Genomic DNA, 57,144 nt, shown 5'->3' with positions numbered 1-57,144 from the left:
AGACTTATGCGCGCGCTGCTGGCTCCGCACTGACTCGCTACCTGGGTGTCAAGAACTGGTGGCTCTTTGTTATAAACCTTTTTAAAAAAGGCTGCGAATTCTTGAGCACACTCTTCTTATTATATATATATATATATTATAAAGTAGTTTCAACTATTATCCGTTTTTTATAATGTACTATAAAAAGACTGTATTATAGTTAGGGATATAATTAATATATAGCTCAATATTTTTTTATTAGGTAATCATTGTAGATTGATAAAATTTAAATAATATTTTGATATGTGATTTGATCCATAACGGCTTACTAGTAATAATTGATAAATATCTATATCTATATACTCACAAAACAATCATAAAAATACTTATAAGTAACTAATAAAATGCTTTATTTTCAGGTGCTTTCCTCATTCCATACTTCATAATACTCCTGGTGTGTGGTGTGCCCATGTTGTTTATGGAATTAGCTATAGGCCAGTATACGGCACACGGACCTATCGGCGCCCTCTCACAAATATGCCCATTGTTTAAAGGTATTTTTTTTTTTGGTTATACGAACTATAAATATCAACATAGCCACCATGAATAAATAAAAAAATCCAAGGACGAACAAATATCTATTACAATGCACGACTCGACATGGTGGCATTGTTCTACTTCCTATCTACAATAATATAATTTCAAATGTTTAACAGATAATAAATAGTATTATATTATCCACTATATAGGTATTCCATGCTTCGTCTACGTAGTTATGATATGTAGAAAATATTGATTTAGTGACACCGCATATCACCATCACTTAAAATGTTATGTTGTAATTTTAGGTGCTGGCCTCGCAAGTGTAGTAATCTCGTTTTTAATGTCCACGTATTATGCAGTTATAATAGCATGGGCAATATATTATTTCTTTACATCGTTTAAATCTGAAGTTCCCTGGGCGACATGTTCGAACCGATGGAACACACCTTACTGCTGGATTCCAAATCACAACATAACTAAACCGAATGGTTCACAGACACCCACCGAACAATTCTTCGAGTAAGGTTTGCTTTTAATTATTATCTACATCTGTACTACGCAAGTTTTTCCCATACCTAGTGATATAAACCTATGCTTATTAGTACTTCCTTCGATCAACTTTCTATCTAGTTATGGATTTTGTAATAAGCTGAGAGTGTACGATGTAATTCATTAAATTCCTTATCAAATACGATCAACACCTTTTCTTGCCACACCTATAAACCTATATACCTAACTAAATTACTAGAAATATTTTTTTATCTTTATCTAATCTTTTAAACGCTACGTGATTAACTCAATAAAGCGAAGAACAATACATCTGGAGAATCATTTAAATATTTAGAAAAACCTACCGTTAGAATTTATATTAGTCTGTTTATACTTTTTTAAATCTATGCAAGGAAAAACAGTAACGACCATTCATTCCACTATGTAATATGTTGCATTCAATAAATCATACAATACTATTTACTATATGTGTTTTCAGGAAAAAAGTACTAAATATGAGCGACGGAATAGAATTTCCCGGGAGCATGCGATGGGAACTTGCGGCTTGCTTGGTTTGTGCTTGGTTACTTGTCTACTTTGCCCTGTGGAAAAGCATAAAATCTTCAGCAAAAGTTCGATACATAACGACGACGTTGCCTTTCCTACTAATAATAGTATTTCTTGGCCGTTCTCTAACTCTCGAAGGCGCCGACCAAGGGCTAAGATTCTTTTTTAAGCCAGATTGGGAATTATTGAAACAATCAAGGCCATGGGTAAATGCAGCGTCACAAATCTTCAATTCCATAGGAATTGCGTTCGGATCTATGATCATGTTTGCTTCGTACAATCGCTTCGACAACAACTTTCTACACGATACGCTGGCCGTATCGCTAGTCAATGCAGTAACAAGTCTTATTGTTGGGATATTCACATTTGCTACCATAGGAAATATTGCGACTGAACAAAATACAAGCGTTAAAGATGTTATCGCTGACAGTAAGTATCCGCACCACACAAACAAACCTATATTACAGCTTTTATTATTTTATATGAGGACATCGTAATAACTTAATAAACTATGTAATTTGTTTTAGGTCCTGGACTTCTATTCGTGGTATATCCACAGGCTATTGCAAAGATGCCAGCGCCTCAGTTATGGGCTGTTTTATTTTTCTTCATGTTTCTATGTCTTGGATTAAACAGTCAGGTAAAATTTTATACTGTTTCTCATAGTTCTATAAATAATGGTGTGATTTCCGTTTCAAATTAACGTCGTCGTTTTCTTTCAGTTTGCTATAGTCGAAGTAGTTGTTACTTCTATTCAAGACGGTTTCCCTGACATGATACGAAGACGACTCGTGTATCACGAACTGTTAGTACTACTAGTATGCGGTATATCGTTAGTCTTTGGTTTGCCGCATATTATACAGAGTGGTATATACGTATTCCAGCTGATGGATTTCTATGCGGCATCTCTAAGCATAACATATCTCGCTTTCTTTGAAGTAGTAGCAATTGCATGGTTTTATGGCGTTGAAAGGCTATCCAGGAACATAAAGCAAATGACAGGTAATTTTTTTTATCTATTGTCTATTTAATTATAATAATTCAATACGATAGGTATATGTAAAGATTCTTCAAAATATACAATACTATGAACGCAAAGTTAATTGATGTTATTTCTAAACAGGTCAACGGCCATCTTTATACTTCCGCTTCTGTTGGCTAATAGCTGCACCTGCCTTGCTATTAGCACTCTGGGTTGCAAGTATGGTGGATTACACCCCGCCTAGTTACCGACAATACCAATATCCTGCATGGGCGCAGGCTATAGGCTGGATTATCGCATCTCTTTCGTTGTTGTGCATTCCTGGATATGCACTTATTATTATAATAAGATCGCCAGGAAAAACAATTGGAGAAGTACGTACTCAATATCGTTACTAACTACTCAGTAGTCTTACTACGAACACCTTTTGTCGTAATTTACAGAATCAACAAGGATCAGTTTTGGCCCATGCTTTCATTTTAATTGTTAGTAAAATATGTCGACCGTCTCATATGGTCGCTATTGTTTTTTTAATAATTTCTATTATTAGTTTTTAATCTCCATACTAATTATATATTTCTCCCTACAGAAATTACGTAATTCAATTCGCCCCACATTCATGTGCGATTGTGGCGTCAATGGTTGTGATATATGCTGCTCGGAATCTGAACCTCCCGATGATAAAGCAACTATCGACTAGTCTTCAAACTACGTTTACATAAATATATTAATTTCTATAAAGTGTCATAATTAGCCTATTATAGTAAAGCGGGTGTTCACACCAACACACTTGTGATATGAAAAATAAACAAGACGAAGGTGATAAACCGAACATTCCTCCATCATAATTATCATTCATTTTGTAATGAGATAGAGATCACACTTGACCTCAAACTATAGTGTTTGCTTTGTAACAGTGACATAGTTAAATGCACTCGAATTGAAGGGTTGAAAGGTACTCTAAAGTACCTTTTTGAAGGATCTGTAAATATATAGTAACTTATTCTATTTTTGTAACATTTAATGGAAAATAGGCGTTGATCAATGCAATCCCATACAATACAGGTAGTTTTAGAACAATAATGAAATTAACTTACCCCTATAATATGTATTTTATATTGAAATTTAATTTTTAAGTTAATATTTACAGCATAATTGTTACTACTTACATACCTATAATAAAAAAAAATATTTGAGAAATCATCATTTTGCAAACAAGTAATGATATAAATGTAATACTCACAAGGTTTTATTTATGTGTACTACCTATTTACATCTTTTTAAAAAATATATAAAATTATGTGAATAACTGCCAATTGATTATACCAGTAGGAATTAGCACTAAATATTCTGTGATTTAAGCATTCCACATAACATTCTAAAACTTAGATTTAATAAATATCTTAAGTGTAAGTATTTATTCTTATTATGGTAAAACCATACAAAATGTATCTGTACTCAATGGGAATGTTTAGTGATCCTATTAATTAATCATTCATAAAGAAATAAAATAAATGAATGAAACAAGTACAATTTGGAGCTTAATAAGTTGACTTTGTGTCAAATGAACAATAAGTCTGTTAATTAGTGAAAATAAATACTAAAATCAATACATAGTGTGTTTTATTTTTAATTTTGTAGCAAAATAACAAATTATCAAAAGTACCTATGGAACTAAAAATATTATTCACGAATAATAATAATTATGCCTTGCTACCTCTTTTGCTTTTTTTCTTCGGGCATTCTTTTTCATCATCACTAGTATTGCTCTCATCATCAGATATATCTGTAAGTATATTGGGGTAAATTAAGGTAAACTATTTTATGATTTCATAATTTTTTGGAGTTCAACAATAATAGTTAGTCGTTAATTAGGAAAAATATTGACATAATGTAAACATAGTTGATGGGAAACAACTCTGAATAAACTTTTGATATAGGTAATTATATAACGTCAGGACAATTGAAAAACCTTTAAATTACTGATTACTGATCTTTAGAGTTTGATACTAAAACTCTAAATTCCTTCAGTGATTTTAGTAAATAGGTAATTATATTTTTTTATTTGTAATGCTTCATACAGAAAATCAGAAATTAAAATGGATATTTTACTACCCACTTGCTGTTTTAATAGAGAGTATGAATATGCTTACCTATCGCCTCATTCTTCAATATTTTTTTTGTAAAGACCTCATTGGTTATTTGTCGGAAATCTTCTAATGCCGATGTTAGGCTTGCTAGACTCAGGTCTGAAGTAGTTTCTCGTACGACTGATTCAATTACTTCTTCATTTTCAATAATATTTAATTTTATTTGCATTTTAAAAGTCTATCGCCGATATAATACTCGGAAAGGGAGTAAACGTACTATAATACGTATACAGGTTATATTATAATTTTTTAGGTGTGAAAACAGTAAACACATATAAAGTTATCGACCTCACTCTATATTCTTTTTATCATCACCTTTTCTTTGCTTTTCTTCTGAATTTTGTTGGAGTCTTTCTATGTTTGTTTACCAGTTAGGTAGTCCTATATTACTTGCTCTGTGGGTAGTACCTACTGGTACCTACCTTCAGAATGTGATCACATCCTTCTTCTATGATGTGATCCCAATGAATAAGGAATCACATGTGATCCTCAGTTTGACTGTTGACATTAATGACATTGTCAAAAACTTACGTTCCTTTTTCGCCAATTATTGAATTCACATTGAATTCGATGTTCTTTTTTTAATATTTTTTATCATCCTTCAGTTAGCTTAGCTCTACATTAGTCAATACAAACTTAATAACTTTATATCGAGAAACAAATATATGTAAATTGTATACGCTCGATACAAGTACTCTATACTCACTCTAAAGCCTGGCATTCACTACACGCACCGCGAGCCGAGCCCCGAGCCGTACCAATCCGTGGACAAATCCGTCATCGCCCACACACTACACGAGCGCCGACTGCCGAGTTGCAGTCCAGTCGACTGTGAACTTTGGTGAGCCTTGCAGGATAGATACGATCCTACCACGAAAAAAAGCTCTCCGGCACTAGTAGTCGGTGCAATACTTTTAACGCAGAAAAAAAAGCGCGTGTGGGCAAAGGAATGGCTGAAACAACGAAGAAAAAAAGAACGAACGTACTAGAACTGCACATTTGTTTTTTCAATTAAAATAATATATTTATAATAATAATAACCGATACGAGTAATTTTTATATTTGATTTTACTAATAAACCATTTTTAACATAGGTACTAAACATTTTCTGATTTAAAGAACTGAACCTTTTTTCTTTTTAAATACTTACTAAAGACGTTACTCTAAAAATCGAAATCTGTTATCTAGAATCCACCATATTTAAATAAATGCGTTGTGATTTATGAATTCTTTTAATCCATACTAATAGTATAAATGCGAAAGAAACTCTGTCTGTCTGTCTGTTACTCAATCACGCCTTAACTACTGAAGCAATTTGCATGAAATTTGGTATAGAGATATTTTGATACCCGAGAAAGGACATAGGCTACTTTTTACCCCGGGAAATAGGATAGGTTTTATCCCGGCAATCCCACGGGAACGGGAACTATGCGGGTTTTTCTTTGACTGCGCGGGCGAAGCTGCGGGTGGTAAGCTAGTTATTTATAAAATTAATTATGGGTATGGTGAATGACTGACAAGTTCACCGACAAATCCGCGCGCGCACACACACGTACGTCCGGCGCGGCTCGGGTGCGGCGCGGCGCTCACGTCTCCATACGGCGAGCGCCGCGCCGAGCCGCGAGCCGCGCACAACTACACATACACACGCAGATTTGTCCGCGGACTTGTAGCCAGCTACAATACCAGCGGATGGGCGCGCCTGTGAATGGTACCCATTATAGGTTTATTCAAGGTTTATTGCTCTGAGATACAAACTGTCTTGGGATATGACAGTGGTTTTGGAATGTGTCAGATTCAGCTGATTCTGACAGATTCTGATTGATCATTGACAGTCACTGATTACAAATTGTATCTCCATTGTCCTATCAGATAACATTTTCAATCATTAATAAAAAATTCTAAATGCAATAAATATATATAAGTTATATTATTAGCATTCAATTTCAAATATAACCATTTTGCTAAATATATATATTTTTCAATGATGTAGGATAAGATTTCGAAAATGCGTGAATTCGGAAGTTTTGGTCCATTGATTGGAGCTATAGATGAAGGAACTTCGAACGTTAAATTTTTGGTATAATTATAATATTATCTTTAAATATTTAATTTATTTAAGTATATTTAAGGAAAACAAACATTTCTTAATAATATTTTATTTTTAGATATTTGCAGCAAACACTTCAGAAGTGTTGACTTATCATCAATTACCCCTGAAAAGATTTAGCCCTCAACAAGGTTGGGTAGAACAAGATTCTTTGGAAATTTTAAGTGCTGTATTAGAATGTATTGAAGTATGTATTCATTCATTATTTACCTCACAATTTGGGCACATGTTTATGCCTGTATATTATTTCCAATTAAATTTCAGGTTACTATAGACAATTTAAAAAAGTTGGATATTGACCCAGCTGATGTTGTTGGTATTGGCTTAACAAATCAAAGAGAAACAACAATTGTTTGGAATTCCTCAACTGGGGAGCCTCTTTATAGCGCAATAGGTAAATGCTCCAAAAGAAGTTTACTCATTTATTCAAGTAATATTTTTTTACCTCACACATCTTTTAATGTATGTATACATACTTAAATATTATGCTTCCATTTTAGTGTGGCTGGATGTGAGAACTTCAAAAATTGTTGATGAATTAAATAAAAATAAAGGCGCACAAAGTATTAATGCTGTAACACAAACTAGTGGTCTTCCATTATCAACTTATTTCTCTTCTGTTAAGTTGAAATGGCTCTTGCAAAATGTAACAGCAATACAGGATGCTGTAGCGTCAGGAAACTGCATGGCTGGTACAGTGGACTCATGGTTAATTTGGGTAAATATGTGTGCAATTAATCTTCAAGAAGTGATAATTAAATATTTTTATTTTCTTAAGAATTCCTCATGCAAATTTACATAATTGTTTGTTGTATATTCATCAGAATCTGACCGGTGGCTGCCGTGGTGGTGTTCATGTAACAGATGTAACAAATGCATCAAGAACCCAATTGATGTCATTAAAAAGTTTGCAGTGGGATAGAGGACTTTTACGTTTTTTCGATATACCAGTTGAAATACTACCAAAGATAAAAAGTTCCTCAGAAATATATGGCTATATAGCTACAGGATCACTTCTTGGAACACCAATAGCTGGGGTAGGCTTCTTAATGGATTTTTAATATGTAAGTTATAGTGTATGAACGGGTCTTTATTTTCTAAGAATCAGCTGATACCTGATGTGATTGTGATGAACTTTGCATTAAACTAGCTGTCCCTGCAAACATTGTTCTGACTTACTCTTATCACTTAGGTCTTAGGGGTATCAAAAATAGATGTTGTTTGTTTACCCAATATGCACACAAAATTTAATAAGAATGGTCATGCTATCTCAAAGGAGTTTAACTTCAAGCACTGCGACCTGAGAACTTTATATATATTAGAGTAGGTATCTTTGCTAGATAAAGATTATTCCTTATCTAGCAAGACAACTTGTAGGCAAATTTTATTAGTTGTTGTGGTCGTTGGTGTTAAATAATGCTTACATATAGACAGTTATCTATCATTCTGCATTTATGCATTTTCAGTGTTTAGGGGATCAACAGTCTGCATTAGTGGGACAAAATTGTATGAAATTTGGGCAAGTAAAATGTACATATGGCACAGGATGCTTTCTTTTGTACAATACAGGTAAAGGTATTTTTTACAAATTGACCTGAAGATTGGTAAATTTGTATGTATTTGTGTTTTTATTATTTATGTATTAATGAAATAATTATATAACACAGAATTGGTTTAAGGTGAATCTATTGTACATTCGCAAAGTGGTTTGCTTACAACTGTGGCCTATAAACTTGGACCGGATGCGCCGGCAATTTATGCATTAGAAGGATCAGTTGCAGTAGCAGGTAAGTGATATAATTATTAAGTAATTTACTGTTGTACTGAAATCATCAAAATAAGATTTATTTATTCTGCTTACTTAACATAAAAAAATTTACAAGTAAAATTTTTACATTATTTTTTGGCTACGTAAATAAAATACTGTGTAGGAAGAGTTTATCAGATACTTAGAATACATATTATACATATAACAATATTTAAAAAATATATCTATTTATCATATTTTATTACGAACTCCTTACGCATACATATCACATATTTTTAATTTAATTATTATAGGTGACACACTGCAATGGTTACAGAAGGGCATGGGAATAATAAATGATATATCGGACACGGAAGTCCTCGCTACTCAAGTAGCTGATAATGAAGAAGGAAGTGTATGTTTCGTGCCAGCATTTAATGGTCTATACTCGCCACATTGGAGGAAGGACGCGAGAGGGTAGATAAAAAATAATCCATTGTAATCATTTTCTCACCTTAGATTCAAATAACTTTTCAATTTAATTTTATTAAAGGAAAAAATAAATAAACATGCTAGGAATTCACAATTGTAATAAATAAAAAAACGTACTTACTAAAGTCACTAGGTCCTGCGCATTTGAAATTTGCCTTATTAGCAAAAAATACATTATGTACCTATTTGCCAATTCTAGTATTATTTTGTATATTCCAGTATAATGTGTGGTATAAGCAGTACTACACGTACTGAGCATATAATTCGCGCCGCGCTGGAAGCGGTGTGCCAACAGACCCGCGCGGTCGCTATGTCCATGGCCACGGATTGCGCGCCGTTACGGAAGCTCCTCGCTGACGGGGGCATGGCACAAAACTCGACGCTTATGCAGATGCAAGCTGACACGCTTGGCATTCCAGTGGTAAATTAATTATTAATTAGTTATTATATAAAAGAATAGTATGCATATTAGCATATAATAACAACAGTTGTTAATAGTAGAGACATTGTGATTTTGAATGGGTGGTTTTATCGCTTACGAGTGATTTCTTTTAAGCAACTCGATCTTTGATAGAAATACGTTTGTATAGTAAATCTAAGCCGAAATAATAAAATATGTAAAAAGTTATAAATTTTATATTTTGGTTAGCTACACACTGAAACTTTCTAATTATGTTTCAATCATCGGAATGTCTATGTAAACAAGAACCCTGAAAAATTTTCAAGTACTATAAAATATTTCTTGAAGTTTTCTTTAAACTGCTTATTCTTTAATTTTTTATACATAGATTCGGCCATTGATGATGGAGAGCACAGCACTAGGGGCGGCGATAGTGGCGGGCCGCGCTTTACGTGTGTGGCCGGCCAGCACACCTAGCTCGCCTTCGGACACCTTTATACCAGCTATTTCGAATGAAGGTCAGAAAAACTGTCTAGCGTAGATTATTTACGGCTAGGCATCATAATTTTATGAATTTTTCAAATCTAATTTATGTATGTATTTCCTTGAAGTATTGTGAAAAATGATAGAGTATCTTTTGTATATTGGTTACTGAGGCTTATTATTTTTTCTATTATTTTTCTTAGCAGTATTTATTATTTAATGCTTAGTTAATAACAATTCTTTCGATGCTTTTTCCAGATCGAGAAATCCGCCGTAAACGTTGGGAAGACGCACTTAATAGATGTATGGGATGGGTTAACGATGATGATGAACAAAAGACGGAAAATGAAGGTAAATGTAATAAAAGACAAATTTTTAAATGGTTAATACTAAATATTTCCTGAAAATATATGTCGAAAAGTGTTAAATAGGTTAACACTTAACAGTAATTTCACAGCAAATCATGACACAGGTCTTTGTTGCGACTTAAAAATTTACTTAATCAATTAAAAAATAATAATTTTGATATTATATAATATGTAATAGATTATAGGGTATATATAATATATTTATATGATACAAAAAATCAAAAACGCATTTATTTTTTCAGATGAAATTGACCGCACAGCTACAGTGTTACCACCAGGGCTATTTTTCCTTGGGACAGCGATTCTTGTTGTTTTAGCAGATAAATTGAAAATGTTGCCATAATGTTTAGAAATGTAGTTTCCTTATTACCTTTATGAATAGTCATATTATAACCAGTATTACTATGTGTTAGTGAGTTTAACTACTGTTATAAATATAGAAAATATTTAATATTGTTGTTTTTACTCATTACCTAGTTATGTCGGGGCAACCCGCAGTACATGCATGTGATATCGTATTTGTTAACGCAGCATAACTACGGCCACCCTGCATCGCCTTAATGCATTTTGTATAATTCTTAGAACATAGATTGCAGCGTTGCATTTTTGTTTAACGATAAGTTATAGTTTAAGTTTTCATTCTGGATGTAGAGAGCACATATTAAAGACGTTTAAATTAAATCTTGTCTTTTTAAAAAACGTCCTTCGGTCCGTCGAAATTTGAGTGGCGCAGCCGGTAGGATACTCGATAATATCCTGCTGCCGAGCTAACACTATAGCCTATAAAAGGATCTGTGATAGTGCGGTGCTTGTACGAGTATCCTCGAACCAAATAAATAACTCTCCCGCGACGCGTACGCGTAAAACTCAATCGCTGAAGTGAAACGCGTACTGTGACCTCAAGGACGAGCATCCAGGATCATAAGTGAAGGACATGGGAGCGAGCAGTCTGTGAGTAAACCTCTTCACTCCTGTTTTTCACATTCCCTGTTTTCACGAAATCCCCGACCCAAAATAGTCGGCCTAATCATTACGTTTATTTGATTTTGTTCGTTGCAATTATCGTGATAATTCGTAATTTTTAGTGTTTAATTTTAAGTGTTAGTTATTAGTAAAAAATAGTGTTATCTTTATTATATTTAGAGTTTTAATCGCTAAAACTTTATCTTTATTACATTTAGAGTTTTAATCGCTAAAACTAACTAAAAGAACCAAAATGGAAGAGATTAAACTCATACCAAGAGAAATACTATGTATCATCCCCAAATTTGATGGAGATGAAAAACTGTTAAACCTATTTATCAATAAAAGTGAATATATTATAAGATCATTCCAAGATGCGAACAATAACGCACAAAACTTATATGTATATCATGCCATAACGAGTAGGCTTATCGGTAAGGCAGCTTCACTGCTTAGTGATTACCAAAATATAACTTCATGGACTGAATTAAAGGAAATACTTACCCAACATTTCGGAGACCCGCGATCGGAAGAATGTATCGCACTAGAATTAGAAGGGTTAAAAATAAAACAAGGTGAAAGTTACATACAGTTTTGCCACAGAATACAAAATGTTAAAAGCTCCCTATTTTCAAAAGTAAACCGCCTCACGGATGAAGGAGTTAAAGCCGCGAAGATGATCATATACAATAATACTGCGTTAAATGTTTTTCTGTACAACCTCCCGGAGGACATGATCCGGATTGTTAGATTAAGGGGTTGTACAAACTTAGAAAATGCACTTAGCGTAGTTACAGAAGAAGTAAATTTTATACAACAATATAACGCAAAGATTAGTAAGCCAAAACCTATAACTCAAAACACTTTCCAAAATCCATTAAAACCTAATTTTAGTACGATGCCTTTAAATCAAAACTTTAAATACGGCAGTCCTCAACAGCCAATTGGTTATAGACCGAATTTCGCTCAACAACCTCGACCAAATTTAATGCAACCACCTCGACCAAATTTTATTCAACAGTTAAGGCAAACACCACAAGCCCAAGGCTATAAATTTGGCACACAATCTAATAATAACCACCAATTGCGACCTTTTCAAAATTCCGGTTATAAATTTGGAATCCCAAATCAACAAACAGACCAACCTCGTTTTAAATTTGGCATACAACATGCTCAGGCACCGAACCCCGGCTTAAATAGTGATGTATCAATGCGTACGGCACCTATGAGGCAAAACGTAACTCATAATCTATATTACTGCGATGAACCAAATTACGAAAATTACGGTAACCCCACATTAGATTATAACGAAGACGCCGCGAACGATTTATACGAATTTACCGATCCGGAAGTAACTGAAAGCAATTTTAATGACAATAACGAATTTCCTGTTACCGGCCTCCAACGAGACAGTGAAATAATAAATTTAAATTATTGCGACAGCATCTTAAAATTACCACATATTATAGTTCCCGAAATAAAAGCAAAGTTTCTCATAGATACAGGTAGCAGTCGTTCCTTTATAAGTCCGGCCAAAGCAGAAGAATATTTTAGAGACCATAAACAGTATGAACAATTTACAGTTGTTAGTACACATGCGCAAAGCACTCATGATGAGGTTATAGTAATTCCGTTATTAAAAACTTTTAGAAGCTCACTTTCCCACAAATTTTATGTATACAATGTAGACAGTAAGTATGATGGATTAATCGGATCTGATTTACTTAAGACGCTAGATGCAAATATCGATATGAAGCACCAAGTTTTAGAAACATTTAACGCCAAAATACCGATTATATACAACCCTCCGTTAAAAATCACCTTAGAGCCTCGATCAGAAACTAGAGTTTCAATTCCAACCAACTTTCAGAACGGTGACTCTATATTAGATTTTCAGACTTTTCGTGAAAGCGTTCGTATGCCATCAGCAATAGTTGACGTGTCAACGAAAGTTAATGTAGATGAAAAGGAGCGAAATCTTCAAAAACACTTAACCGATGCAACAGACGAAATAGTAAAAGTTAGTAACGATCAGGCTGGAACATGTAACCCGCGACCCCTGACGCCGAATACAATTTCGTCTGATTCAGACCGAACAGTGCCTATTACTAAAAATAATTGCCCGAGGTCCCCATATTCGATTCCGTCACTTGATAGTAGTACAATAACCGCGGAAAGCACCTTGACCGCGTCTAGCAATAATAGCGAAAATACAGATACGGTTCACTCAGCTCGCGATCTTGATAGGGAAGGCATACTGATTCTAGATGAAGCTGTAGATTTTAATGAACAATTAACTCAACAATTTGTAAAAGATCACTACAAACGTACAAAATTTTTAAACAAATATCTTAAAGACAAAATTATTCATAAGAAACAGGTTATTAAGGATAAGTATGGCGGTGAAAATAATTTTAACATAGACATAGGAGATTCAGTTTACATTAAAGGAGTTAACACGAGACGTGCTATAGATAAGCCTAGGTATCAGAAAGCGATAGTCACGGGACCGATCCATAAAAATATTGTGCCAGTAACGACGCACAATCGTGAAACTAAAGTTCCCATTAAAAACATTAAGCGTCCTCCACAGGTTAATAATTTTGGCGATCCACGTGATCCAAAACCAGGGTCTTCAACTGCACCAGATTAAACGGAACCCCGGGATACTACCTCTCCGTGAAGGCTATGCAGTCGTCAGCAATGACACATGGAGAGTTATTAAGGTCTTAGATTTAAAGTTAATATATGACGATTTAGAATTTAATATAAATAGTTATCTATCATTTAGAAATCAGGTTCATAGTTGTATTGATGTAAAAGCGTTAGGTTCTGATTTTATTACAACAGAATTACAAACAGATTATCATATGAATTATACTATTGAAAAATTTGAACAATTAATTCCGTCTTCTAGATCTAAACGTGGTTTATTAAATCCACTTGGTTCAGTTATAAAAATTATCACCGGTAACCTCGACAACGAAGATGCTATACAATTTGAAAACACTATTGAAAAATTAAAGACTAAACAAGACTCTATAATACATAAGATGACGATCGTTACTGAGATGGTGGGTTCGTTATTAAATGTAGCTGAAATATCTAATAACAATTTCATTGCAATCCAGAATAAGCTAAATGTAATTGATTCGCTTTTAAATGACACAAATTTACATCAAAGGACTAATGAAATTATACATACATATTCTGCATTCTTACATAATTTTATGTCTCTTTACGTTAGATTAAGTGAAATAGAAACTGCTGTAGCTTTTAGTAAAATTAAACTTTTACACCAATCTGTTGTAGATACTAAGGAATTATTACTTTTATTAAAAAACATTGAAACTAGCTCTAAGTTGCCATTTCCAGTAAATTTAGATAATGTTCTTAAAATTGAACAATTAATAGAAGTACAAACTTATGTAAAACAAAGTCAAATAAAATTCGTAATGACTATTCCATTAATTACTGACGACATTTATTCATATTTTAAAATAATACCTTTACCTATATTTAACGAAGAAAAAGGTCAGACTTCCCTTATCCTACCCAAATACCCATATGTCCTTGTGAAGGGGTTGAAAACCATGCCACTTTCACAACCATGCAAAGAAATAGATGAAGACCGGTTCCTATGCCCGGAAATACTGACATCAACATTATATAAAGACGATTGTTTAGCTGATCTTTTGCGGCTATCTACAAATGTTTCCAGTTGTCAGCCGATTCCCATTTCCATAGATGACGTGAAAATCGACAATGTTCTGCCAAATAGATGGATACTATACGTAAATGTGGAAACAGTACTTACCAAGGTCTGTAAAAACGAGGTAACCCAAGAATTCCTTCATGGTACCTATTTATTGACGTTAGACGAGACTGGCTGTTACGTGAAAATCGGAGATATAACACTAAAGAAATATGAAGTAAATGGAATTGATATTATATACCCAAGTTTACCAAAAATTATATTACCAAATTTGATGAACTTCCCGACCGACAGGAAGCCTGTTAACCTGAAGGGTGCAAATTTAACTGACATAAATATGCTTAGGCATTTAATTGAAAATAGTGAAAATAGTGAAAACCAGTTTAGTAGTACAGTGAATAGTGCCGTCGGAGTGATTAACATTATAACTTTTGTATTAAATCGTAATTATAATTGTAATTGTGGTAGTAATTAAGTCTAAATTAAGAAAAATATGTATTCAAGAAAATCCTTCAGATTTTCTTGAAACTGAGGATGGAGGAGTTATGTCGGGGCAACCCGCAGTACATGCATGTGATATCGTATTTGTTAACGCAGCATAACTACGGCCACCCTGCATCGCCTTAATGCATTTTGTATAATTCTTAGAACATAGATTGCAGCGTTGCATTTTTGTTTAACGATAAGTTATAGTTTAAGTTTTCATTCTGGATGTAGAGAGCACATATTAAAGACGTTTAAATTAAATCTTGTCTTTTTAAAAAACGTCCTTCGGTCCGTCGAAATTTGAGTACCTTTCCTGTCTTTGGTTGTATCCTTACCTCACTAAAGTTGCGTGCAAGATTCATACAATATAATATAGGATTAGTGCCATGACTGGAATTAAAACAACTACACAATGTGTAAGGTCACGAGAAAAAACTCTGAATTTTTTTTATTCACACTTTCTTTTAACTCTTGACATTATTAATAAAATAAATTTAGACCCATTTTTTACGAATACCTTATTTATTTGAAATATTAAAACATTCAACTGCTTATAAAGCAAATAAAAACGACTGCTTGGTTACTGGGATTATTATCGTAGATTTTAACTATTAATTTGCAAAGCTTACTTTATTTGATTGAGGGAATTTTTAAGAGGTTATTTTTATATATCGAATACACAGTTACTCATCAAAACAAAAGTATTTAATCTATGCTGATAAATAAATAGCATATTATTAATATGAAAATACAAAACAAGGGGTATTTAATAGGAATAAATGCATTGTTAGCCTTTAATAACTGCAATTGGCCGTAATTTAACAGTCTTCTTACTTATTCCAGCTGCATGGCAGGTATTTACTACATCTGTTACATTCTTATATGATTCTGGAGCTTCTTCCATGACTAATTTCGGTGATGCAACTCTTATCGATATACCCATAGTTTCAAGCTTATTAAGTACTTCTTTGTAATCTATATTTCGCCTAGATTTCGCACGCGACAATGCTCGACCCTATAAATAAAACATTTTATAAAATTTTAATTGATATAAAAAAAATTGTTTTAGTGCAATGTTATAAGAAAACTTGATTGAAACACTCTGGTTGTTCAGCCGATAAACTCCTCCATATTTTTGTATTCACACATCAAAAAATATTGCTAAAGTTAAATTGAAGTAAACTTACCGCTCCATGACATGTTGAACCAAAAGTTTCAGTCATGCCTTGATGTGTACCAGTGAGTACATAACTGCAAGTTCCCATTGATCCTCCAATTAAAACAGGTTGTCCAGTCAATTGATAATCAACAGGTATCAAAGGATGGTGTGGGGGAAAAGCTCTGGTTGATCCCTATACAACAAAATATATTATTTCAGGAATTCAATGGAATAAAAACAAAATGCTATGTTTAATTATAAAATTTGATTTACCTTTCTATGTACAAGCAAAGTTTTAACTTTCCCATCAACAACATGTTCCTCTATCTTGGCAATATTATGAGATACATCATAAATAACATGCATATCTAAATCATCAGGAGCCATTTTGAACTGCTTGGCAAATGCTTGACGAGTTAGGAAAGTCATTGAACTACGATTCACCCAAGCAAAATTAGCTGCAGCAGCCATAGCTTTGAGGTAATCTTGCCCTTCAGTTGAGTTTATCCGAGCACAGGCCAATTGACGATCATTTACATCTATTTGGTCTCGCTTCATTGCTTTTTCCATTTGAACTAAAGCATCTGTAGCCACTTGATGACCAAATCCTCTACTACCAGAATGTATCATAACGCAAACTTGACCAAGTCTTTCAATGCCCATTTTTCCAGCAGCAAATTTATCATATATTTCATCAACAACTTGAATTTCAGCATAATGGTTACCAGCACCAAGTGTGCCCAGTTGAGGGAGACCTCTCTTCTTTGCTCTTAAACTTACTTTAGAAGGATCAGCATTCAGCATCCTTCCATATTCTTCACAATGCTCTTTATCTTCTGCCCATACATATCCTTCTCTTAATGACCAATCCATACCCATTTCAAGAGCTTCCTCCAGATCTCTGGCATTCATAGGGATGATGCCCTTTGAGCCAACTCCTACAGGTATATGATCAAATAAACTCTGAGCTAGTTGTTCCTAAAGTATACAAAATTTATTAAAGCATTAAGAACAAATAACATCTTCATTAAATGAATTTTAACATTAAAAGAAAACAATTTTTCTTACCTTAATAGGTAGAACATCTTTTTCATGTAAGTTAGTTCTTAAAAGTCTTACACCACAATTAATATCAAATCCAACACCACCTGGAGATACAATAGATTTTGGATTTGATATATCAAAAGCAGCCATATTTCCTGCAAAACATGAAATTATTGCATCATTATTCTATTAAATAGTTTAGCAGTACACAGTATTATCCAATACACAACTGTTTTGAACTAAAAATTTTGTAAATTCACTGATTTCTATATGACATATTCATAGCATTCTAGATTATGAAGTTTCTTCTCTGCCACCTTAATTGAATATTTTTATGCAAATTAGCCACAATTTTTATGTGAAATGAATACCCACCTATTGCAAACCCATATCCTGAATGAACATCTGGAAGGCCAACAGACCGCCCCACGATACCGGGTAAAGCGGCTACGTTTGCAATTTGCTTTACGCCGGGAAGAAAGCCGCCTGTCATGCCTGGGCGGCAAGAGTTTCTTAATTCATCCAACATTAATTTTTCCAACGTATTATTAACGTAGAATACGCCTTCAACATTCATATTTGGTTGGAAACCTTTTTTAATTTTCCAGCAATGTGGGTTAATTTTCTCAAGAAATTTAAGCTCTTCGTTATATTGTCTCACCACCATGTTTACTTTAAATTAAAGTACAAACTTAACAAATATGGAAAATTCTATTCTGCACAGCGAAATGCTTAGTCGATCCCTGAACTTTTTAGTTTTGAGCAAAGAGTATAATGTATAATAGGGCATAGAGAGCCCTCTTGAAGCATATGAAGGCCAACCTATTTGACTTTGACTGGCGACAATGAGCCCTCTGGATTTTGGGGTTAGAACTAATTCCATATACCTACATACATATATACGTTAATATACATAGGTAGTAGGTATATTTTTTTTATCACTACTCTTCTATAAATAACGACGCAATTTAATTTGAATAATCATTTCAGGCAAAAATAATATGTGCCTGGAATAAATGCTCACATATTATATTTGCGTCGTTATTGAAATAGGAGAGCGATATTGTTTCAGAGAATACCTACAACTGATTTATTATCATTTATTTTCAACATTTTAGAAATAAGACAAAGATCTAAATGATTACAAAATGGATGGTTTTTAAAGATTTAGGTGATTTAAAAAAAAACTTTTCAGTTGTAATAATTACAAGATAATTAGCTTATATATAATTAGTATTTATATTAGTTTCATTATATGAATATAAATACGGAGTCTTTAAAAATGAGATATTTGGAAGTGCTAAATAGGTATAATTCAGTCAAATTTCTTAAAACAAATTGAAGTACTTACTAAGGATAATGAAGAAAACGACAATAAAAGAAATTAGTTCTTTATTTTTTAAATGCTTTCACATATTGTAATATTACATATTTTTAAGTAAGTACTTATCTAAAACAAAACTGTCCGTGCACATAATTTTCAGTAAAACGTTTTGAAAGCCTGAACGTAGGGCTCGATTCAACGCACTTTCACCACACTTTCACGAGAACTATAAACTTCACACGATTATCAACAAAATGAACTAATTAAGTAATTTTAACGTAAATAAACTTCACCGTTCACGTATAGTCGCCGCCATTTTATAACAGAATTATCAAATACCTTCAAATACATTTTTTTTTTTTTTAATATTTAATGGCCTGGTTACGAGACCTTTAAGCCAATTCTTATTTTTAATCACAAGTGTTCAAGATATTTTTCCTTTATTTGTCCGTAATTAGATCGTTCCCACAGTGTTTTTTATGTATTTGTATAACGCACTATAACACTTTTTGTTTTTTAACAAATCACACAACTGGCGCCGGGAGGAATCACTTACGTACTCTACTATTTCACTTGCCAATACTAGTCTATGAAATATGAACATATGGTTTTGACAGTTGAAGAAAATATGGTTCATATCGGCGATCTTCTCATTACAGAAAGTGCATATATTGCTGTTAATTATGTTCAGTCTTGCAAGGTGTGCGGGTGCTTTATTGTGGCCAAATCTTAATCTATTGATTGTGGTGATAAACTCACGACTAGCTATATCCAGCTCATCATACCAAGGTCTTCTCTGTAAATCCTCTTGAATATTTCCATACCATTTTCCTTTAAATTTCTGATCCTCCTTCCAGAATTGTAACCACATACTATTTAACGAAACATTTACATCGTAATAATAATCAGTCATAGGAACATGTATCACATTTCTGACGTCAATAGCATTGACCCCTACATAAGCAGTTTTGTCCGCTATTTCGTTGCCCAGAATACCTTTATGTGAGGGAACCCACATAAATGCAACTGTAGCTCCTTTATTATGCAACCGCCATACAAAATCCTTAATAAAATAGATAATATAATTAGTTTTAAAATTAAGATTTACAAGTTCCAGACTATTTATAAGACTTAAAGAATCTGTTAAGATTAGAAAATATTTACAATTATTTACACAACTAATCAATTTTAAAGCTTCAAAAACTGCATATGCCTCTGCCGTATAAATAGAGCACTGTTGATGTAGAACAAAGCTTTGAGCAGTACCCCTTTGGGGATCATACACTGCACTTCTCACATAATCTGTACCTTTACTACCATCAGTGTAGATTGTATAATAGTTTTGGTTCTCTTCTAAGAATGCTAGAAAATCAGAATTGTTATCAATTGACCTAGATAAAATTGACATTGGATGTATAATACTATTGAACGAATGAGTGTAACATGACCAGTGAGATTGTTTTTTGACATTTGAACATTGAGATTTTATTTCCAGGAAAATATGGCACAAAGTTGGGCATATACCTTTTAGCAGATCATTAGGTGAAGTCAGTGGACCATCTGTGTTTATTAAATGAGGTGAGGTGATTTTATTTATAATAAGGAGATTATTTGATGATAGTAGTTTTAAACAATATCTTTTTGCAAGTTTGATTCGTCTCAATAACAGAGGCATAATATTTGTTTCAACTTCCATGGCCCTTATGGGAGTCGAACACATTGCCCCTGATATGATCCTCAAAGCTTTGTTCTGTATTATATCCAGTTTATGAGTATGAGTGCTATTTAAATATGCCAAAGAACTATAATCAAAATGACTTCTGACTATGGATTTATATAAAATTGAAAGTATTTTGGGATCAGCACCCCATGCTACACCTGCTAGACATCTCAAAATGTTAACACCTTTTAATGCATTTCTAGATATATGTTTAATATGTTCTTCAAATGTGAGCTTGTGATCAATTATGATACCCAAGAATTTGTGGGACATTACTCTTGGAATAATATCACCATTAAAAACAACATTAATTAGTGGTGAATCCTTACCAAATAGCATAACACTACTTTTAGCAGCATTTATTTTTAAATTTAATTTGTGCTGATAGTAGTTACTCAACTGCCTTAAAGCAATGTTAACATTTTTAATGGCTGTGGTTAAATTCACATCTGAACTGTACAATGCTAAATCATCTGCGAACTGAAGTATATTTACATTTTTAGTATTTACATATTTACATATCTCACAAGTATACAAATTATATAATAAGGGTGATAAAGTTGCACCCTGCATAGTACCCTTTGACACAGTTCTGGGTCCATGTAAGATATTGTTATGCTTTACATATAATATTCTATTATTAAGAAAATCATAAATCCATTTACACAATTGTCCAGGTACACCTGCATTGCTTAAAACCTTCACCAGTATGCCAGGATCTACATTATCAAATGCACCTTGCACATCTAGAAATACACAAACTGTGTGTAATCTCTTGTCTTTTGCATTTTTCAGATCACCTATAAGAGAAACGAAACTGTCAGCACAACTTCGTCCTCTGCGGAATCCATATTGAACATGAGGGATAACACTATTTGATTCTGCATACCAATCAAGGCGAGTTTTCACCATGTTTTCAAATATCTTTCCAAGACATGACGACAGTGAAATTGGGCGATAGGAACTAGCCTGTTCAGGTGGTTTATCTTGTTTAAGTATAGGTAGAACACATTGAGTTTTCCATGAACTTGGTATTAACTTTTTATGCCAAAGATTATTAAGAACATTCAAAAATAAATTTTGTATTGATTCAGGTAGATGTTTAATCAATAAATATGGAAAATCGTCTAAACCAGGACTAGTATTTCTCCTAGATTGTAAACTCATTAGGAATTCAGACCATGAAAAAGGATCCAATAAAAATCGTGATTGCGGATTTTCATTATTAATATTAAAATAATTGTCTAATTGAACCCGGTCAGTCAAATTGGTGCTATCTGATAGTCTATCCAGTAGTGGTTGCACAAATTCATCTTTATATGACTTATTACTAATTCTGATATTCTTAAATCTTTTAATCAGATTCCAGATTTGACTGATGGGAGTAGTTCTATTGAAATTGTTACAGAAACTATTCCAGCTAATTCTTTTTTGTTCCTTGATAGTCCTTTTTTTTAAAGCATCTAATTTTTTATAGTTAATGTAATTATTAATGGTTGGATCATTTCTGTACAATTTCAATGCTTCATAAGATTTAATAACAGATTGTTCACAGATGCTGTTCCACCAGGGAGCTGGTGGTCTACTCCTGAAGTTGGTCCTGGTGAATCTAGGAATTACAATTTCTTTGAGTTTATCAAGCCGATTACAGAACTCCTCATAAGATTTCATCGGGTTCTCTGCACTGACTATCATGTCTTGGAAGATTGAATGTGAGGTTTCTGCATAATGAGTCCAATCAGTTTTGTTATATAAAAATTTGTCAACATGTTTATTGATTGTGTATCTTTCAATGCACATAGTAATGTCTGTGATGGTTGGGTAATGATAACTACCCATAGGATCATCATACACAGACCACTCACAAAGTGGGGCCAATTCGGGGCTAATAAAACTGACATCTATTGCTGAAGGATTGCGTGTAGGATAATTTACAGTAGTGAAGCTACCATTATTCAAAATACACAAATCATATTCATCAATTATATCATACAAGTTTTGACCACGAGTTTTAGTAGATAGACATCCAAAAGCAATATGGTGTGCATTGAAATCACCACTCACAAAAAGAGGTTTTGGTAAATCTCTTATAATATTGCGCAATCTATTCATTCTTATATGTCTGCTTGAGGGAGGGCAATACACACAGAGAATAGATAGTGTAGTATTTTCTGTATATAAACTTATTGCTATATTTTGTATATCTTCATAAAAAGAGGTATTTAAAACATTGTATTTCAAATGTTCCTTAACTAATATTCCCACACCATTACGAGCATTTTTAGAATTTCTGTTGTAAAAATTGTAATTAGAAATATGAAATGATTGATGATCTTTCAACCATGTCTCATTCAATAAACATATATCAATATCTTTTTCATTTAAAAATTTTATAAGAAGAGGTTTTTTGTGATTTGCACCTTGGACATTGAATTGCGCAATACGTAAAGAGGGAGTTCTATGAGTACTTGTATCCATTATGTTGACAAATTTTTAATGAGGACATCTTTAATTAATGAAGAAGTAATTGGTTCGTTATCACTTTTATTGCCTATTTGGACCAGTGTGTGTACTAGGGCCATAAGCACATCACTGTTTCCAATGATTTGTGATTTTATATCGTGAATATTTACATTCTTTAATACAGGTTTAATATTTACAGACTTATTTACAGGTTTTTGTACAATATTTACATTTTTATTTACAGGGATGCCACGTGATGGCAGAGAAGGGAAGTCAGTACTTTCTTTTGTTTTAGCAACACTAGCATAGGTAATTTTATTTTTCTTCTCTAATATTTTATTCATTTTAATAGGACATACTTTAGAAATAGCTAAATGAGGTCCACTGCAATTCACACAGCAAATTTCATCTGGTCTATTGCATTCTTTATATGAGTGATCACCTGAACAGATTGAACACCGCTGTTTGCCATTACATATATTAGCAGAATGATTAAATTTAAAACATTTGTAACATTGTTGAAGAGGAGGAATATAATCAAAAACTCTATATGAGAATAAATCATATTGTACGTTCTCCGGTAAGGAATTTGTCAGAAATGTGATACTGACAGTTTGTGTTCCTACTAACTCGTGTCCTACTTTTTTCATAAAACGCCTAACTGCAATTATTTCATATACTGAGGTTAACTTTGTAAACAATTCTTTATTTGATAGATTAGTTGGTACGAATCTGATTATACCGGTCTTTTCTATTTGCGCTGCTGGAATGTATGCTTTGATGTTGTATTTTTGCAGAAAGTTGCCGTGGTTGAGAAAATTGTTAGCAGTGTTGTGCTGGTTGAAAATCACAACTATTTTATTGGCGCTAATACGCCTCAGTGCCACCACACCTTTTATATTGTTAAATATATGATTTAAATAAACTGGACTTTTATTTCCTATTCTTTCTTCTTTGTTGTTACTTTCCACAAATACTTTGAATTGCATGTTAATGTTACTTTCCGGATAAAGTCTTTTATAATTTGGTTTACGGAAAGGTAGAAAAGAAGAGTCACTCTCACCACCGCCGCCAGTACCCGAAACATCTCGATCTTCTGGATGTCGTGGTCTCTTCTTAGAGGTGGGCGGGTTATCGCCGCCCCCCTCATTTCCATCCATTTTTTATGAATACGCTATATTAATGTTATAATTTTAAACTTATTTACACTTATTTATAAAGAAATCGTATTTAATTTAATTTAAAGTTCAAAACTATGAACCGCGCTTTTTCAAATTCCCGCCAGAATCCCTTCAAATACAAATAACAAAAAAAAAGTTAGTCAATGTTACCAATTAATAAATCATATTTAACACTTTTCATGTAAATTAAATAAGACGTTTTCAGTATTTTATTTAGTTAGACGCACTATTTTTTTATGTAAAATATTTTCCTGAATAATTATAGTTCTAGATAAGATAGGTACTGAATTAAAAATCTGAGATTATTGTTCTAATTCATTTAAACTTTGAATAAAGAAAGGTTTTCATTTGCCTTATTTTACTGCATTGATTTCATATAGGACAACACTGAGAAGCTTTCAGAAGATGTTGCAAGTTTATTAATTTGATACCATATGAAGCGATTGAAATCGCAAAATTATTTATTGGAATTTGAAAAAAAGTAAGACATGCATTCGATCTATTAAAATAAAACAATGTTTAAAGAATAATTTCCATTTATTTAAATATCTTTATTCACTTTGCAAAAACTTCGGAAAGTGCGATGCCATCTTTTGGGGATTTAATATAAACTTATTTAAATAAGTTTTTACTCGCCAAAGTATAGATAGCGTGGCTTTCTTTAATAAATGTCAGTTTGTTCTAAGTGTCCCCCCCCTGGTTTTGAGACAAATCAAGATTTTGGGTAGCGCCCACGTAGCGCCGGTAGCGCCCGACTACTGATGAGTGACGTCTGACAAGTGACATTGACAATAGTGAATAGACATGAAGTCTTCTTCTTCTTCTCTTAAATAATGGCTTCACCCAATAAAAAGGGACTTCGCCAATGTCCAGTGTATATGGGAGAGACAGGACTCAAATTTCAGTCAGTTAGACTTATACGGCTGTGACATTTAACATTTGGAACTGAGTGGGAAAATGCAGAAATTTTGATCAACTTGGAGCGGCTAGAACAAACACATAAGACAATACAGGTTCTATTATATTACTAACTACAGGATACACTAATATGATTTATAAATATAATAAGGGGTTAATACTTTAGTTTATTATAGGAAATAAATTTAGATAGTATTTCAACAAATTTGGAAGGCACTAAGGACAACAGACATTTAAAATTTGTGGGACGAGGGATTTCAGGAGGGAGGACATCCAGTAATGAAGAACGGAGCTTGGTTAGACATGAAGTCATGATGAGGTCTAGTTGGGTCTGTGACATTAGTGGTGTCATTAATGTAATTTGTGATCATTAGGCCGTATTCAGAAAGAAAGCTGGAAACTTATAAGCTCACCGGCCGCGGCGCTTGTCAGCGCTAGTAGCCCGCGCGGCGCGCACACAGCCCGCGCAAGAAAATATATGAACACGCGCCGATAAGCGCTGAACGGTCCCGACAAGCTTCAACACGCGCTGGACAGAGCTGGGCGCTGCCATATTTTTATTATTTGTCTTGGTCTGCTTCAACCTGCTTCCTTTGTGTAGAACGAACCAGCGCCGGTAAGCGCTTATAAGTTTCCAGATTTCTTTCTGAATGGCATTTGACTTCTTAAAATATTTTAAATATTCTTTACTGTTTGGAAGTACAGAGAATCGGGTGTCTAATGTCAATTGTCAAATGTCAGTTGTCACTGTCAGTTGTCAAAAAGAAAATGGTTTCATAATAGTTTTCATCGCACATTTACTAAGTATTTTATCCCTTAATTTATTAGCTATCAATTATTATTCATCATTTCTATTTAAACGCTTAACAATCTTAATATGGCAGCGTTAATCAAATTACGCAACATGCCTATAATCCAACGATCTGTTTGGAATCACTTGGCAAAATCTAATCGCTGCATATCAACGTCTAAGAAAAACAGCGACACTGCAACTACTGCTGCTGAATCAAGCACAGATGCTGTGAATAAGAATTGGGTAAGCTATGGCTTCGATTTCAAAAGCAGTGAAGATGATACAAACGCCCATCATGCAAGTTACTTCTTCTCAGTGACATTGTGCTTAGTTTTTGGAGGATTTGCATGGGCCTATGCACCGGATGTTCACATGCGCGACTGGGCTCAGAGAGAAGCTTATCTAGAATTATATCGACGTGAAAAGGCTGGCCTGCGTCCAATCGACCCCAACTATGTAAACCCTAAATCTGTTAAACTGCCATCTGAAAGTGAATTGTGCGATGTTGAAATTATTATTTAAAGGGATTGTTATGATGTTAACCAGCTCTATTTAAGTAGTAAATAATAAAGGGATTAATAGTACATATTGGTTTTATTTATTTTATCTATTGACGCTTTTATTTCGGGTTTTAATGTAAAAGCAAGTAAGGAAAAGCATGTATTTTTCATTACACTACTACAATTTTTTTATTATACCGAACAAAATATTTTTGAGTCTTGATACAATTGCTCTAGTTTCAATTCTTGAACTGTGAGACCAGACTGATCTAATAGTGATGAAGCTCGAACCCTATTTAATGATATGCAGTTTTCAAACATAGGTACTTCCTGAAATTCCTGCGAAAAACAGATAGAACAAACCACATTGACATGGCATAATTAAATCCAAGAATAAAGAGGACATAGAAATGTTTTATGTTAGAAGCAAGTTGTTTTGACAACATGATATTTCTATTTTCTCTTGTTTGTGATTGACCTACAACAAACTTTCTGTATTATAGCTTGGCTACATTCATACATTAAAGTAAGTAATTTTTTTTTGTAATTTTGCTATGTGCTCTCCAAATAAATAAATTGTACAAATAGTAATGTTAATCCTCTTTGTTTTCTTACCTAATCTGCAGTGGGGAGTTCATCCAACATCCATAATAATTAAAAGAAAAAAAAATTTGCTTATACCATGTATAAATATCTGTATGTGTGTATCTGTATTATATTATTAACGGTCCACCACTGGTTCGCTGTAGTATATATTATAAAATAGCCAAAATCACTCAGGAAGTTTTTTTGAAATTAGTTCTAGATGTTTGTACCATATTTGTAACAAATTCTTAAATCTGAAACTGTATGTATTTATAAAGCTAAAATAATTTTACAATTTTTTTTTACTTCCGACACATATTTAGTGTACAGACTTAAAAAATATTAAACTATTAATGCCATGATGATTATGAAAAGCATAATAGTGAAATATTAAACAAAATTTCCTTGAAAGAAAGATTTGCTATTAACGATTTTACATATGCGCTCATTACTGTTTACACCTTCCTAAATTTAGATTTGTATTCTATGAAGCAGAAATCGCATTTAGTCACTAAAATCAGGTCTCATTAAAATACTTTTATAAATAGTCCAATATTTTAAGCGAAAAATTTCGTCAGCAGGGGTTGGATAATAAAGAACTGAATTATAAACCATAATATATTTTTTTTATTATAACACACATCACAACCTATATTTATTTGAATAATAGGGGAAGTATTAAAGTTCTTCGAGGATATAAGTATCAATAATTATGTAGTAACGGTTTGATCATAAAAATATAATTTCTAAACCTTCTAAATTTCGGAAGGCGTTAAGTGCTTTAGGATTCAACGGTTTTTTAACCGAGAAATATTGTTGTGTTTCAAGCCAACGCGAACGCTTTAGCGTGGTTTCGTCGTAGTGTGGATCTAGGCCTTATTGCTTTGGTGGGGAGGGTACCTCTAACCCCCAAACTTTTTTGCTTTTACTTTGACGTCACAAGATAGCAATGGTCGTTTCGCGGTTTAGTCCCCCGATTGAAAAAAGCTAATTTCTAGCTTATTAGTATTTATAGGTACTATTTCTTAATATGTACCTACGTCACATATTTTAATGTGGATCCTGCTTCATTCGTCGCAAATCTAGTCATGATGTGGCACCAAAATCTGTTATTAAATTTCCAGATACCTAATCGGCACCATTTGTATTTTATATTACCTACACGAAAATTGGATTATACCCCTGGTCCATTTTTCAAGGCAAAAACAACAATAAGGGTAGGTATTCAAGCAATAATTAAGTCAATCCAATAAATTTTTCAAATATTTAATAAATCCACTAATGTTAAGTAGAGGTAACATTAGTACATACCTACTACCTGGGCATTTTTTTTTCAATTGGTACCACCTCTCAAAATATGCTACTGAATATTTTTTTCAGTTTTTTGGGTAATTGTTGGTTTATTAGATTAATAGATTAATTAAATTTTACTAAAAACGCTTTTGAATTTAATTTTAAACCCCGATTTTATATGAAATAGTGAAAAATAGTAACTTAGGCACGTTTTTTGGTCCAGAACGTTACCTAAGAATATTTTGCTTTTGAAATAAAACTAAAGTTAGAATTGGGTTTTTTTGGCATGTAGTAGCTTAATAATTGTCCTGTCTAGCAAATGATCATAAACTCTAGTTAAAAACGAAATAATTACTTATTGTAACTTGTAACAAATTGTCATGACCGTTACTTTTACGAAAATGCAAAACTTTTATTTTATTAATGAAATAACTAGGGGCAAATCTTGAATTTCAATACCAATCAGTACTTGAGAATGCATTTGTTTCGAAATTATATAAAAAAGTATTAAATTTTTTTCACAAAATAAAGAAAAACTATCAAAACTCTTCAATATTTCAGGGGACAGTCACGTATATCTGACCAATCAGTAACGGTCCTGACATAGTAAAGTTGAGGACATACTGGGACTAATTAAATACACCCGCTTACCTTACTTTTCATCATTTTTATTTGACTTTCATTACATTAGGTATTATTTAAGGCACACGTTTACGAGATCAAAAATCAACAATTCAGTCTATAATTGTTTTTAAAACGAGCTTAGGTTTTAAAATTTTCACTTAGTATAAAAAGTTGTTCTTAATCCCTCAGCCCCCGGAATCACAGACACAATAGAAAATCTATTGTGTCTAGGCGTCTAAAATCACAATTATAGCACCAAAAATGCTGTTTCATTTAACTTCAAAAAAAATCAAAATCTTCTTGCGCTTTTGTTTAAGTCGGTCTATATTTTTCTTACGATACTCTTCATATTTTTGGGGATCACTTTTTATTCGTTCCCTATACCGCTTAATTTTTTCGGCAGCGGTATGTGCCATTTTTATAAGTACCTAAAACATAAAATTACAAACAAACAGACGGACAAGAATCGACTTATATAAAAATAACGAAAGTTCAAAACGGTTTGTGTTCATACTATTAGTTAAAATCAAAAATCTTTTTTTTTTAATAATTAATTATCTTATTTAAATTAACATACGTAATTTAAAAAAAGTCGAAACAACATCTTCTAAAAATACACTTAGAGACTTAAATCGAGCCACCTAGCAAAATTCGACCATGGCCGTAATTTAAAAAATATAAAGCTTTTACTTAATGTAGTTTTGTAGCTAGCATATTTTTCTCATAGTTGACATGCATTTTGTTATAAATTTAAATTCAGAGCAAAAGCAAATTTATAAACCTCAAGTTACATTTGGCAGGTGGCTAATAAGCAGAGCAATTAAAAATTAAATAGTACTAAAAATTCTCTCAGTGTATCCACATATTTACGCTGTCCTGTTCGTTACTTTTTTTGTCCAGCTAATACGTTACCAGCCATTTGGTAACGAAAAGGACGTAACGGTCGCACATCTTCTCTTAGATTTTTAATCATAAACTGAATATATGTTAAGATAATTGAATATCTTTATTCTATATAAAGCCACAAATAATGTCACCATGTGAAACTACCTTTGTTTTAACATTAACATTACAAAATCGTTCTAAAATCGTGAAACACTTACCGCTCAGTATGAGGTGAAAACTTTGCAAAATGACCGTTACCGCTCACAACACTGTCAAAAATGAACGCTAAAACGGCTGACACTTCAAATGGTTGCTGACATAGCTCGTGTTCGATTTGGTGTTGCTATTTGTATAAAAAAATTGTGGAAGGTAGAAAAAAAACCGAACGAAATTATTGAGCATTAAGGTTCGAGCACATTATGTCGGGCCGCAGCGCGTCGGGGCGCAGCGCAAAAGTCCACCCAAATCGCTTCTATACAATTTGTATTTGCTATGGCACACTATGCCGGGGGGTAGCGGGTCGCATTCTTGCGCGGCGGATTTCCGTCAGTGCGATGCGGCCCGCCCCGCCCCGCTGCGCCCCGTCAACAGTGTGCTATAGCAAGCGGATTGGTGTGCACGCGCGCACGTGTTCATTTCACGATATTTGCATTTTTTATTATTTTCGTGATACTTTGGTGTTCACAAAAATGAATGAAGAACTTTTGATTAATTTAGTTCAAGGATACAAAGAACTTTATGATTTGCAAGATCCTCATTACGATGATCAACAAAGAAGAGACAATATTTGGAAGGAAATAGGGGATATAATGAAAGAATCTGGTAAGTAAACACTGTCATGTATTTATTTCTTAATATGTAATTACCACCATAACGCACTTGTATTATGATGTACTATAATCACTTTTTTTAGAAACTTACGTAGTATTTATTCCAAGTTATATGATAAACAACGAGTTAATGAATTACCTTAAAATAATAAACCCTTCATATGCGAGTCGGACTCGCACTTGGCCGGTTTTTTTATAAGTAAGCGGGCAGTATCACTTAAATCACCTTAGTGTCAAGATATTAGTTTCTTCGCATACCTCTTCTAATAACCCTTGTCTGCCACTCAACGGTACCAGTTTGAGATACGAAATATCTTTTAAATTGATCACGGACACACATTGCGTCAAGTGCTGCATGGCTTCCAATATATGGCAAATCTGTGATAGCTTCTGTTACCACGTTTCTCTGAGCTTCCTCTTCAGACCAGTAGCACATGTCGTTTCGCAGTAAATTGTGTAAACAACAAGTAGCTAATATAATAACATTAACATGTTTCGGTAATAACGAAAAACGTCTTTCGTATACTCTAAACTTTTTCACTAATAGACCAAAAGCATTTTCGCTCACACGCCTAGCTCTACTCAGCCTATAATTAAAAGCTTTCTTGTCTTCGTCATTTGTCAACTGATTTCCTGGATATGGTCTCATCAAATGTCTGGTTAATGGAAAAGCTTCGTCTCCAACTATGACATGTGGTAACTGTATGTCTGTACCCGGTATTAAACGATCAGCAGGCAAATTTAACTGTCCATCAATTAAAGCTTTGCCAAAATTAGAGTTATTGAGTATTTGGCTATCAGAATTTTTACCCAATGCACCAACATCAATGACTGTAAAACGGTAGTCCGCATCGACTAAGGCTAATAAAACTATAGTAAACGTTTTTTTGTAAGAAAAATAAAGGGAACCGCTATTCGGTGGTGCTTCTATAATAACATGCTTTCCATCCAGTGCCCCAATGCAATTTGGAAAGTTCCATTGCCTTCTAAAACGCTGTTCTTTGCGTTTCCAGTCTGCTTCTGTCGGTACGGGCATTACATTAGGTGACAGCTTCTTAAATATGGCTGTACATGCCTCGTAAATAATTTGTCTAATTGTTGATTCACCAAGTCGAAAAGTAGTGGCTAATGACTTCATTGAATTTCCTGTTGACAAATATCTGAAACAAAAAAAGCTATTTAGTTCAAACATCATACATCTATTGGCCGATCCTTACGTTTATACAAGTCAATAAGGTTATGTTTAATGGTGTCCTTTAATGGCATGATTATTCTAACTTTACTAATACCTATTTTTTTTTCTTCCACAGCTACAGCTTGCAGAGAAAGATGGAGACGTGTAAGAGACAATTACAGACGCGCTAAAAAATTAAGGAAAACAAAAAGTGGACAAGCTGCTACAAATATGAAGAAACCAAAATATGAAGATTTATTGTCATTCCTTATCCCCTATATTAGCAACGAGGATGAAACTTTTTCAAATTTTCCACTGAATAATGTTTCGCAAGACTCAAGTAATGAGGATAATAGTCTTTTAGATGATAATCATAGCCGTGATAGCCCCGGTTCAAGTGCTGGTACTTCTCAAAGCACTATAAGAAATCGTCCTGGTTCTTCAGAAGACATTTCACCTCGTCCTTATAAAAGAAATTCTAAAAGTTTAGATACTCCACCACAGCTTTCACCAACACACTCGTTATTGCAAGAGTATTTAGAAAAAAAATACAGGGCCCAGAAAAATGAATCTCACAAAATAGTTGACTTTTTCAAGAACTTGGGAGAAACTGTTTCAAATTTTCCGGAAGATGTACAAATTCGTGTGAAACGTGAAGTTTTTAAAATAGTTACCGATGCAGAGGAATTGGTTTTCAGGGACAAATCTAAACCACAATATGTATTAAAATTATCTCAAGAAAGCGCGTCGCCCATAATCGGTGTTTTAAATGATTTAGATGCGCAACCTCCAAACCAAATTATAACACCAACTTCAACAAATGTGAATACAAATAATAATAACACACAGGAAGAAATTGGTCTTGATCTTGATGATAACGCATTAAATGTTTTTTTCCATTAAATCCATTTCATGTACACGAATTGCGTAGGTATTATATTTTTGTGTTATTTTATTTTATTTTTCATTATATTATTAAACTAAACAATACTGTTTTTGATTTATAAGCTTAAGATGTTTCATTTTTATATTTTTGGTAATAATGTTTGATAGGTAATAATAATGGTAAGATTTTTGTTCTGTGATTTTGTGATCATAATATAATATTGAAATTATTTATTTCGTTGTTTTTTTTTTAATGAAAATATAAATATTAAAAAGACAAATACACACTACCCTAACGTACGATCTCACTAACAATTATTTAAGATACAATTTACACAGCATTAACTCGTTTACGCACTGCCAACCCCATTAGGGATAAAGGCGTAATTACATATAAGTATTTGTGTAAATGGGAGGTTATAAGGATTATTAAAAATCACTAGGTATGCGCTTTAGTGAAACTTACCTTAAACACACCGCAAGCCGCTCTTCTGGTCCGATAGGCTCACGAAAAGTTGTAGTTTTTTTATGCAGATCCTCCTTTATTATGTCAAGGATTTGAAAATATCGATCAGAGGTCATCCGAAAATATCCCCAAAACTTGGCTTCATCTGCTAAAAGATCGGGGAAAAGATGATGGTATTCGCCGAATATCTTTCTCTTAGAACAAATGGGATGTATCCATATTTTACGTTTTTTCTTTTGATGAACTTCTTGTCTATGCCGTTCTTCTTCTTCTAAGAGCAGGCAAAAAAACGAAAGTTCTTCGTCAGAGCTATCCATAACGTACAGTTGCACGCAAATTCCGGCAGTATACTGTACTAAAAATCCGTCAATGAGCTGCGACCCGGCCCGTCAATGATGTGCCAAGTACGCATTTTGCGCTGCGATGCGCCCCGTCCCGCGTCGCTGCGGCCCGACATAATGTGCTCGAACCTTTACGGTAACGGTGCAGGACATGTCCAGTTAACAGATACCAAGGGGACACGATTAAAACTAATTTTAAATAATATAATTGTATTAAAATGTATTATGAGTTTATTACACTTGAAAACTACAACGAAATTACAATAATTTAAACGTTTGCAGTAAGTAATAAATAGCGAAATTGCTGAGAAATTGTTAAATAAAGATCACATTTCGAAAAGGGGACAGTACTGCAATCCGTAAGATGTCAGTTTTCAGGATTAAATTTTGGAACTTTGGGTTAATTTTCTCATAAGTAAAATAAAAAACAAGAAATCTTAAGTCATCCTTAACTATTTAAAATTAATTCAACACTTCTAAATTAAAAATCCTGAGTTTTTTTGCAATTTTTATGTGTGGGACATCCCGTGAATTGGATTGTAGACATTTTGGCGAAAATGCCCACCTACATAACATTGATCGCCAAAACCTTAGCCAAAAACTATGTTATAATATGAATAATATGAATATGGAATAAAACAAAGAAAAATATTTTACATTTTTAATGAATATTTTAGTTAGATGCAGTTTGAACTTTGAATTACAATCTACAAATTACACATTACTGTACCTACCTATGTAGTTAGGTATAGGTATCTACCTATATGGGAATAACAATATAAAAGCATATCATCTCTGGTTGCCCTCAATGTAAAAGACAAGTAATTACTGCTAGGTATAAAGCGAAAAGATTATAAATTACAATATGAAAATAACTTAAATGCAAGTTATGGTAAAAACTATACCATTTCAATAAATAATAATATTACCTAACAAAATATCCTAATCCTATAAGTACAAAATTCAATGTTTATTTATATTCTACAATCACGCAGCATTCACTTTTACTATAGATCCTCCTGTTACAATTGCATAGGCACTTTCTGATGAAGATGCAACAAGTCCGTTAATACAGGCTCCAAGGTTAATCTCTCCCGCTGCCTCAATTTTGTTTCCTAAAATTTTCCATCGACGAACAATACCGTCCCAACCTCCAGTCCAGGCAATGTCTTCGGAGGTTGATAGACTTGTCAATATCATATCGCTTACCTAGTGAATCAAGGAGGCTATGTATAAATTATACCTACATAATTACATATATACAGATCAATCAAAAATAAGTTCGATCAGATGAATTGAGATAGTAAAGTACTTACTAAGGTAAAGTATAACAAAAATAATTTGAAGCATGTTTCAACTGATCAACTAGGATTAAAAAGTAAAATAAACTAACATACTGTATACTTACTAAGTAATAAACTTTACTTTATTTAGGTAGATATCGAATAAAAACATTAAAATAGTATAAAGATAGCTTGCCTTAACTTCGTGAATTCTTTTGAATTTAGAATCCATAGACAACTCGTGTAATTGCAAACTATTGCCACCTCTCGCTATTGCCAATAAATACGATCCATTTATTATTCGTAGAGGAGCACGTCCCTCCATAACATGTCGCGTTACAAAACGATCCTTTGATTCATCTATAATGTAAATATAAGAGGGTATTTATAGCATTAGCACAGACTAATATGTATTATAATAGTAACAGTACTATGATAAGAGATACTTTATGTTTCAAAAAGTAACATTTATTTCAGCAAAAAGATTCAAAGATCTATAACTTAATCAATTATATGTTAATTTTTCATTAACCAAAATCACATTAAAAAGCAATAAAATATGATAGAACAAATTTTAAACGACCACCAAGAGTCCATAGCCACTCACCAAACTAATTTTATATTTATACCTACTATTACGTTGAAATCAATGATTATGTTTTTAGTACTATAGTAGGTTTTTAGTACTATCATGTACTATTTAGAAGTTTTGACGCGGATACAATATAGATATCTATCAAAATGATTATTTTGACTCTTACCGGGTTTTATTTCCGTCACAGTAACATACAGATCGCGAGCCGTAAACATGTATGGCGGATTCACAATCACGTCTTTAACTTCTTCTAGCACATTGTAAGAAGCGATTAAAATATTGTCTTCATAAACAAATATCTGTAAAAGTATAATCCTCAGAATTGAAAATCATAAACAACAAGCCTAGAAATTTAAGTTTGTTATTTTCTATAAAAAAAAAATCAGCAAAATTGGTCGTTCTTAATTTAAAAAGTTAGTTAGGATTCCAAAGTGACCAAAACATCGAAATGTGTGTGTCGTTAAAAGACATATTATTTTCATGTTTAAACTTACATTGCCGCCTTCATCCCCAGCGTATAGTTGTTTACCGTTTAAAATGTACAGAGCCCCAATGTCTGTTCCCACGGTTGCGATTTCTACCACTTTATCTCCATTGAATGTCCAGACTCTTATTGTTCCATCATTTGAAGTCGAGTATACATGCTTGTCACTTGCAGCTATCGCAAACAATTGCACATCATGTGCCAACCATTTCGCTGAAGCTGAAAGATCTGCGTTAAGACACTGAAAGGTTTTTTTACTTGGTTTTAGTACCATAATAAGTATATTTATACAGCTCTATATACTTATTATTTCTATCACGACTCGTGATTCACGAGTAAACGATTTATTTAAGTGATATAACTTTCTATACTGTTTTTTAATTCTTTAGATATTAATTTCATAAAATAGTCGATAAAAATTCGATTAAATTTAAAGATATTATTCTTTCTATCCTTAGAGTATATACAATAGTATAGAGCGAGTGTATTGCACAAATTGCTTATTGCGCATCGTAGGCAGATGAGCTATAGATACTATATAGATGTGTGTGTGACAAATAGGGATGGGTAGGTATCAATTGCGTGTTGAACTGTCGATAAGTTATGTAAATAAATATGTATCATAAGTAAATTTTATGTTCAATAAGTTATTAAAGGAAAAATATACGAATAAAGTATAAATATGTAATTTTAAATTTGTCTACCAACTGAATAAAGTTTGTTTATTCCATTTGAATATTAAATATTATATATGAAATTTTCTTGTATTAATTATAAGTACTTTAAAAAAATATCTTTAATTGGAATATCAGAAAAACGTGAGTACTTTTTAAATAATAAAGTTAATAAAATAAAAGATCAGGTTTAGTGCTATTTCTTTAATAATAAATCAAACCATAATAATAATGTTTTAAAAATGGTAAAAAATATTAAGAAATAATTAATAATTTAAAATGATAATATAATAAATAATATTAATAATTTTTTTATTTAATTTTATCCATTCTACTATCAAAATCTTCAAAATCAATTTAGCGGTTCAGAAAATATATCGTAACATTACATACTTTACATTTACATTCGCATTCATAATATTAGAAAGTGTATCATACAAAACACACCACAAATATATTTATAATACATTTTTAAAAGAGTTTAAAATTTTAAGTTCAATAAATAATTTGTTAAAATATAGTTCTTCTAGTAAACTTTATATCGAGTACAGCGTTGGTCAGGTCACATCACTACGATCACGTGGCGGCAGTGAGGCGCGCGAGCAAGCCTGCGCGTGTCCGCCTCTCACCTACCCTTCACCCCCGCGATGCTAGATTTATTTTCATAAAAATAAGTATAACAATCGACTTACTGATGGAATGTGATAGTGGATTTCAATTTTGTGTATTTTCTAGTATCGTTTTTGCAAGATAGAACAGCACATTTCACCATGTTTATTCGTAATATGAAAAAAAATCCAGAGCAACGCACTTCGTGAGCACTCAACCACGACTGCGAGCGCTCGCGGCGGGAACGTCGTGTTGTTCCCACCTGTGCCTACTGTTCCCACTTGGTTGTTCGCACTCTATAGATAGTATATATACTCTAAGTTTCTATCCAATTTACGACATAGACATAAATTTTAATAGTTGTCTATAAGCTCTACAATTTAGTTATAAGTATACTGCAAAGATTGTGTGAACTTTAAAATCAATTACGAATTTCACAATTGTTATTCCACATAAAATAAATGCATTTTACGAATAAGTGTATCCTTTTAACCAAGAACTTACTTCAATCGAGCCGTTTTCAGTGCCGATAAATAGCTTGTTATTTTTCCAAGTCACAACACAAGGTTCGGAATCAATATTTATTTTTTGATCGATTTTAAGTGCCATTGGTAGTAAAATTTACGAAAACGTCTGTATTGGTACACAAACTCATAAGAAACTGCCAACAAATCTCAAAGTTCGAGATCAAGCCAGAAATAAACGGAGTAGACAACCAGTGCTATTTTCGTCCAAATAAATATGGAATGTATCTTCTAGATTTATCCAAGTATCAAAAATAGAAGTGCAGAGTTTCCTAATAGAACATGTCCATGACTAGATACTATTACATCACAATAATAATACCTATTACATAATATACATAACTTTATAAGTATGTAAGTACATAGGCCTATAATAGGATAGAAGAATTACCTACTGACCTAGGTTATATTATGCTGATTAATAAAATATTATCATCATAAATAAAGTGGTTTACAACTTACATTAATATTTATTTATTTATTTAAATTCTTTATTTAACACACACAAAAGAATAACATATTATTAGATACCTACCTAGGTATTTTATTCAGAAAAATCTGCTGAATTATTTCATATTTTCTACACTGTAGCGTAGTGTGACCGTAGATTAGAGTAGGTACTCAATTTAAATTCAACTTCAGATCACAATTCACAACAAATGACTTCACAAATGAGGGATCATCATTTTAATGACATGAAAAACAACACTAATTTATAGCGCATGGAGCGCATGTGCCAAAATTTGGTGTCGTAACAGTGTTTCGTTTTCCAAATAATAACTTATGTATGCATATTGAATTTTAAGGACCCTTGGCCTGTGTCACAAAACGTGATTATATTGAATTGACCAATGTATTTTATTGGCGCAATGCCGCACTGAATGTATAATCAAGTGGTTTGTAAGGAAACACGAATGCACATTGTTTCAGTGAAAGTAAAAAAATAAACACTGATAATCCGGGATATAATAACGCCGTGAGACACTTCATAACCATCATTATCATTGTTAAGCATTCATGTTAGCACTTAGCGTGTAGTCGAGTTGCGCCATTATTAAAAGGAAAACATCAAAATCTTTAAGTTCTGTAGGAGGTAAATAACACATAGAATAAAAATGTCTCGATGGAGTTTTTATATTTTTTTATTCGTTAATTTTACAAAAGTTTAAAAATACTTGTTATGGTATTATGTACATATTACCATAACAAGTATCTAACAAATTTAATTAATACTTCGAAGACTAGCATTTTATTTCCTAGTACCTAGGTATGGTGGGAAATTAATAAAAAAAAGAAATTATAATCATCAATCAAACATTAAGATTATAACAGCTAGATCCCTATAATTATATGTGGTTAGGTATTAGGTAGACTTCCAGATAACATTCCATATCTTGAAAATGGAAACTTGTGAATTTCTGACATTCTAGAGCCATTTTTTTTTAAACTTGATCTTGATCAAAACTTGATCAAGATTCCAGTGTATAAGCTTTTCGATTTCAAATGCATAATATGATGCCTTTTCTACCTAGTGACAGTAGTTGTGATCTGTTGTATGTATACTACCTACTGCATATACTTATGTATTTCACAAAACTGAAGAAGGAAGGGAGAAAACACTTCGAAAATTGTATTCAAGTACAGTCGAAAGAGCCGGCCGATCTCGTAGCCCTCTTTGCCCGCTCTGCATCATACTGCATGAAGAATTACTTAGAGCTTTGCAAATTCATTTTGAATAGCATACAACATAACAAATGAGTAACATTATATTATATAGCTATGTGTTATATTAATTCACAAGTTTTCATTTTTAGCGTCATATTAACATCCCTCCCGCTTAAACTATTTAACACTACCTGCTTGCATTATGCAATGACAACCTGAAATATTTACTTTACAATTTGTCTCTCTTGACAAGCCCTCATTTAAGTATTAAAATAGTATGTAACGTAAAATTAAGTCAGGCACGCACATGTCAGTGAATAAATACAAAATATAATTCATTATTTTCTTTAATAACAAGTACAAAAATAAAATATTTACAAGAACATTTATAACAATTTGATGCATGTTAAAAATAACGCTATATCTACAGTTGGCGCCCTTCCATCACAGTCGCACCCGCGTTTGACCTATAGAAAATGCAACTTCAATGCTTTCAGATAAATTTAACAATTTCTTTTTAAAATTTTTTTATCACAAATGTGTTTAAAATCATTCAATTTTGATGTTACCTATTACATTAACTAATGGCACATTTAATGTTTCTATCACAAATATCGCATACAATGATAAATATATTATGTAGCAATAATTTTAAGTTTTCATGTTTGCGTATAATGTTTCTAGTTTTTGGTTGATAGTTTATAGTATAAGGTTTGATTTAAGGAGCGCCGTATTCTGACGATGGAGCGGAAGCAGGTGGACCATATTGGGGTGCAGGCGCCGCAGCTGGGTATCCTTCTTGTTTCTGCAAATTTATTGAGGAACGATTAGCTTTTTGTAAACATGCATACGTACCTACTCATACAATTCCAAACACATAACATTTTTTTTTGGCCTGACATTTCCGCATAATAGTGATTTGAATTAAGAACGTTACCTACGCCGTTCTACATAATATCTACTCTGCGTACATTATTCCATGCTCTAAGATTTTTCAAATGGGCAGCAATTATAAAACCATTTGTATTGACGGACTATAATCTAGAATGTATCATTAAAAAATTGAGTAATACGCTTCCATCAATGTAGGTATACGCAATCGACATTCGTCGAAAGTTCCACATGTAGGTAATAGTAGTTGCAACCCTTTTTTCAGGGCCCCGTAGGCCGTACCATATTTTTTCCATTACGTTAATCCTTTTAATTATAAGTAATACTTACTTCGTAATATTTATAAAAATTACCTCGATCAAGAATGATTTTATTTTGACCTTATTGAAATGCAACATGAAATAATTAACGTAACAAAATAAAAAAATATTAGGAAAACTTTTTCTACTAAAGTATTTATGTATTTAACTTGAGAATATGGCGTACACAATAAAAAAGATAAGAAATATTTTATGTCCTTTAGAATTTTTTGACAAATAAACGAGAAAAGAGAATACCAATAGAGAGTGATATTTATATCTAATATTCGATCTATGAAATCTTTTTTTTCTGTGTATTAATTTCACTGTTACCTTTCTCACTGAAGCAAATTGATTCTTAATGACATCACACATGTTTGTCTCAAATATAATAAATCAACTCACCTGTGTCTTGTATCTAATGAAATAGACCTCAGGTTTGGAAGGCTGAGTCGGTGCTGGGGTGGGGATTACAATTTCTGGTTGGTCTTCAGGTTTCTTTGACAACACGTAAATAAGAGTCTTTTCTTCATTCTGAGGTTGAACCGGGATAATAGGCGCAGTCGGGGTTGGTGGAGTCGGTGCCTTGATAAATACTATCTTATAATGCTTTTGAGGTGGAGGCACGTAAATGGGTTTTTGAAGTTTTGGCAACTCATTTTCTGGAGGTGGAACATGAACGTATACATGTTTATGCACAATGGGTTGCTGTGGTGGCCCGTATTGTTGCGCAGGGACCCCGTACGAAGTTGCAGGCGGGCCGTATGAAGATGGTGGCTCAGGGCGTGCGACAGTAAGTGCCACCACCATCGACCACACCAAGGATCTCATCACCTGTGTACAATTAACACTATTAGTAAATATATATTGATGTGTGAATTATTTGAAAACAATCAATTATCACTCTACATCCAAGATGTTGTGTCACAAAATCACTAGGTCATGAACTACACTTATTTTGCGGTGATGCACGTACCATTTTTTTACACATTCTGATGCACAAATAGCACGCAGACAGAGTTGTGTCCAGTAACGTGAATCCATCAGAGTATATAAGAGGTTTCCGCTCTGTAGCCGGTGGGGCGCACAACGATGGTTCTCATGCCTTGCGCAATCTGATGATGGTTCTAGTGCCCTCCCGCATGGCGCTTGCAGTATGGTTTCTATGAAAATATTCTACTCATGATTCCAAGACTACACAAAGTGACTTTTTATAATAATTGAAGATATTTTTAGAAAAATTCATATATAGGTAAATATATGTTAAAAATAATATCAAAATTTAATTAACCGATAATATAAAACTACCTATTTATAGTTCACAAAAAATATATAATTCTTTCTCATAAATATATTAAATACCAATAAAATTATGCACATATTTGTGACTACGACACCATTTATTTGACTGCAGGTTCCCAAAGTAGATAACGGGGTTAATTCCCGAGCTTACAAAGCTGTGCTCTAGAATTTGCCACATATATATATAGATACATATTACTATTAGATACGTACACTGCATTTTTATATTGTACTATTATTAACTGGGTTAGTGATACAGATGATTGTTATTTGTCAATAGATGAGCACACAAGGAAGTAAAAGCAAGTACCTAACCATGGTGCTATCATTACTGGGAATCATGATATCATAGAGAGCTGTGTACCTAATAGCATAGGTAAATTACACGCAAAACACTATGAAGTTGGATCCTTTGTTTAGCTTATTTGAGTTACTAAACTTACAGGAAAATTTTTTGTAATCACAGGTACCTAGGTAATATAAAAATATATTACTTATATCAAATTTTTTATTGTGATCGCAATTAATCTGAATATTTTAAATAGGAAATTCTCATAACTTTGGCCTACTTTAATATTAAAATTCTGTTTTTTTATTTGTTTTGTAAAATTAAAATTTGTAAAATAGATATACAAATACATATATTTATGTGTTCGCTTTGTAACTACCTACGGTCTACCTGCAGATTCCATCGGCGGAAGAGTATCTTCTATACATATAATAAATCTGTAGAAGGGTCAATTCTGTACATTGAATATATTGAAAAAATAAATAACAGGGGGTGTTACTGGATCGATACCAAACCCAAATATGTGTTTAAATTTTTTTGTCTGTCTGTCTATCTTTCTGTCCGTGTGTCTGTATGTGAAGGCATCACGTAAAAACTAACGGTTCAATTTCGATGAAACTTTGTATAATTATACCTTATTATACCTGGACATAAAATAGGATACGTTTTATCCCGTAAAAATACGTAGAAAAAAATAAATCTTAATTATTTTTCTGCGTTGGAGTCGCGGGCGGAAGCTAGTTGGTAATATTTATTGTTATAATAATTACAATGAACGTGGATATTATAAAAATTGAAATAACGTTAGAACTACATTAATATATTAATTCTATGATCCCTGACTCGGCTAACAAAACGAAGGGATATGGAGGAAGGAGTTTATTAGGGATATAAAGTGCTTATAATTATGGATTTTTTTCCCTATTCATCAATTCTTTCAATTGAATGATTTTTTAGAAATCCATACCTATCCAAGATCACAAGAAATATTATGATTATATTAGACGTATCCCAAATCGTGGGGACATGGACTTTGACACGGGTTAAGTTGTAATTTGATGCTCTATCTAGTGTGTAGAGTTAAACAAACGAAAGAAATAACCTTTTCCTTTATTTGCAAGACAAGAAAATAATAAAAAATATATATAATGGCAAGAAATGTGAATGAGCGATATAGCGTCATGGTGTCGCTGTCGATTGATTGCACGCTTGACCAATCATTTCTGATAGCACACACTTAATAAGCTTAGGTCTTTAAATTGCATAGATTGTACTCAGAAGTATTATAATGTGTCTCGATTTCTGTAAAAAACGACGCAATAACGTATTCAACGTAAATGAACGTTATTTTTTTAAGTAAAACGATGAAAAATATTTCAACAACAATTAAATATACATATTTTTCTCTGTAAAACGTGTAAATCTGTTTAAAATTAAATCCAGTGATTAATTTAAAATGAGTGAATTGAATTAATTATCATATGTTTTATATTATACTATATTCTATCGAGAACAATTGGTTTTTACGGACAAAAAAGTTTAAGTGTTAAATAGTAAACAATATGTTGTTAACAAATTGTTCTCTGTCAGAGTCTTAATTACCATTTATTGGTGTGCATGTTGGACATATAGTACAGTGTAGTCAAAGCTATACGGCGCGTCCAGTACTTACGTGGTATTTGTACGATATCACAATCACACAGGATATTATGGGAAGAAATTATTAAGGACCAGGAAGTTTTAACTATAGCAATGGATTTTCTGAGAAATACTCCATACTCTAAGGTAAGACTCTTATTCTCTCTCTTATATTGGAGAAATGATAAATATGTTTGAGGTAGTTTAGTGCTTGTATTTGCTTTCTATAATCAGATACTATTTGATTATTCGATTGTTAATTAAATTATTCGAATAGCATACCTCCACACAAAATTGCGTGTTTGGTGCGGTACGCGAAAAATTTCGTAAGCGTTATTTAGTAAGGACTGAACCGTATGTGGATACAATATTAAAAAAATATGTGATGGTTGGTTAGAAGTTTTAACTCTCTAAAAATAATTAAGAAACCGCTTCACGAAACATCGCTCACGAGAGGCTGTATTACGTAGCTAATTATGATTTCAAAATAAGTAAGTACTTAATAAGCAAAAGTGTACGTTTAAAAATTTCTAATGTAATTCTGTTCCTAAAAATAAAAATATTTTTTCATTCTCAATTTTTAAAACCAACGACAACAAAAAGCTCCTTAAAATATAACAGTTTAGAGAAACATCAAGAAAACAGGATGGATATTTATTATGTTAAATTTTGCTATTTGAATATTTTGATTAAGTGTGTAGTAATTATTAGTTATATCTGACAAAATAAGCTTAGGTATACCATTTAAATAGCATCAGCGTAACATTATAATGCAGGAGCCATTAACCGGAAGTAGTGCCATTGACTTATTTGTAACTACATACTATGGCATGTTGCTCTATATGCCCAATTTTTGATAGATACTGTAGATTTGCTGTAGATACATTCATGTATTAGTAATACCATGTAATACTGACGTATTAAAAACTTGGTGTTGTATATTGTAAGTCAGTATTTTCACGTATTTTGGGGTTTTAAACAACTCTATATAGAGTAAAATTACAATGAGATGAACAATAGAAATGATTTTTACGAACATAAATAAAAAACTCAAAATGTATTTATTTTTACTCATTTACCACTGGTACGGTAAAATAGTATTATTTCTTTCTGTTTGTCTGGGGTTATGGAAAAGTACCTACTAATCGTCGATTTTCTTTCACCGGAAATTTAGTAACATTTTTAACAGCGCCTTTTTTTGTTTGTTACAATAAATAGTTGCCTGCAGAAAGAGTTCAATCGGATCAGCTGATGTGCTTTGATAGCTAGTTGTTTGTAGTCTCATATGAACATCCATTCAGGTATCACCGTATTATTGTATATTGAAATTGCGAATTTTATGTGAGAAAAACATAAAATTCGCATTGATGCCTCAGTATTGACTATTGAGTCAAACATAATTCAAATATAATAATTTCATTGAAAAAAAATTAAGCAAATTGATCTAAGTATAATTGAAATATAAATTCTTTGGTATATTATGATATATTATCTATTTAGATATAAGTTACATATTATGTAATATCGACATGATTTTAAAAGAGCAACTATGGAGTTTCTTGCCGGTTCTTCTCCATAGATCACTGCTTTCCGAATCGGTGGTAAATGTTAAAATAATTATGTAATGACGATTCGAAAGTGCTACTAAATAGTATCTATCTAGTCTAATTGAATAAATGAATGTTTGAGTTTGAGTTTATGTTTGAGTTTGAATAAGATATGATTTTTTCTTAATAAATGTATTGGTGAAATTCATAAAATTGAATGACAAATTCAGGATAAATTTCAGTTATTGATGTAGGTAGGTAGTTATATAAATTATGTAAAATTTACTACAAATGCGTTCAAATGTGATAAGAAAAATATAATAGGCGGATATCACGTCACGCGTCGTCGAGCTTTTTGATTCTTCGACATGTCCGTTTCCTCGAGTTGTTTGTCTTCACCGTTTAGAGCAGCGTTTATATTTTTAAATGCGGAGATAAATTGAAAAATCAATTTATTGCCTGCACGCTCGCCTGCTCTCGAACCACCGACTTATTATCGATTTGAAATCTGAAGTCCTCAAGTTGAGGACCTCAACACTGAGCCATCTCTGCAGACTAATAAAGAATGTGATAGTTAAAAATTGTTTACATCTCTACATCTAAATACAAGAAAGTCGGGTGAGGTTGAACCATTTTTGGTTTGTTGTTGGTAGTATCTATTTGTATTAGCATAACTTAAAAAAGATTTGAAAAGCTTACAAAAATTTAGTTTCATCTGTGACATTATACTAAGTAGAATAGAAGACTTCTGAAATTTTTCCTCCGCCTCGGTACAGTAGTACCTACTCCTTTCAGTGTTTAACTCCTGAGCGCAGGAGCTATAGAATACTGATCATGTGTCCGTAAACATAATATGCTACATTTATAAAGATTTATTGTTCGACACCCAATACAGTCATAACTCATAGCATATTATAGTTCTTTCTAAAATAAGGGCCCGATCAAATATACCAAAATGGAATAACTTGACATCTTACAAGAACTCGTAAGTTTGTAACCATATTCATTAATATTTAATAACTCGTAGAGCAGCTTAAAAAGCCAGCCAGCAATGTGATCCCTAAATTTGTTTATTTTTAAAGATGTTGATTATTATATGTTATCTGGATACGCATATCCATAACGAATAATTATGGGAACAATTTAAAAGGGTGATGTACTTGGAACCCATTAATTGCTAGGAATGTGGTGTGAGCCACGCACACAATCCCATGAGCTGGCAGTTCAGCGTCTCTACATAACTTTATATCTGGAATAGACCGCCCTAAAGAAGATTTACTGACAGTTAAACCGGTTTTTTCCGCTGCAAATGTAACGCGTCCGCTTTGTTCTTGAATTTATAACCGTAACAAGTGCGCTAACACGCAAATAGGTATTTGAATTTATACCATAATATTTAGGTTCCATAATTGTATGCCGTGGAAAATGTTACTAGTCACTACTAGTACGATTGTTACGTTTTATCGGTAAAATTTGATTCGTTTGTCGTAAACAAGAATTTTACCTATTAGGTATTTACACAATTTCAAGAAATTTATTTTCCGGAGTCATTTGCTTGTTGATTTTACATTTACAAAAATGAATGAGTCTGAGACTTTTCTAAACGCAATCATAATTTTTTTTATTCGATTTTTTTAACTATCCTAATGTAACAAGCTCTGTAAACATATTCCTTTAGTGCTTATTAATGTTATTACATGCTAATGCTAAGGTTACCTATGCTTAGGTAGATACTTTGTACTGTATCAGGGAATAAATAAAAATGAATTGTCTGTAAATAAGTGCCATTAAATAATTAACCTCAATTTCCACTGAAATTGAAAAATCACTCAAGAAGACGTCGCGTCGTTAGATAAATTAAATAAAATTAATCAATAACGCCTACAAGATTCACATGCAATTTAAAGTAGGTAGTGTACCTATGTACAGATGACTTACCGTATACCTACTTGTATAATTAACAGAATAATTCGACATAATTTTACCATCAGGTGGCCCACTTGCCCCTTTGCTTGCTCTGACATAAAAAAAAAAAAAAAAAAAATTGCATAGAATCTTTCCAATCGCACTCTGTAACTACGAAATAATGCTCTACGCCTTCACTAGGATTTGACATAGTGAAGAATAGAATGAGCATTAGCTCGTTTGATTTAAATGTACCGTTAGATTTCAGTCATGTTTAATTGAATGAAGTGGAACATCTGAAAGCGTACAAACGTACAAAGTACGTACCCGGAAGACACTAGTCTTTATTTCCAATTGTTATCTACAAAATATAACTTACCTACTATCAAAATTATAGTATATTTCGAAAGATACTTATCCGTTTTGTGCATATAGGTACTGTATGCTTAGTGCTTACACTGAATGATTGTTATGTAATGATGTGTGATTTTTCAGATTTATTTTCTCTCATATTTTGTTGACATATTATTTACGATTCCGGCTGTATCGGCATCACCAGCTCTAGCTACACCCAATCCCGTACAATTAAATGCATCTTCGGGTATAAACAATGAAACTGATCTGTCTGAGCTATTCCACTGGGAAGATTATAGTGTTCTCGGTGCAATGCTTTTTGTATCGTGTGCTATCGGAGTATTTTATGGATATTTTGGTGAAAAGCAAACCACTGGCGATGATTTCCTCCTTGGTGGTTCATCCATGGGAACTTTCCCTATGGCATTAAGCTTAGCCGCAAGGTAAATTTAAATTTCATAATAATATGATAGAATCATTAAAGTTACATTCACAACATAGGTACACTTTTATTAACTTTTTTACCGCAACCTAAATCGATTTTAAATATTCACACATGACTAAGTATAACGTCCATGTTCAACAATATTATGTACACTATTTATTATTATTATCAAATAGTACATTTGATTTATGATACCTTACTACCTATTTCAATTATTCATTACATGTAAATAATTATTGCTTTTCTTATAAAATATTTAATATAAGTATGGGTATATATGAGTGTCCTTGAAATAAAGTGTACCTAAAACAAAACTCGTATCTTTAATCAATTTAAATTTTACAGTTTTATAACTGCAATTGAATTATTGGGAAATCCAGCTGAAATGTACATGGCTGGCGCACAATTCTGGATGATATGCATCGCATTTGTATTGGTTGTGCCAATTTCTAGTCAGCTTTTTTTACCTGTTTTTATGAGACTACGATTGACGTCGTGTTATGAATACCTGGTATGATTTTTTTTTTTCTTTAAAGATGGATAGACGGAAATAAGTTAAAAACTAAAAATATCCTAGTCTCTAAACGTTCTTGATAATTCTTTTACCTAAAATCATAATTGCCGTATCGTTAATCCTTTAGGAGAAGTACACTGAGAGAAGAGTAATTGATAACTACTTTAAGTACAATAATACATTTATATATAATTTAGTCCCTACAAATAATTATGAATAGAAGTTCAATTCAATGTTCTCTACATTTCTAAAAAGGTACTTATGTCACTTGCGAGTTAACCGACAAGTTACAACTTACAATTTATTTAGAACTGTCGTGGCAAGGTTAGGTACTCAGTACTCTAATACAGCTAGTTTCTAACCATAGGTACAAAAATTTATATAAATAAATCATATCGTAATAAAATTTATGTAATATTTTGTTCAATTTTAGGAAGTGCGTTTCTGCAAATCTATGCGTGTTTACGCCAGCGCTTTGTATATGCTACAAATGATTCTTTATACAGCTGTTGCCGTATATGCTCCAGCTCTTGCTCTGTCTGACGGTAAGCATAATATTTTACGATTAATATCTACACATAAACATAAAACACTTTAAACTATTAATAAAAAATATTGCTTGAAAGTATAATCTACGCCAAAGACCGATTATGAAACTTCTAGCAATTATACCACCTCTATAAATATATCTAATTATCGTAATTGGTTCTTATGTAACATATAACGATTAAAATATGAACTATTGAGATATTTGTTAGATCATGTTATACGAAGATTAGATCGGACGGCCATTTGATTTCAGAAAATATAACTCAGGAGTCCTGATTAATAAATTATTATTTGAAATAAATGTTTAGGAAAGAACTTACATTTCTTATTTCTAGAAATTTGAACATTATTTGCAAAGGAATTTTTTAACATTCTATTATATGTGTAATAATACCTTCAAAAGTCCGTGTTCTGACCTTACTTTCTTATACCTACAACATGCCAGGGAAGTGCCAGCGTTATAATTTTTATTGATTATATATTAAATAAAAAGATAGGTTGATAAAAAAGAACCTACTTATGAATATTTTGTTTAGGATTTTATTATTACCAACTTAAACTCTTGATGATAAAGATGGCGTTAGGTACTATGAAATTCTAAGCGTTACGCACGCAATAACAATGACGATACTTACACAATGACACAATAATAGAATCGTAAAATTAATTCATTTATAGTAATGTGAATATGACTTCATAGGATTTTGCAAGAGGTCTTATTCAACGCCGACTAACCAATGTTACCAAAAGGATTTCTATTCTTTCAAACCTTTACAGCATACATATAAGAATGTAATAATTACACTATCATAATTACTTAATAAATACTCTGTAATTCTGTACATATAAATATTATGTCTAGTCAACATGTCCAAAAACGAGTGAATTCTTCATAAAGCTTAAAAAGCTTACTACATATTTCATTAGAATTACGTCTTGAAAATTGTAGGTATATCGGACATGTTATATTGTAATAGGCAGACATTAGGACATTCGTACACAAAATAAGTTACAACCAACGACGTATGAGAATGCTAATAATAACAATAGCAAGGGCGTAGGGATGTGACGACCCCATCGCCCACGGTTGGAGTATCTGTTGTCTACGTGACAATAGATATTCCACCCGTGCAATCAGTCAACCCCCAGGACACCTTGTGGCGGGGTGTCGGGGAGTAGCGACCCCGCGGGAACCGAGTGCTCCCGGGGGAGGCCCCTGTCTTCATCTCCGGCTTGCCTTCACCGGCCGGTCGGAGTGAAGCCTGACGAGGACAGGACCCCCACCTCTGGCTTGCCTTAACCGGCCGGCCAGAGTGGAGTCGCGAGAGCTTTTAGCTCGAAGGGTGGATGCGAAGCGTAAGTGGCGAGTGGGCACGTGATGCTGGACCCTCAGGGAGCGCGTGATCGGAGTTTAAAGTCCAGGGACGCCTCTCCACCCTTAGCTGCTCACAATATGTTGCCCCCTTGTCGCACTATTGCAGCGACTTATTTTGGGGGCCCATACAGTGAGAGGGCGAGTCACCACCTGCCAACATATTTTTACTTTCTTTTAGTAGAAAGGCAGGTGCCATAGTTTCCCATAGTCCCCAGTACCAGTCCATTTAGCATCCCAATCCATAGCCCAATTATTAAATTTCCATACCCTGCAATAGTCCTACATCGGCCGCGGACTGCCTAGGGCTGTATCTCTATAGTGCAGTCATGGGCAGGCTGCGGCTGGTGTCCCACAACACATTAAAATTCTCGAAAGGGCCTCTGCGTGTTGGATCCGTGTCCCCACGTAAGCCTTCCAAAGGTCCGGATACCGTCCTTCTGGTGGTACCCGAGTATTATGGAACCGAGAAACACAATAGCAAGGGGTATAGGTACCGGCCCGCAAAAGTACAGTACACATAATATAAAACAAATAGTAATTAAAATATTAAAAATTAAAATAAAAAATATTCTGAATTGATTGCAGTGACCGGACTCAATACGTATTTAGCCGTATCTTTGGTCTATGTGGTGTGCATATTTTATGCGTCACAAGTAAGTATATTACTTTAATATAGATAATGACTAATGTTAAATTATGTAACGAATTGCGAAACAGGAATACTTACTTACACTTTTTATTTTCTTTTTAGGGTGGAATGAAAGCTGTTATCATGACAGATTCATTCCAGTCAGCTGTTTTATTGGGATCTTTAGCAACTATTTTAGCTTTAGGAGCAAAACAAGTCGGTGGCTTGGAAGTCGTTTGGGACAATGCAAGACGATCAGACAGGCTTCACTTTTTTGAGTAATTTATATTCATTTTAAACCATTTTTATGTCATGCAAATTGTCACCCTACATGAGCATTGCCTATAAAAATAAATTGCATATTTTGCCTGTTTAGCTAACTTTGATGATTAATAAGTAACGAGGAACGTTTCATGTAAAGTATTGTCAAATATGCCATTCTCTTAAGTAAGATTAACGCCGCCTTGTAATGAATCTAGTGAATACATTCCAAAATGTTTCACCATCGAATATGAAGCAATGCATAATCTTCCGTGATTGACCGTTTGCCCTATCACCCTAGAAAATACTGTAATTGGGCAAGATGATGGTAGCTTCATCCAGCTCTGATGTTATGGCCTTTATAAAATTATTAGCAACATCCATTCGTTAGCACTCATCAATTTTCATTCTAATATAATAATTTTTCCCGAAAAAAAACTGAAATCAACTTATAACAAATATTAATAAGTAGACAGTAGTTAGTTAGAAACAATTAACACGTACCTAGTAAATAATAAAATTTATATTTCAGTATGGATCCAGATCCAACCGTCCGCCATTCGTTTTGGTCAGTGGTTGTAGGAGGAACCATGTACTGGTTGAGCATGTTTTGCGCAAACCAAGCATCCGTCCAGAAATACTTATCCGTGGAACGAATATCTCAAGCCCGTATCGCTTTATGGGTTTCGGCTATTGGTTTAATTGCAGTTTATTCAGTTAATTTTATAACTGGAGCAGTCTTGGCCACGCATTATGCTGGATGCGATCCTATACAGGTAGTACTTTTTACTTTTCAAAAGAAACGCAACAAGTCTCATCAAAAAGGACCTAACTATAATCTAAATGTATTAAATAATTTTATAATTATACTTACTTCAGGCTGGTGTTATATCCGCATCTGACCGTCTGCTACCATTATATGTCGTCCGCGAGTTTGGTAGATATCGAGGAGTTCCAGGCTTCTTCGTAGCCGGCATCTTCGCAGCAAGTCTTGGGTAATACCTAAGAACTAATGAATGCACACACACCTTTTTGGAAATACAGTTTCAAAACAGCATTTTACATCCATTGTCTTGCCAATACCAAACTTAAAAGCGAAGTGTACGAAGGCACTGAAATAACTAACTCAGATTCCTTCTTAGGTCTTAAATTAAGAACTAACCAGAATCGTCCAGTTACCATTCCGGTTTCAATTTGATGTGTCCACAAATATTAGAAACGTAATTTAACATTCTTAAACGACAATCAACAGGCGTCTTAAATATTGATGTACCTAACATAATTTATTTGAAACTGTATAGGTACCTAATGCCAATGTAAAATGCAATTATTGGTTTTGTTTCATTTTATTGAAATTATCCTTTTAAACTCATCGTTTTATACCTACTTTAGAAAAGCAGGTATAAAACGATGGTATAAAACTACGCAGGTATAAAACTTTTTGTTCCATGTTCTTTTATACTTCTTTTGAAATTATTTCATTAAATCTTGATTTAACGTTAACTGTATTATAGTTTCTTTGTTACAAAGAGATATGAGGAACTAAACACAATTATTATTGGTTCAAAAACAGAAACAAATATTCTTTTTGAGAACAGATGAAAATGCGTGGTTAAAGTCAGACAAATGGACTGAATATTTTTTCAATAAACTATCAATTACCAACACACATTTATGCACTATGCTTTCAGGACTGTAGCATCAGCATTGAATTCTTTAGCTGCAATAGCGTGTCAAGATTTAGCAAGCGGACTTTTAGGTATCACTTTACCTGAAAACAAAGGCGCTATGGTAATTTATTTAACGATTTGTTCACATCTCCATACAGGAAACTGATTCCTAATTGACTAGAAATTATTTGATTACTTTTTAACTTTTTGATTAATTTGATAATAAATAATATATTCAGCATTGGTGTTATTTATTAATTTCATCATTATTAAATGAAGCTCTTACATTTTTGTATCACAACGTTCCTATTTTCATGTTTTGCATTATGTATGTTTTACACAAAAATCTGCCAGTAAACATTGTTTTTTTTTTTTAATTTAGATCGCCAGATGGGTGTGTCTCGGATGTGGTGCCGTATCCTTTGGACTTGTGTTCATTGTAGAGCGTCTTGGACCCGTGTTGCAGTTAGCTCTCTCCTTCAATGGTATGGCCGGAGGAGTTTCATTGGGACTATTCAGTCTTGGGATGCTGTTCCCTTGGGCTAATCAAAAAGTATGTACGCATTTGTAGATTATTGTATAAAAAAATAAATTTAAACATTAGTAAGTAGGTACTTACTACTTTGGTGGGCAAATAGCCAAAAATAGCATTGCATTGCATTAATTGTAATTTTATAAAATATAAGATTATAAAATTAAGATGTCTTAATAGATAGTCATTAATTATAAAAATGTGCCCAAGTACATTAATAAAGTTCTTTCATTGTTTGGTAGAAATCATTCATATGATAAAACGTTATACTTACGTTAATCAAATTAAAGAGAAATTTTAAAAGTTACCTAAACAAAGTATGAAATATGAATATGAAGCAAAATGAAAACTTAAACGGATATATTAATGCTTATACCTTTACATATTAGGGTGCAATAGCTGGAGGAGTTTTTGGCCTCGCAGTAGTGGTAGCAGCAGGGGGCGGCGCTCAACTAGCTCAGGTGCCGCTCCCACGGTTGCCAGCTTCAACGGACTCGTGTCCAGACTTCTATAATTTAACCACTAACTTCAATACCCCCAGGTAAATAAGCGTATGAAACAATATTCTGGCGTACTGTTTCTTTTCGTATATTCGGTGATACAGTGACCCATTTTATTTTAATGTGCAGGTATTCGTCGTCCTCACTTAATATATGTATAGTGGTCAATAAATTAGTATAGGGAATTAATTAATTAAGCAATTTATCAGCTTGATAGGTACTTTAAATGTTTGCTTTTTTTTATTACAGTGAAAATCAAGACACGGCAGTATTTTGGTTATTCAGAGTATCATATCTTTGGTACTCAAGTCTGGGCTGTGCTGCCACGTTGCTAGCTGGGATGATAGTGTCTGTTATCACCGGTGTAACAGACCCTGCTCAAGTGCCCATCGATCTGATCGCACCTCCGGTTGTCTCCTTACTAAACTCATTGCCTGCTAAGATAAAGGTAAATGTTATACAAATTTAAGTAGTGTCTTAACATACATCACAATTATTAATTAAATCATGTTACATAATATTTTGTGCTACATGTATTTTAAAGCTATTTTTACATGCTGTTTTATCTTTTTTTCGGGGTCTCACTTATTCATGCATGCACGCCTTATCTATATATTAGGTATCTAAGTAGGACGTTAGGTCGTGTTTTGATCCAACAAAATATTGCGAATATTTAGCATTTGTAAATTTGTAATGCAGCTAAGTTTATAAATTAGAATAATAACTATATGTTCTAAGCTAGATACCACAGTAGCAGACCTGAATAAGTTTTACTCACTTAGGTATAGGTATAAATACCTACATTTGATATTCCCAAAGTAAGTAGGCAATAGGCATTAATAATGTGTAACGTGATCTTGCTCTTTACCCTGAACTTGTTTACATTGTGGCTATTGGTTTACACATCACTGCTCTTTATTCAGAAAGCGTTACGTGTACCAACGCGTATGGGCTTGGAAAGAAAACGAAGTTCGAGCGTTCGACCTCCAAGTATTGCAGACGACAAGGACACGAGACGACGACGACGACTCTCTGAACTAGCCGGTGGAGTGTTTTACAGCGATGCAGAAAATAATATACTAACGCAAGGTCACGACAATCTTGCACTCGACACAGAAAAGGCACACGGCGACGATTATAATCATCGGACTAGTTTTAAACTGGAAACAACATCCAGCCCACAATTTACAAGGACATCCACGTGTTGAATTAGCATTAGTAACCCTATTTTAATTTTTACCTTAGACATAATGTAACACTGCATAACATCACTAAAATATTAAGTTAATAGAAAGAGAAGAATTAACAAATTGTGTTTATGTAATTGGACTACGTTTGTATGTATACGTGCATTGAAACTACGTACCTATAGCCTATGCATTCCTACGCGCGTATGCGTCAAAGGTGTTCGACGTTCATGCATATTATTTGGTTATAAGCCTCTAGAAGTCTAGAGGCATAAGAAAGCTTTAATTGCAAATAGAATATTTATATATTATGACGACAGTACAAAAATAACGTATCATAGTAGATATAAGTATTTATTTTTGTGAACAAAATGCACAAAACTATTCTTTTCGCTTCCTACGTGCGCGAATTTATTATTAAATATTAATTATAGTATTGATACTTTAAGGCTTAAAATTATATTATTAACGAATACGAATAGCAAGATTTATAGAGCAATTAAGTAATATCCACTTATCTAATTTATTATTACCTAATATTATTAGATTACCTAATTTAAATGTCCATGGGGCATCATTCTAATAGCTATTTATTATGGGGTTAATACTTAGCACGTTATGGACAGTCGTAGACGAATGTCGACCACAGTCCACAGATGTCGATGGTCGAACAACCGCCACACCCTTCACCACGGCACGTGGCGCCCTCTATAGTCTGTCTGGTCTGAAAGGGTCGCTCCATAAAGAAAAAGTCAGAAAATTGGTATCTGAATAATAAAAATAGTATACTACAATTTTACAATGATTTAATAAATACACTAGCAAAAGAAGTCAATATGAACCTCTACTCTATACACAAAGTCTATACACTATATTAATAGTTTCTCAGTCTACGATATTAATCCAATTTTTGCACGTGATATCCCGCTGTAGTCGCAACGCAACTGTTGCCTTTTTATATTTTGTAGTTTATAGCGACTTTTATCTGTTAATAATCAATACTTAACATAGTGTACTTCTGCATTTTGAATTATCGACCTACTATATCCTAACTAAATCTAGCAATTTTTGCGGTTACGATTTAGTCACAGACCGCGTGTACTGTGAACATCAGAAGGCTTAATAAAGGAAACTATGACCAACTACATATTTTTCAAAAATTAAATGAAAAAATTTAATCAAAATTATAATAATATGATTGATAGTTATAATATTTTTAAACCGATATTTATTAAAAAAATGTTGATTATTATTCAATAGAGTAATCTACAACAGTGACAGCCTAGATAATAATTTTTAAAATTTATTTTATAATTTTGTACAAAGAAAGAATCTGAATCAATAAACATTATTGTAATCGAACTGAATCTGAAATCAATAAATGTTATATTCTTATTCTTATATTAATAAAATAAATATGAATATATAATAAATGTTTTATATACATTATACGAAGCATTATTTTTGAACCAGTTTTGCAGTATCCTTATTGTTTTATTAAGTATTAATGGTATTAAAATTTAATGTCGGTGGGTCGCCTGACGCCTCCAGCTACCACCTATCCGGCATCTACGTGGGCCACACTGAAAGTTTTGCGTCACTCATAAATAAAACAATGTAGGTATTTGTCTGATATTATATTACTATTGAGGGTCGACCTTCACGAATTTCATCATTGAGAGAAACACGGCCGCGATGAAATTCAGCATATCAAAATCAATGCCTTACAGTGCTCAAATGAGGTGCTTCCCTCCCAAAAGTATTT

At 33.0% G+C, this 57,144-nt stretch overlaps 8 protein-coding genes, 1 long non-coding RNA gene and 1 pseudogene across 9 annotated transcripts in view; 5 read left to right on the top strand and 5 right to left on the bottom strand.

Annotated features, from left to right (window-relative positions):
* Window positions 1–4,172, top strand: part of LOC123691088 (sodium- and chloride-dependent GABA transporter ine-like) — an 18,145-nt gene extending 13,973 nt beyond the window's left edge. Inside the window, exons 3-9 of the mRNA XM_045635317.1 lie at window positions 399–533; window positions 828–1,041; window positions 1,511–2,007; window positions 2,106–2,218; window positions 2,301–2,580; window positions 2,702–2,934; window positions 3,150–4,172. Coding sequence (XP_045491273.1) covers window positions 399–533; window positions 828–1,041; window positions 1,511–2,007; window positions 2,106–2,218; window positions 2,301–2,580; window positions 2,702–2,934; window positions 3,150–3,260 — 1,583 coding nt within the window. The 3' untranslated portion in view covers window positions 3,261–4,172. The remainder of the gene's footprint in view (window positions 1–398; window positions 534–827; window positions 1,042–1,510; window positions 2,008–2,105; window positions 2,219–2,300; window positions 2,581–2,701; window positions 2,935–3,149) is intronic.
* Window positions 4,171–5,082, bottom strand: LOC123691089. The gene is made up of 2 exons (XR_006751358.1): window positions 4,714–5,082; window positions 4,171–4,346 (listed from the first exon to the last, which is right to left on the bottom strand). It is a non-coding gene; the product is annotated as an uncharacterized LOC123691089 (long non-coding RNA).
* Window positions 5,083–6,559: 1,477 nt separating this feature from the next.
* LOC123691087 (glycerol kinase-like) lies at window positions 6,560–10,761 on the top strand. Its single transcript, XM_045635316.1, has 12 exons — window positions 6,560–6,790; window positions 6,879–7,007; window positions 7,085–7,214; window positions 7,321–7,538; window positions 7,645–7,857; window positions 8,287–8,389; window positions 8,500–8,607; window positions 8,882–9,044; window positions 9,279–9,480; window positions 9,848–9,977; window positions 10,201–10,293; window positions 10,553–10,761. Exons 1-12 carry the CDS (start codon window positions 6,719–6,721, stop codon window positions 10,651–10,653), a joined length of 1,662 nt encoding a protein of 553 aa, XP_045491272.1. The 5' UTR covers window positions 6,560–6,718; the 3' UTR covers window positions 10,654–10,761.
* Window positions 10,762–16,161: 5,400 nt separating this feature from the next.
* On the bottom strand, window positions 16,162–18,438 carry LOC123691086 (RNA-splicing ligase RtcB homolog). The gene is made up of 5 exons (XM_045635315.1): window positions 18,053–18,438; window positions 17,702–17,832; window positions 16,907–17,611; window positions 16,662–16,826; window positions 16,162–16,489 (listed from the first exon to the last, which is right to left on the bottom strand). The coding sequence occupies exons 1-5, from the start codon at window positions 18,342–18,344 to the stop codon at window positions 16,262–16,264; spliced, it is 1,521 nt and encodes a 506-aa protein (XP_045491271.1). The 5' UTR covers window positions 18,345–18,438; the 3' UTR covers window positions 16,162–16,261.
* A 7,581-nt stretch (window positions 18,439–26,019) lies between these two features.
* LOC123691085 (NADH dehydrogenase [ubiquinone] 1 beta subcomplex subunit 11, mitochondrial) lies at window positions 26,020–26,660 on the top strand. The gene has a single exon (XM_045635313.1). It carries the CDS (start codon window positions 26,161–26,163, stop codon window positions 26,596–26,598), a length of 438 nt encoding a protein of 145 aa, XP_045491269.1. The 5' UTR covers window positions 26,020–26,160; the 3' UTR covers window positions 26,599–26,660.
* Window positions 26,661–28,411: 1,751 nt separating this feature from the next.
* LOC123691084 lies at window positions 28,412–37,974 on the bottom strand. Its single transcript, XM_045635312.1, has 6 exons — window positions 37,809–37,974; window positions 36,032–36,262; window positions 35,704–35,836; window positions 35,139–35,302; window positions 34,225–34,868; window positions 28,412–28,479 (listed from the first exon to the last, which is right to left on the bottom strand). Exons 1-5 carry the CDS (start codon window positions 37,911–37,913, stop codon window positions 34,647–34,649), a joined length of 855 nt encoding a protein of 284 aa, XP_045491268.1. The 5' UTR covers window positions 37,914–37,974; the 3' UTR covers window positions 28,412–28,479; window positions 34,225–34,646.
* On the top strand, window positions 30,399–32,953 carry LOC123691083. The gene is made up of 2 exons (XM_045635311.1): window positions 30,399–30,785; window positions 32,104–32,953. The coding sequence occupies exons 1-2, from the start codon at window positions 30,518–30,520 to the stop codon at window positions 32,868–32,870; spliced, it is 1,035 nt and encodes a 344-aa protein (XP_045491267.1). The 5' UTR covers window positions 30,399–30,517; the 3' UTR covers window positions 32,871–32,953.
* LOC123691081 lies at window positions 30,787–33,799 on the bottom strand (annotated as a pseudogene).
* A 1,850-nt stretch (window positions 37,975–39,824) lies between the features above and the next one.
* LOC123691152 (pollen-specific leucine-rich repeat extensin-like protein 4) lies at window positions 39,825–41,792 on the bottom strand. Its single transcript, XM_045635411.1, has 3 exons — window positions 41,660–41,792; window positions 41,089–41,517; window positions 39,825–40,298 (listed from the first exon to the last, which is right to left on the bottom strand). Exons 1-3 carry the CDS (start codon window positions 41,672–41,674, stop codon window positions 40,212–40,214), a joined length of 531 nt encoding a protein of 176 aa, XP_045491367.1. The 5' UTR covers window positions 41,675–41,792; the 3' UTR covers window positions 39,825–40,211.
* Window positions 41,793–43,723: 1,931 nt separating this feature from the next.
* On the top strand, window positions 43,724–56,451 carry LOC123691151 (sodium-coupled monocarboxylate transporter 1). Its single transcript, XM_045635410.1, has 14 exons — window positions 43,724–44,050; window positions 47,854–48,161; window positions 48,509–48,674; window positions 49,111–49,222; window positions 51,187–51,254; window positions 51,353–51,507; window positions 52,023–52,266; window positions 52,370–52,485; window positions 53,182–53,281; window positions 53,543–53,713; window positions 54,082–54,233; window positions 54,442–54,640; window positions 55,116–56,259; window positions 56,442–56,451. Exons 1-13 carry the CDS (start codon window positions 44,027–44,029, stop codon window positions 55,398–55,400), a joined length of 2,100 nt encoding a protein of 699 aa, XP_045491366.1. The 5' UTR covers window positions 43,724–44,026; the 3' UTR covers window positions 55,401–56,259; window positions 56,442–56,451.
* Window positions 56,452–57,144: the final 693 nt, after the last annotated feature.

The sequence above is a fragment of the Colias croceus genome, chromosome 4, assembly GCF_905220415.1.
Source record: "Colias croceus chromosome 4, ilColCroc2.1".
Classification (NCBI taxonomy): Eukaryota; Metazoa; Arthropoda; class Insecta; order Lepidoptera; family Pieridae; genus Colias; species Colias croceus.
This window is presented reverse-complemented; position numbering and strand designations above follow the sequence as displayed.

What these genes read in the sequence shown, in the direction of transcription:
- LOC123691087 (XM_045635316.1), top strand. Translation starts at nt 6,719, where the DNA reads ATGCGTGAATTCGGAAGTTTTGGTCCATTGATTGGAGCTATAGATGAA. An exon ending in CTTCGAACGTTAAATTTTTG is followed by an intron (nt 6,791 to 6,878) that starts GTATAATTATAA and finishes TTTTATTTTTAG; the next exon opens with ATATTTGCAGCAAACACTTC. An exon ending in GCCTCTTTATAGCGCAATAG is followed by an intron (nt 7,215 to 7,320) that starts GTAAATGCTCCA and finishes CTTCCATTTTAG; the next exon opens with TGTGGCTGGATGTGAGAACT.
- LOC123691086 (XM_045635315.1), bottom strand. Translation starts at nt 18,344, where the DNA reads ATGGTGGTGAGACAATATAACGAAGAGCTTAAATTTCTTGAGAAAATT. An exon ending in AGGATATGGGTTTGCAATAG is followed by an intron (nt 17,833 to 18,052) that starts GTGGGTATTCAT and finishes CATGTTTTGCAG; the next exon opens with GAAATATGGCTGCTTTTGAT. An exon ending in GTTCAACATGTCATGGAGCG is followed by an intron (nt 16,490 to 16,661) that starts GTAAGTTTACTT and finishes TTTTATTTATAG; the next exon opens with GGTCGAGCATTGTCGCGTGC.
- LOC123691085 (XM_045635313.1), top strand. Translation starts at nt 26,161, where the DNA reads ATGGCAGCGTTAATCAAATTACGCAACATGCCTATAATCCAACGATCT.
- LOC123691083 (XM_045635311.1), top strand. Translation starts at nt 30,518, where the DNA reads ATGCGGCCCGCCCCGCCCCGCTGCGCCCCGTCAACAGTGTGCTATAGC. An exon ending in GGATATAATGAAAGAATCTG is followed by an intron (nt 30,786 to 32,103) that starts GTAAGTAAACAC and finishes TTTCTTCCACAG; the next exon opens with CTACAGCTTGCAGAGAAAGA.
- LOC123691084 (XM_045635312.1), bottom strand. Translation starts at nt 37,913, where the DNA reads ATGGCACTTAAAATCGATCAAAAAATAAATATTGATTCCGAACCTTGT. An exon ending in CTGAAAACGGCTCGATTGAA is followed by an intron (nt 36,263 to 37,808) that starts GTAAGTTCTTGG and finishes AAAACCTTTCAG; the next exon opens with TGTCTTAACGCAGATCTTTC. An exon ending in TGTGACGGAAATAAAACCCG is followed by an intron (nt 35,303 to 35,703) that starts GTAAGAGTCAAA and finishes TTTACATTATAG; the next exon opens with ATGAATCAAAGGATCGTTTT.
- LOC123691152 (XM_045635411.1), bottom strand. An exon ending in TCATTAGATACAAGACACAG is followed by an intron (nt 40,299 to 41,088) that starts GTGAGTTGATTT and finishes ATAAATTTGCAG; the next exon opens with AAACAAGAAGGATACCCAGC.
- LOC123691151 (XM_045635410.1), top strand. Translation starts at nt 44,027, where the DNA reads ATGGATTTTCTGAGAAATACTCCA. An exon ending in GCATTAAGCTTAGCCGCAAG is followed by an intron (nt 48,162 to 48,508) that starts GTAAATTTAAAT and finishes TAAATTTTACAG; the next exon opens with TTTTATAACTGCAATTGAAT. An exon ending in ATCTTCGCAGCAAGTCTTGG is followed by an intron (nt 52,486 to 53,181) that starts GTAATACCTAAG and finishes CTATGCTTTCAG; the next exon opens with GACTGTAGCATCAGCATTGA.